The 67,732-nt window shown below is 36.4% G+C and overlaps 7 protein-coding genes and 2 long non-coding RNA genes across 15 annotated transcripts; 4 read left to right on the forward strand and 5 right to left on the reverse strand.

Annotated features, from left to right (window-relative positions):
* The first annotated feature begins 1,980 nt into the window (after positions 1–1,980).
* On the forward strand, positions 1,981–5,045 carry LOC121989255 (probable xyloglucan glycosyltransferase 2). 2 transcript variants are annotated; one of them, XM_042543176.1, is made up of 5 exons: positions 1,985–3,263; positions 3,337–3,645; positions 3,733–4,023; positions 4,106–4,219; positions 4,287–5,045. In XM_042543176.1, exons 1-5 carry the CDS (start codon positions 2,568–2,570, stop codon positions 4,845–4,847), a joined length of 1,971 nt encoding a protein of 656 aa, XP_042399110.1. In that variant the 5' UTR covers positions 1,985–2,567; the 3' UTR covers positions 4,848–5,045. The 2 variants fall into 2 exon arrangements, with proteins under 2 accessions (XP_042399108.1, XP_042399110.1); XM_042543174.1 differs by having other exon boundaries at positions 1,981–3,263; positions 4,106–5,045.
* Positions 5,046–7,490: 2,445 nt separating this feature from the next.
* On the reverse strand, positions 7,491–10,562 carry LOC121989256 (protein transport protein Sec61 subunit gamma). Its single transcript, XM_042543177.1, has 3 exons — positions 10,391–10,562; positions 10,146–10,261; positions 7,491–7,737 (listed from the first exon to the last, which is right to left on the reverse strand). The coding sequence occupies exons 1-2, from the start codon at positions 10,482–10,484 to the stop codon at positions 10,146–10,148; spliced, it is 210 nt and encodes a 69-aa protein (XP_042399111.1). The 5' UTR covers positions 10,485–10,562; the 3' UTR covers positions 7,491–7,737.
* Positions 10,563–15,523: 4,961 nt separating this feature from the next.
* LOC121989258 lies at positions 15,524–16,336 on the forward strand. 2 transcript variants are annotated; one of them, XR_006114212.1, is made up of 2 exons: positions 15,524–15,806; positions 15,966–16,336. It is a non-coding gene; the product is annotated as an uncharacterized LOC121989258 (long non-coding RNA). The 2 variants fall into 2 exon arrangements; XR_006114213.1 differs by having other exon boundaries at positions 15,985–16,336.
* Positions 16,324–19,970, reverse strand: LOC121989257 (VAN3-binding protein-like). The gene is made up of 7 exons (XM_042543178.1): positions 19,526–19,970; positions 19,376–19,450; positions 19,185–19,253; positions 18,167–18,521; positions 17,329–17,484; positions 16,621–16,728; positions 16,324–16,554 (listed from the first exon to the last, which is right to left on the reverse strand). The coding sequence occupies exons 1-7, from the start codon at positions 19,694–19,696 to the stop codon at positions 16,346–16,348; spliced, it is 1,143 nt and encodes a 380-aa protein (XP_042399112.1). The 5' UTR covers positions 19,697–19,970; the 3' UTR covers positions 16,324–16,345.
* An 8,015-nt stretch (positions 19,971–27,985) lies between these two features.
* LOC121989259 (BTB/POZ domain-containing protein NPY1-like) lies at positions 27,986–31,160 on the forward strand. 2 transcript variants are annotated; one of them, XM_042543179.1, is made up of 4 exons: positions 27,986–28,607; positions 28,823–28,892; positions 29,209–30,312; positions 30,491–31,160. In XM_042543179.1, the coding sequence occupies exons 1-4, from the start codon at positions 28,546–28,548 to the stop codon at positions 31,010–31,012; spliced, it is 1,758 nt and encodes a 585-aa protein (XP_042399113.1). In that variant the 5' UTR covers positions 27,986–28,545; the 3' UTR covers positions 31,013–31,160. The 2 variants fall into 2 exon arrangements, with proteins under 2 accessions (XP_042399113.1, XP_042399114.1); XM_042543180.1 differs by having other exon boundaries at positions 28,536–28,607; positions 29,222–30,312.
* A 4,738-nt stretch (positions 31,161–35,898) lies between these two features.
* LOC121989262 lies at positions 35,899–41,387 on the reverse strand. Its single transcript, XR_006114214.1, has 3 exons — positions 41,167–41,387; positions 39,491–39,575; positions 35,899–36,361 (listed from the first exon to the last, which is right to left on the reverse strand). It is a non-coding gene; the product is annotated as an uncharacterized LOC121989262 (long non-coding RNA).
* On the forward strand, positions 38,385–40,598 carry LOC121989260 (WRKY transcription factor 18-like). The gene is made up of 4 exons (XM_042543181.1): positions 38,385–38,518; positions 39,036–39,377; positions 39,473–39,589; positions 39,887–40,598. Exons 1-4 carry the CDS (start codon positions 38,444–38,446, stop codon positions 40,226–40,228), a joined length of 876 nt encoding a protein of 291 aa, XP_042399115.1. The 5' UTR covers positions 38,385–38,443; the 3' UTR covers positions 40,229–40,598.
* A 1,749-nt stretch (positions 41,388–43,136) lies between the features above and the next one.
* On the reverse strand, positions 43,137–51,203 carry LOC121989263 (diphthine--ammonia ligase-like). Its single transcript, XM_042543182.1, has 12 exons — positions 51,073–51,203; positions 50,921–50,992; positions 49,413–49,492; positions 47,926–48,151; positions 47,773–47,805; positions 47,116–47,198; positions 46,216–46,288; positions 45,690–46,020; positions 45,292–45,623; positions 43,983–44,305; positions 43,587–43,914; positions 43,137–43,492 (listed from the first exon to the last, which is right to left on the reverse strand). Exons 1-12 carry the CDS (start codon positions 51,148–51,150, stop codon positions 43,280–43,282), a joined length of 2,172 nt encoding a protein of 723 aa, XP_042399116.1. The 5' UTR covers positions 51,151–51,203; the 3' UTR covers positions 43,137–43,279.
* A 1,214-nt stretch (positions 51,204–52,417) lies between these two features.
* LOC121989264 (VIN3-like protein 1) lies at positions 52,418–59,827 on the reverse strand. 4 transcript variants are annotated; one of them, XR_006114215.1, is made up of 5 exons: positions 59,641–59,827; positions 56,062–56,660; positions 54,566–54,882; positions 53,176–54,473; positions 52,418–53,074 (listed from the first exon to the last, which is right to left on the reverse strand). XR_006114215.1 is itself a non-coding variant. In XM_042543184.1 (5 exons), exons 3-5 carry the CDS (start codon positions 56,472–56,474, stop codon positions 53,368–53,370), a joined length of 1,836 nt encoding a protein of 611 aa, XP_042399118.1. In that variant the 5' UTR covers positions 56,475–56,660; positions 57,554–57,623; positions 59,641–59,827; the 3' UTR covers positions 52,418–53,367. The 4 variants fall into 4 exon arrangements, 2 of the variants coding, with proteins under 2 accessions (XP_042399118.1, XP_042399117.1); XR_006114216.1 differs by having other exon boundaries at positions 52,418–52,745; positions 52,817–54,473; XM_042543184.1 differs by adding an exon at positions 57,554–57,623 and having other exon boundaries at positions 52,418–54,473.
* Between the last annotated feature and the right edge of the window lie 7,905 nt (positions 59,828–67,732).

Consider the following 67,732-nt stretch of genomic DNA (forward strand, 5'->3'; position numbering starts at 1 on the left):
AGTTATCTCCGAACCTCGTAAATCCTAGTGTTAGTGTGCTTGTGTTTTTCTTTCCTTTAGTTGTCTAATTCCGCTGTGCTAACAATTATCTGTGTAGAAGTTTTGTTTAAGTTTTTGAAGGGGCTATTCACCCCCCCTCTAGCCATCTAAGATCCCAACAAAGATAAGAAGAGGAACCTCCAAGAAAGAAACTTTTTATTAAAACTAGAGGGTTCATCTCTCAACATAACATGACTCTTATATATACAACCTAAGACTCAAATAAGAAAAGAAATTATAATTAACAGATCTTAATTCCAATCTTGTAAAGAAAGGAAATAGATTTTTACCCAAAAAAGAAAGTAATTAACTTAATGATCTTAACTCAAATCAAGACACGAATCAAGACAAATCTTCTCTAAAAATATCAGAAATTTGAAAATTACTATAAATACTCAAAAACTTAAAATTACCAAAAATAGCAAAAACATCGTGAAAAGGGTTTAAATGGTGAAATTTCTAGGTGTAAATTTGATGATTACAATTTTATCGGTAACAAACGTAGATTTTCAAATTCTACATGCGTGATGACAGACAAAGTTTGATTCCGAGTCCTGAGTCAAAAGTTATGTCTGTGTGAAGTTTGAAGATTCATATTAAACTTCAATATGGGTTGTACCTGTATCAAATGGTAGATTAAAGGGGTGTTAGGTTCTCGGAAGGGAATGAGAATAGAAATGGAAATGAGAAAAGTGAGAAATGAGAATGGAACAGTTTTAATTCCCCAATTTTGATAAATAATGACTCATTCCTATATTTAGGGATTTAATCCGTATGGTCAACCACCAATTCTTCAAACCAAACATTAATTTTCCATTACTTTCCATTCCCTACTCCCATATCATCTAACAAAGCACCCCTAATTTTGACGTTTAAACAGCTTGAAGTTGAAGACTGGCTATTAACCTGTTATGAACCTACTTAATCAATGATTATGTAATTCATTTGACTAAGTGAACTAATAAATAGCCAACAACTATGTTTAGACATAGGCCCATAAAATCATTAGATTAGGTTAAGTATGGATGTATGATTTTTTATTAGCTTATCAAACAGTTATATTTTATTTTATTTATAAAATCTTGTGCCTAGTAATTAATAATTAATTATTAGACTTAATTTAATCTGAAATATGACTGATACAATTTAAATCGATCCTTTTATAAAATTATTATTTTAAAATAATATAATTTATATTTCTTAAAATTATTTTTAATATCGTATTTTATTTATTCGAGGAATTAACACGATCAATATTATCCAAATTAAAAAGTCCTAATTGGCATGATTATCTTATATAGAATTTTTTGATCAAGTTCCCACTCAATAATTAAAGTTTCCATTAGATAATTTTTCTTAATAATAGCAACTTATTAAGGCCCATATTACTCTCAACAGGCCAATTAAATGGAGACAATACTGTTAATTTAATTTTACTTTTTTTTTTTTTGTCTTTTTAAAAGACTATTTGTTCTTTTCAGGTTGGAATTGGGCAGTGTTTTGTCAGGTCAATTAACGATGATTAGTTTAGTGAAAACGGTATCCATGATTAAGACGTGCCTCCTTCCGCAATAAAACAGACCATCACACTTACCTAACCCAATTGAAACTTAATTGACATTCGAACATAATCTAATTTATTGATTTATCAAATTATAATATCAATATTTTCCAACTTATTTGATAAAAGATAGATTCATTCGTCCCAATATCCCGTCAATCCGTCCCTAAATTAATACGAAGGAAGTGAAATCACGGAGGACTATTATCTATTAGATGGCTAAAATATGGTGCAATGTTTTCAAACTTAGAAGTTAGAACAGAGCGAAGGCTAATTGTTATTGCTACACGGAATCATACTCCTGTTGCAAAATGGATCTTACTGAGAAAGAATTGTTGAAAAGATGATAAAAGAAAGCAAAAAAGATATAGTACAAGTCTGATCCTTTGCTTCCCAAAAGCAGTCGCTAGTTCTTGCTTCTTCGACTGTAAAAAGTTACCATGCATTTTTCTCTCATCTCCTGGTAAATCTCCACTTCCTACTTCTACTGCGTTTAATCTCAACCTCCATTGGTCAGTTCCCGGAGCTCCACAGATTCTTGTTGCCTTGCGTTAAGATTTTGCTGCAACGTGAGTTGAGACTTCCTTCAGATTAATTTCAACCATGGTAAGTTTCGGGAATGGTGGATCGAAGCAGCCAACCTTAGTGTCGTTTTAAGACCTACCCATTGATTGATTCCTTCCTCCACTTGCTTTCAACTTCCAAGCTTTACAACTGCAGAGCAGATACCTTTCCCCTCCATCCTTCCACATAGAAGATTAGCCAGCAAGGGAGGTCAGGAACCCCCCTAATCCCAGTTGCATGCCCCTTTTGTTGTTGTTGTTGCTGCTGCTGTTCCTTCGCGTCTCAATTGCTGCATTTGCTCCGAAATGCTTGAATCTCCCGCTTAAAAATCGAATTTTGATGGCGGATTTTGTAGTCCTGGCTCGTTGATTGATCTGGAAGCTTTGATAGGCTTCTGACTGCAATGGCTTCAAGGTCGGGTTTTTCCAGGTGGTGGGCGAGGGAGAAACGGCAGCAGCAGAAGGGCACGCCGGTGGTGGTGACGATGGAGAATCCTAACTACTCCGTTCTCGAGATCGCAGCCACCGGCGACGAAGCGTTCCCCGCCACGGACAAGGGCCGCGGCAAGAACGCTAAGCAGTTCACCTGGGTGCTTCTCCTCAAGGCCCACCACGCCGCCGGCCGCCTTGCCTCGGCGGCAGCGTTGCTGTGGGCGCTGCCGGGAGCGGTCGGTAAAAGGTTGGTTTCCCATCGCCGCGTTGACGATGCTTCCGAAAAGCCCCATTTGCTGCTGAAGCTAATCAAGGGCCTCCTGTTCTTCTCCCTGGCCGCACTGGCATTCGAGCTCGTTGCGTACTGGAACCGGTGGCACTTCCGGCAGACAGAATTGCATTTGCCGGAGGCGATCGAGATCCAGGGGTGGATCCACTCAGCCTACCTCTCATGGCTTTCCTTCCGAATTAACTACATTGCTTACCCAATCCAAATCCTGTCAAACATGTGCATAGTTTTGTTCATCATACAGTCTCTGGACAGGCTCTTCTTGTGCTTTGGCTGCTTCTGGATCAGATTGAAAAAGATCAAACCAAAGGCCGAAGACGATGGCTACAAGTACCACCCTATGGTTCTTGTCCAAATTCCTATGCGTAATGAGAGAGAGGTAAACAAACATCTCTTCTTCTTCTTCTACTTCTTGTTCGATGGAGAGCACTGGAATAACTAGTAGTAATCAGGTGTACGAGCAATCGATCTCTGCTGTTTGCAAAATCGATTGGCCGAGAGATCGATTGCTGATTCAAGTGCTCGACGATTCTGATGATGGAGCCATCCAGCTACTCATCAGCACTGAGGTTTCCAAATGGAGTCGGAGAGGCGTAAACATAGTGTACCGACATCGGTCGGCGACGACCGGTTACAAGGCCGGCAATCTCAAGTCCGCTATGAGCTGTGAATACGTGAAGGACTATGAGTTCGTCGCGATATTCGACGCTGACTTCCAGCCCAATCCTGATTTCCTCAAGCTCACCATTCCACACTTCATGGTATGGAAGGGAATTCAATTCGACTCGTCTACCAACAATATTGCTCGGAAGGAAGTTGATCTTTTCTACATGGATTTTGTCGTGCAGGGGAATCCTGAGCTGGGACTGGTCCAGGCGAGATGGAGCTTCGTAAACACGAACGAGAATCTATTGACTCGCCTTCAAAATATCAATCTCGCCTTTCACTTTGAAGTCGAGCAACAGGTCAACGGCGTCTTCTTGAACTTCTTCGGATTTAACGGGACGGCGGGCGTATGGAGAATCAGGGCGCTGGAGGATTCGGGAGGATGGCTTGAGAGAACGACCGTGGAGGACATGGACATTGCTGTTCGCGCTCACCTCCATGGTTGGAAGTTCGTCTTCTTAAATGATGTAAAGGTTCGAGTCTAGCTGAATTCAAGTCTATATATATTCTTCGCCTTTCCTGCACAATATTACTGATCTGTATGCAACGAGCTAGGTGTTATGCGAAGTCCCTGAATCTTTCGAGGCGTACCGGAAGCAGCAGCATCGGTGGCACTCCGGACCGATGCATCTATTTCGGATATGTCTTCCGGCTATCATAGCTTCCAAGGTAGTAATTAGTAAAGCTAACATACATATTCATCCATGTTCGACTGAAGTTTGTGGCTTGATTGCAGATTTCAATGTGGAAGAAGGCAAACTTGATTCTTCTATTCTTTCTTTTAAGGAAGTTAGTTCTTCCTTTCTATTCATTTACATTGTTTTGTGTAATTCTCCCACTGTCCATGTTCGTCCCGGAGGCCCAACTGCCTGTTTGGGTCATCTGCTACGTGCCCATCGTAATGTCTTTCCTCAACATTCTTCCGGCGTTGCGATCGTCCCCCTTCATCGTGCCTTACCTTCTCTTCGAAAACACCATGTCGGTGACCAAATTCAATGCCATGGTCTCGGGACTATTCCAACTGGGGAGTTCATACGAATGGGTCGTCACCAAAAAGGTCGGCCGGTCATCAGAATCCGACCTCCTACCTGCTGCGGCTGTAAGCAAAATAAGCAAACTACAACACGTAAAGGCCAACAAGATCTACAAAAAGGAGCTGGCCCTTTCGTTCCTCCTCCTCACTGCCGCCGTTCGGAGTCTGCTGTCGGCTCAGGGGGTTCACTTCTACTTCTTGCTCTTCCAGGGCGTCTCGTTCCTCGTAGTGGGTCTCGATCTCATCGGGGAGCAAATGAGCTGACATTGCACTGAAGAAAGGACAGTCATGTTCAGATTGGATTTTTTTTTTCTACTTTAACTCAGACAAGTGATACTAGAGAGCTTCATTGCATCTCTTTGTCCTCTCAAACAATAAGACCATCGCTTCAAAGGTCATGTGTAAAAAAGCTATGTATAGTTTGCATTGATTCAGTTAATTATTATTACACAGTTGGAAAAAAGAGAAGCTTTATTGGTTTTATTAATTGCCTGCCTCACTGAGTGCTCCACTTCTACCTTTCTTTCTTTTAATTAGCATTTGGGTGACCTAATTTTTAATGACGACGACAGTCGACTTGGGCTTTGGTCGGTGTGGTTTTTTTAATAAACTGTCGGCAGGAGCAGCATTGGAGATGAGACTTGTGTTGAATAATAATAGATATTCCATCGGATTAACATAATTAAAACAATATGTCAGGGCTTTAGATTAGTAACTTTATAACTATTCCCATTTCAGTTTCAAAATGTATTTCATCCACCATCAAACAACTAGTAATGATAGAAGATTGAAGGGCCCTTCCTAAACCGAAACAGAAACCTCAAGGCCACCACACTATGCTATCACAAAAAAGAGAATATTATCATACATGTAGACCATTCCAATCATGGCTATCAAAATCAAATTGGACCGCCGGACCTGACAGGAAAAAACACTTATATTTCGATTTTTAAGTTCTGGTCTTGTTATAGAATGGGATCAGATCTATCCCGCCCAGAATACTTATTTTTTAAGTTCAAATGGACTAATTAGATTTTATAATTTTTTGATGTATAATCATGATTTTCATGTCTACTATCTGTGATCGTTGTAATAGTTATACAATTAGACAGGTTAATTCGCATGTACCATTAACCTTTGGAGTCCTTGAGGCCAAGCAACTCTGTTACCGGGGCCATGGCCATGTGCGAATGGATGCACGAGAGGGAAGGAGGTTGTCACTGCCCCACATCACTCAGCCACCGACGGTTTCATTGAAGCATAATGAGTTGGAATGATTGGATTCCATGGACATGAAATAGAAAAAAAATCAAACAGGTCTCTACTGAATAATTATAATTCAACTAAGATTTTGTTTGTCCGAATCATAATCGGACTACCGACATTAACTTGAATTGAAGACCCTGTGAAATCGGGTGCAAATAATTATAACACAAAATGTAGCTTTGATTCCTCTGCACGCGAAGGAAGATTTAAGTCAATTATTGAATCTCATGTAATTTACAATGAGGTGAGGATTTCTACAATTTTCAATTTGAAAATTGAGGTTTTGATCCAAAATTCTCAGTGGAGCATGAGCCCATTGGGGTGTCCCTGCCGACTTGAATCGTGCGTGTTCTATCGAACCTACAACACCTTCAACTCTCCTTCAGTCTTCCAGCTATAGGTGACGAAGCAATCGACATACTTGAAAGCAGCGGCTGGCAAAACAGCGATAAAACTGCTCTCTCCAAAAAAGTGGTGAACAAACAAAGAGCGATACATCACATCGTAATTAAATGATATGAGTAGCCTCACATTGAATTGTGTTTTGTGGCAGCCTCGTGTACGTCGAATGCCATTTACGCACGTACATGGGATTGAAGGGAAGCATCAAGGTCACAGTGTCATATCTTATAATCCAAGTAGCAGCTTTAAACACCCAAGCTCAACCTTTTTTTTTAGCTCTCTACTTGATTTGAGTTGACCATCAACTGCCTTTGCTAGCTCCAAACTTCCTTAGCTCCCTAATTCAACAGATTTGGACAGCAACTGTCATTGTTTATCGCCCTCAGATAGATGGCTACTGTTTGAGTTGCCTTTGAGGAACAAAAACAAGAGGCGCGTTACTTATTACCGTGCTAGTCACATGCAAATGGTTTATTTAAGTTGCGGCAAGTGGTTAAAAGTTAGAATCTTTAAAAAGTGAAAACTTTGAAGCACTTTGAAAGAAACCAACTAATTGATCTATGCTATTTAGAAAATCAAATATTTAATATTATCCAATAAAAGAGAGGTCTAGGAAATCATTTGTAATGTCCTTTAGTGAAAATAACTGTCGTAACACTTATAATGAATAAGAAACATTTGATATAATTTTTCATCAACAATCAATTGAGAACGATAATAAAATAAGTATAATGAATAATGAATACGTGATAAAATAATTTTAAAACTTACTTTAAAACTCATTTGGATATTCTAAAACTTAATATGTTTAGTAAATTGTCGCATTTTCTTAAAACTTGGATTTGGTATTTGCTCTTCATTTTTTTATTTACTAAAACGATTTTATGTTTCTTTGTTATTTGATTTTTAACAGAAATGCCTAGACATTTTTCATTCATCACTGTATCATTCATTTAAAATTTCCCTACGACTATTTAAAGCACTAATTCCAATATCAACTAAGCACTTAATTCTCAAACCAAATTGCTTAAGCAAAAATGAATTGATTAGTTAAATTTTCTGGTGTCAAAATCAAATTGTCAGCTATGGAGAACGTATCCATCTCTAAAACCAACTTGCTTGAGCTGACATGAACTATTTAAAACCGTACGCAGTATTAAGATACACGTATAAACACCGCAGGTATGTACCCTATCAAGAAGAGCACAATCAGAGATACAGTACCCACGCTTTAATGAGTTGCCAGAAAATCGAATTAGAGATCTCAGATATTTAAATTTTAATGTACAAATAAAAACAAAACTAATCCAATAGAAAAAGGAAAATCAGTGATAAGCAGCAACAAAACAAAGATTAAACTTTTATAACAAACGGAGAGTGATGGCCTAACAATGAAGCAGCAAACAAGATTGTCAGCAGCCTAGATATGACTTGCAATTCCATTTCATGTCTGTTTTATCTCAAAGGCTAGGTAAATCATGGGGACCTGAAACAAGGAAGATGTGAAGATCAGCTTTGTTTTGTGATTTTCTTGGGGAAGACAGCTTGACATCCGTAACTAACACATGGAAATCTGAATTAAATAGTAGTTTTAACAAAAAAGTTGATAAGCAAAACCAATACCAACTATTTCTATGTAAATTGTTAATTCAATTGACTCTTTAATTACTATAAGTTTACATTTGAAGCCAACCAGCTAATTAAAAGATTTAAAGTTAAAGCCAGGGCAATTCCATTAACTCACTATTTGACAAACCATGTGTCCATATGTAGACAAAGCAGAAGAAAGCAAAAATAACTGGAAGAGAAGGTTAACATTCACTAATGCAAGTGCAGTAAGTAAGAGAAGCAAGCTTAGATATGATACATATATCACTAAAGAAGGGAGAAAGTCTATCCTTTATTGAAAAATCTCATTATTAGCTTTCTAGTTAAGGAACCATGTGATGAAAGCAAAAAACAAATGGAACAGAAGGTTTACAGTCACTAATGCAAATGTAGTAAAGTAAGAGAAGCAAGCTTATATATGCTATATATCAACAAAAAAGGGAAACAGGAAAAAGGATGAGATCAGATCAAAACAGACAACTCCATCAGGGAGAATTGCAAGATGTAAAGTCAACTTATATGAATAAAGATAAACTACCAATGGAGAATAGGGAAAGAAAATAACCAAAATTCTCTAAAACTTTTCAATGCATGCAAGAATGTATATGGATCGAACCAATGTGGACTTATCTTTCATAAAGGCTTCACAAACAGAGTTGTATACTTAATGCACAAGTGGCTTCAATTGCTTCATGTATGGGCTGTTCGGGTGAACACATATCACCAAGCTCTCTACTTGAGGTGTGGTTCTAAGTTGAGTCTCATAATTCACCAGCTGGATCTAAGTAACAGGAATTGGAGGTCGTTTGACTCAGATATAATGTTTACTGGAACATTCTACTGGGATTGATAGGGTTTACATTCCTTAGTGATTAGATTGGATGGCTTATTTTATTATGCTGCTAGTCGTGGTTAGCTTTCCAAGTAGGAGAAACCTTCTCAGATGTCTACCTGAAGAAGGTGAAAGTGGTGGTATCATTGAATAGTTTGGTGTTTAATGAAGTTTGATTTCATGGCTAGTCGTGATTAGCTTTCCAAGTAGGAGAAGCCTTCTCAGATGTCTACCTGAAGAAGGTGAAAGTGGTGGTATCATTGAATAGTTTGGTGTTTAATGAAGTTTGGTTTCATGGCTATCTTGTCTATGCAAAGCTAAAGTTGGGGGCTGTGCAGAAATCTTCAAACCAGTCTTTTGAAGACTGGGTATTCTTTGGTGCCTAAAGTCTTTTTTTTAATGTTTTTACTTGTGCAATTTAGCTTCAGTTTATATGCTTGTCAGTTTCAAAACTGTATCAGTAGTAGTACCAGTTTATGTTTTCTCTTGTTCTTGTTATGTATCATCTCATATGTTAATACAATTCTTAAATGAACACAATTTCACTCATAAAAACTTTAAATTCTAACAACCAACCAGCTCAAACATTATTAATTTGTACTTCTTAAATGTATGGACTCATCCTGGTTACAAATATTGTCAAGGCAAAACTTCTTGCACAGTACCACAAATTACATTTCATGTCATCTTAGCATGAATTAAGGAAGTGTGTCATCCAAAGGATGTAGAAACTGACTGAGTGGTTCATAAATACATACTCTTTTTTTTTTTTTTGAAAGGATGTGCCAATTTTGACTAAACAGATACTAAACATGCAAGCTTTGTTCGTAATCAAACATTTTAGTAAAAATAAATCCTTCTCGAGCATAATAGATAAGAGTTCACATAAAGCAAAAATCATGAACTATCTTCTAGTGTATTTAATGTATCAGCAAATTCTAAACACAATCATTCTCACAAATGCAATATGTATAGCAAGAAGCAGGTTCATAACACGTTCAAATTAGCAGCATAATTTACACATTACTAATCAGATTTTTTGATGTTTTCTAGCTAAATATATTGTGTCTGCAATCGTCAAGTGAAACAAGGAAACAAGTAGTCCAACAACAATAACAAAATAACAGCATACGTAAAGAAAACCGACGAGCTGCTAAGGAGAAAAAAACTTTCTAGTTCAAACTACAAACCTACAAAATCGTGCATTCTGCATCAGAACAATCATTTCGAAAATCAAATGCATCAAAAGCACAACTTCCTCTGATCTATAGATTACCCAACTAAAACCAATATTGAAGTTGTTAATCGGGATATAATGGATCAATGCTAAAAAGATAATAGTACATAAACGCACGACGATCAGAGAAGATAACTTGGTGGGAAAATGAAACTTTCTGAGTTCAAAGCCTACAAAATCAAAAGAATAAGCATAAATTCCTTATCTGAGTAATTACCTAACCAGAACCGACGATGATGTTGTTGATCGGGATAAATATTAGCTTGACGAAGAACCCGACGAACCCCATTACCACGAAGCCAATCGCAGTGCGGACAGCAACCTTGGTGAACTCTGCGACAACGATCCGTGTAGATCAATAAGAATCCAAATAAAGCACATCAAAATTTCGACAACAACACACCGATCCGAGGAAGACACAGAATCAACCGAACCGAGCGAAAAATAGATAGGCGAACTGACCCTTGCGGTCGGGCTTGTGGCAGCGTTTGACAAGGCGTACGCTGTCCTTGGCGAACTCTCTCAGGGGATCGACCACGGAGTCCAAAGCGTCCATTCCGATCGCCGATGGCGAAACCCTAACCGATACGAAGATCGAGATGCGAAGGAGAGGAGTCCGAAAGCGAGACGACTAAAGGTCAAAGGGAAAAAAACACCCTCTCACGCCTTTTATAGAACAGGCTCCACGGCTCCCGATCGGATCCGTTCAAAGTGAGACCTGAGGATCAACGGTCAGATAAAATAACTCGTATAATAGCTACCAATAGAATTGAATGAAAATCAAGCCTAGCGCCTAGGAATGTAGGCCATCGTCAACCCGCTGCAGATGTTTATGCTCCCCTATATAATTGTCATGTCAAAAATTAAAAAATTTATCATCATAAACTTCTCCGATCACTGTTTTTTTTCCCTGATCCACAGTTAATTTATTTATTTTTATTTATATTTTTCACTTATCTTTATTTATAATTTTATTTACTATATATAATATTAATTAATATTATAATTTATTATTTATAATTATATTAATATTTAAATTTTATACATTTATTTATGTAAAAAAATAATTCGATAAAAATAAAAAAAATATTTAACAAAAATATAAATAAATAAAAATTAAAAAAATATTAAATAGGGCAACAAACTCCTCTTGCTATCTGCTGGTGTGCGGAGAACAGATCTCCTGGTCCGCAAATTGCGGACTAGGGGATGGTCCACTACATGTGGACCTTTGATTTGAATGAACCCCACTTATTTAAAGGTGGGGTCCATTCAAATCAAAGGTCCAGATCAATGGACCATCTCTTGGTCCGTAATTTGCGGACCAAGAGATCCCTGCTGCTGGTGTGCGTGTCAAAAGAGAAAGCATAAATTCATTTACAGATTTTTTTTTTCGGAAAAGTAAAAATCCAATCTCAAACATTTTGGGATCAGTTTATGGAAAAAATTATAAATCTCAATTTCTCACGCATATAATAGGGGTGAGGTTTATAATAGAAATTTTATAGAATAAACGTAATGTTATAAATTCTCATTAGATGCCCTTATAAGAAATTTATGTGAGGACAATGATATAACGTTCGGATACCGATAATTAAAATATTTTTTGATTTGACTCTCAACTACAATTTATAGTAAGAAATTTTCCCTTCAATATCAACTGATTGAATGATTTTTATGATCATCTTATAGTCAATAAAAACTTTGATAGGATCGATTATTTTTAGAATTAGTCAATTTAAATAATTTAATACCTAATATTAAAAGACTCTTCATATTAGATCATGAGGATGAGGATGAGGATGAGGATGAGGAATTCAAGGAAAATTTCCCTCCCCATTTTTCAAGTACCTTTTTTTTCATGGTGTCCGCTCCATCCTTTGTATTCATGTAGAAAAACGGTTACACTCGTTGATGGTTGGCAGATAATTAAGAAGATTTTTAACTCAACAGGCTACATGTCCCTTGATAGATAAAGTAAGGCATGACAATTACATCAAAGTCATGGGGAGGGAATTAATAAAATCACTCCGCTTAGGAAGAGCGTTTGATCATCCTGATTTATTTTCTTCACCTTAGTGTGGAATTGACGGTGAAAGAAATTTGGGAAGAACGAGTCACCTCAAATAAAACTTAATTGCATCCTCTTCACAATGACAATATTTTTTTTTTATCTCAAGGGATATTACAATGCAGTAGGTGGAGTGGGGTAGAATTTTAAAGTGGTGCAGACCGTATATAAAAAAATATTGATGAATAAGATAATATGAGATGATTGATTTGATTTTGTAAAAAAATTTCATCAATTGTTAAGATAAATCAAGAAAAATTCATAGTATATAATTCAGAAGTCTAACATCTTATAATTATAAAAAATTTCTATAAATATATTGTAATTGAAAATTAAATTGTGAATATAAAAATCACAATTTTATATTTTTCCACTATATCAATTTAGAAGTTCAGTATCTCATGATTACGAGTCTTATTTAAAGTAAAAATTATTATAAATATATTATAATAAAAAATTATATCATGAATATTTAGATAATAATTTAACACTCTTCTATTGGACCATAGCTCGGGACGGTGCAGACACCAGATCAAGAAAGGAGGGATGGAGAGGATCGTGCAAACTCTTTTGTTCCACTTCTCATATAATGCAAATTGAAGGCGAGAAAATCAAATATAAAAATACACTACATATTCAAAGCAGAATAGTAGGGTAAGCAAAGTGAGACAAAAGAAATGCTAATCAATACACACTGGGCGCGTAATCAACCCTATAAGCAAATAAATGAATTATTTGTACTCGAATTATTTGTTTTAACAGTGATAATCCTGACATTAGCGGCTCCCCATATACTTTGAAAAAGAGTAATACGCATGTACGGGAGAGATCAGCCAGCAAGATATTTTCGTATGAAATGGACCACAAAATCTATTATATATAGTAAATATCGACGCATATACTGTCAATTGGTGGGGATGAATTATTTGTTTTAGCCTCCGTAAATTGTTTGAACGAGGGAGATTAAATTATCATCTCTAAACAAATGCAACAAATACTTGCCACAAAAAATGTTAACCATGCTCCCGTAGCACATGAAACGTTATCATCATGAGATTTAGGGTTCGAATTTCGATAAAGTCGAAGTAAATATCTCCCTTATGTGTTAGTAATTGTTCCAAAGGCTAGTAGCCGCCCGTGATTTACCTCCTCTATGTTGACCTTGGGACGAATTGACAGAGGTACTGAGGACGAACGTAATCATCTTTTTTTACTATCATGTTAACCATGCTCCCGGACTCAACAAACAAATACTTGGTACGTGTTAACCAAATGCAACAAAAAAAAAATTAACCTAGATGGACCATATAAGTCAAATTAGTCTACAAAATAAACAAACAAAAGAATTAAATGCATTTTGAAATATTTATGATAGGAAAAGTTTATTCTTGTTATTCATAATCTCCACTTGAGTAGGATATTGATTTACGGTAAGATCACACATGATATCCATTAACCAAAACTGCACGAGATGATATGCAATGTCTCCTCGGATGACTCTAGTGACTAGCGCATGAGGTGTTGTTATCATGAGGTCTAGGGTTCGAATCTCGGCAAAGTTGAGGTAAATGTCTCCCTTATGTGCTAGTCACTATTCCAAGGGCTAGTAGCTGCCCGTGATTTACGTCGTTCGTGTTGGCCCTGTGGTGGGTTGGCGGGGGCACTGGGGGCGAGCATATTCGCCTTTTGCCACTGTGTTAACCATGCTCTCTCGAATCTCGGTAAAACCGAGGTAAATACCTCCCTTATGTAATAGTCACTATTCCAAAGGCTAGTAATAGCCCGTGATTTACCTCTTTCGTGTTGACCCTGTGACGGGTTGGCGGGGGCGCTGGGGGAGAACATATTCATCTTTTGCCACCGTGTTAACCATGCTCCCTAATTTCATTGGTATATCCTTCGGGACGGTCTAGTGATTAACGTATAAGTGTTGTTATCATGAGGTCTGGAGTTCGAATCTCGACAAAGTCGAAGTAAATGTCTCCATTATATATTAGTCATTATTCCAAAGGTACTATAACTGCCCGTGATTTACCTCCTCTGTATTGGTCCTGGGATGTGTTGGCGAGGGCGAACGTATTCGCCTTTTGCCACTGTGTTAACCATGCTCCCGGACTACGGTGCAGTGGAAGTATGTTAAATTATTATCAAGATATTTACGGGTCGATCCCAAAATACGATACATTTATATGAATTTTTCTTCTAAATCAGATACGTAATCATAAGATGCTAAATTTTTGGACCGATCATTATGAGCACATAGCACTTTCTGACTTACTCTCTCTGACAAGTAGAATTCTATAGACCGATCACCCAATGTTACCTGTTTTTTTCAGGTACGTGCTAAACCTCCAACAAAATATATTAGGCTCTATACAGGCATGGAACAGACCAAAATGACTCAGAAATCGTCCACTGCCCTTGCTTATTTTGCCAATTGTCAGCTCCCAAAGGCGCCAATTTAAATTGGATCCAACAGATTTATCCATCTAGATAGATTGAGTTGAGATTTTACAATGGACCGCCCCGCTAAATGACTAACCCGACCAACCTGTCCTACTGTGATTCAGCCTATTTAACAATTCTACCTTACAGGTTGGGCGCAGTTGATAGTATTAATAGATCTAGGAGTGAGCGATATCGCCGATAGGGGTATAAACGAGCCAAGCCGTTCGTGAACTATTCAAGTCTCGACTTAAAAAAAGGTTCGTTCGATTAAGATAACTAGCTGAGCTCAAACATGATTTTGAGCTTGAAAATATTATTGAGTCGAGTTCAAGCTTAATAGTATTTAGTTTGTAAGCTTGTAAACATATTCGTTAAAAACTCACGAACGTGTTCGTTAAGAGGCTCGCGAATATGTTCATTAAAAATATAAATATAAACGAATTGAATCAAGTCGAATATTAAAAAAAATCTAATAATCAAATTCAGCTTAAATTAGTTATATTCAGTTCAAGTTCAAGCTCGATTTAAAACTCGAAAACTTTAAAAATTTTAGCTTGGATTCAACTCAAATTAGAGCTCGGGTTCGAGTTCGGCTTGAAAGATTTGAACATGTTCATGAGCTATTTGAACTATTACTTAAAAATAAATACTTGAAAGACTCAAAATTTATTTATTTAATATATAATTATATTATATTAATAAAATATTAAGACTTGCGAACTATTGAACTAACTAATTTAGCTTGAGTTCGGTTAAAAAAATTCGAATATGTTCAAATTCGATAAATTTAAATACGAATTAAATATTTATTGAGTCGGCTTAAAAAACTCAAGAATTAATTATTCATTTATATCCATAGTTAAAAGATTTGTTTATCTTATTATATATATAATTAAATATCACGTAAATGATAAATATAATAATATGTTAATAATTATTATAGTTAATTATTTTCAATGAATTCGAACTAAGCTCGAGTTTTTTTTTAATCGAGCTCGAGAACTTGAGCTATTTAAAATTACTATGAGTTAAACTCGAGCATAAGAACTCAAACCGAACTTCAATTTAGAGATAACGCCTTATTGTTATTGATCGGCTCGGTTCGGCGATGGTGTGACTCGGTGTGGACTCGTGAAACTGAGAAGACTGAGGTAGCATAGGAAGACGACGGCAAAAGGGTCCTTAACTTGATTGTATATGCTTGGTAGCATAGGAAGACGACGGCACCTGGAATCTCATTGATCTATCTCGAGGACAGCTCCGAGATCGCCTTTGCATTCCTTCTCCTGCTCCGTTATGCTGCCGTCTTCGCTCCCGTGAGCGAGAACCGGAAGCGGATTCGCGAAGTGGAGAACATAGGTAACCTACTAAGACAATGGGGGAAAAAAAATCGTCTTTGACTCTTTTTTTTTAATTGAATGGATCTATGTTCCATTACTGTTTGTTTGAGTATTCGGGTAGTTTTGGTAATTGCTTGATCATAGAAGTGGGTCTGATGAGAACCTTCGTTTTCTTGAGATATGGGGTACATCTGCAGCTGGATTGTAGGCCTTGGGTGGGGATTTTGAAGAGAAACTCCAATTCTTGACAAAAATACGAAAACAGGAGGGCATTGTTCAAGAGTTTAGCTTCCGGTATTCAAGCTAAAGGTCCTGTACTCTTTGCTATTACAAAGTGTAAAAGCCATTCTGAGAACTGACATGAGGTAATCATACAGACATATATTGCAAGATCAAGGAAGAGTTGAGGATAAGTTACTACGGATTTGTGAGTCTTGTGACCATTTGGTATTGTTGAACTTTATTATAAATAAACATGTATCAAGGATAGTTTGAACACAATATTCATTATTGCCACTCGATGTCTATGAAAAGGAAACTGCAGTCACAAATTTGAGATTATGGAAGAGGCACTCCTCCTTGTTTGCTGAATGTTACTGACAGCATCAACATATGGTTTATGGTTGTAATCCATTTCTTGAAGCGGATGTAGTCATCAAATTTTAGCTCAATCTTCCCTTGGCTAGTTGTCATCTCGATGGAATAAGAATCATCTTGATCTTGTACTGGGTCGCCAAGAGGGTTTGTGCGCAACTCAGATATGAAACCTACATTAGGTTAAGATCATTGATTTTCTTTTGAAGGAATATTTGATGAAGTAATGTTCAACTTACATTCTTTGGCAGTGGAGAGGACCATTAGCATATTTATCTTTTTGATTTTGAGGAGAACTTTAGCATCCTTGTTTAAGATAACTGAGACTGATTTTATCCTGCATTTGCCTATTTCAAAAGAGGGAATACTATATTAGTAGGGGTTAGCATGGTATAGTTTATCAGTTTGATGAGAAAAAACAAAATTCAGCTGAAATGTTTCAGTTTGAATAGTCCAAACTGAATCCTTACTGAAACAAAACTAAATGAAATTTCTAGTTCAGTTTAAAATTGTAAATTAAAAATAAATATATATTAACTAAAAAACAATCAGAAGCTAGTTTCCAAGTGTGATTTCCATTGAGAATAATAGTAAAACTTCTCTAATCTGTAAATAACAGTTGGGTTAGTTTTATTGATCTTTAATGACTGAGATTGAAACTGAATCCAATTGGAAATGTAGAGAGGTGATGAATGCCATTGTTCTCATATTTTAGTCCCTTGTTATAGGAAAGAAATCAATAGGGAGTGTAATATTTTTTTACAAAGCGTTTAAAAATTCCACTTTGAATTCATTCAACTCTCCTTAGTGGAGAACTGATTTTGATGATGATATGAACATATATTATGAATTCCAGGATCACCTGCAGGCTAGTTTATTAATTAACTTAGTTTCCGTTGGATCTCATCTGATAGTAAAAGATGCAACAAGTAAATGATATTACTTACCATCAGGTGTTGCAACATGGATCTCATCACCCTTTGCCAGCAATGTTCTGCATCTTCCAAAGTCAAAGTCAAACTCATCAAGAAGTTTTAGTGGACTGCCCTTTAGTTTTTCTGTATGGTTCTGTCTTCTTCTTAGTGTGGTTACACCTCTCAAAGCTGTCACAGAAGTATTTTCAGTATATTTTTTCACAACATAGATGATAAATTAGCATTTGATCAAAACATGCCCTAAAAAATTGGAAATAACTAAATTGTCCCCTGTTAAAGCAGAATTGTGTATCAATTTGCTTCATGATTTAACACCATTTTTTTTGGTGGACAAATGGAAGTCTGGCATGCTTAACTTAGGGTGTCTCAGACTAATAGTGCAAGGTGTAGGAAAATTCCACTGCAAACACTTAAAATTCAGCTTATGATTATTCTGCGCCGCTATGAAAATCACATATTTACACTATTCTGAGCTTTGAGACATACCAAGTTGAACGCCTTAGCCTTATTCTACTGCAAGCTAATTTGCAAATGACCTAATGGGAGAATTTCCATAGTATTGCAGCATTTGAGCTTTGAGACACCCTAAGTCAAAAATATCAAACTTTCATATGTAGAAAAACAACATTCTTGACCTAAAATCTTGTTGCAGGCTGTTTCTAATTCAGCTTGTTGCCGTGATATAACAAATTTGATTTTTGGTAAAATTACACTGCTGATAATGTGCACAGTTGATCTTTTCCAATCATCAAGGACTTGTTTAGGCAATATGCTTATGATAATTTTCTAAGAGGTAAGAGCATATGATCAGTGATTGGGTAAAAGCAGTTGCAAGGGATAGTGTGTTTACATGTTGCTGTAGCAGCTGTTAGGGTGATGATGTTACTTGCATCTCTAGCAGTCACAGCTTGGTTAATGGCTGAAGAGATCTCGTCATGCTTTGCACCCACAGCCTCTGCAACTTGGGCACACTGTGCTGCCACTAAAGCAGCTGCTGAGGCAACTGCACTTTCCTTTAGTGACTTGTGTTTGTTAGCTTCTGATTCTTCTGCTGCAATGACTGCTAAGGCCGCTGCAACCCCTGCGACTGAAATGGCTGCATGAATTTCTGCTTCATGCAAACGTTTCTGGTCCTTGCGCTTCTGCTTGATTTCCTTCAACCATTTCTTGATTGACTTCCCATTCCAAGCTCCAATTTTTGTGAACTGTAAAGAAAATGCAGGAATGCCAGTATGGAATTTGTGCAGCACGCCAAAATCTAATTTTCTGCTTTTTATATTAATATCAAGTTGAGTCTAAGGATAAGATTAATCACATGTTTCATCTGAGGAAATGCATGAGGAAGGAAATGAATTACATCAATTTGACCAAATGTCAATGAATTACAGCAATTTTCTAATGTAATCTAACTAGTTTCTTTGGATTTCTAATTTTCTAAGCTTCTCATTACTAAGTGAGGTATTCATTACTAAGAAGAAATGCAAAAAGATCTGCAATCAACAATATCAATATTAAATCATTTCATAGGTTTTTCCCGATTTTAACAAACAATCAGATCGAAATACTTAACTTTTTAAGAACAAATCCTAGTCAAATAGAAATTTGAAGCACTTCTTTTTTATTTTACATTATTTTTGGAACCTGAGGACAGACCTTTTGAATATGTAAAATAACTTGATTGTAAAAATATGTAAAATACAGGATTTCTATCCTAGTGGGAAAATTAGGGAAATGGGTAGTTAATTTATAGTGAGTAAATAAATTTGCATACCCTATCTCATGCAACTCGGTATCAGCCTATTTTACCAACTAAGCTGTTAACACTAATACTTGAGTAGTTTGGAAAAGAACTTTTACTACTACCATACCCATTTCTGTCTTGTGCAAAGGTCATAATCCAGCTCTGGATGTATTGCCTTCTGAAGCCATATCCAGGACTACAGGAACAAGGGGAAAAAATTGATCGTGCAGCATCTATTAAATTTGCTACCAGAATCGAAATTAATCTGAGCAATGTAATAGAGTTACTTGCAAACAATTGCTGTCTTTTCTAACTCACCTTCAAATCGTCGATCTTAATCTGTGAAGTTGCCTTGAATTCACCTTCATCCACTTTCAAGTTTCTTTCTCCTTTCTGCAGCATTAAATCTTTTAAGTTTTAATCTGTGTTTCACAGGATTACAGGAATGAGAAGAAGGGATCTACTTACCGATGTAAGTGCCATCTTATAGCTCTCTGATGCCACAATCTGTTTGTCCTTGAACAAGTTTGAGCACTCATCCACCGTCGGTTGGAAAACTTGGATGGCGGAGTTGCACCAGGCGTCAGAGAGGATGTCAAGAGAAGCATCAGGCCGTGCGGTATTTATCTTGAAGTCCATTCAATTTGGATGACCTCTATTCAGGAATGACATAGAAACCTATTGGGGGTGCATTGAGTTAAATAGAGAACATATACAACAAGATGAAGTGGGTTTATTGACTACTGAGAAACTGATGTGCCTATAGATGATCTGGTGTTCATTCGCATTAGAAAGGACTTGTTTGCCACATGACTAGCAAATTAAGAAAGCCAGTAGTTGTAACACCATTGCTAATGATTACCCAGAGAAAAGGAGGTTTATAAACAAGTTGGGATTAGAGATATTTGAGTATGCTCATAGAAGAGTAGAATGAAAGGGGGGTCCTTGATAAAAGTGGGTCTACTGACTACTTCGAAGAACCTGATGCATCTATAGATAATCGGGTGGCCATGCATCTTTAAGAGAATTTGGTTCTCCACATGTTCAGCATATTACGAAAGCCATTAATTGTAACATCTTTGTTGATGGTCACTCAGAGAAAAAGGAGGTCTATAAACAACGTGGGATCAGAGATGGAATGTTTGAAAGGGGGCCCTTAAGGATATAAACTATCTGTTTTTTTATTATTGTCGGACAATGAGGCTAGCTGCCAGTTTCTTTCAAATAAGACTTTGTTGGGAGCCACTATCTTAAATATGTTTAGGCTCTTAGAATATGGGAAAGCAAAAGGGTAAGGTTATAGATGGTGTTGTAGAGCTCTCTAGCATGACAACCAACCATGTCCAAATAAAGCTAGTATATTATATATCGGGTATTCTATTCCTCTTTACTTAGTCCAATGTATTTGTTTATTTGCAAAGATGATGCTTGAAACTATTCTCTAAGTCGAGTTGCTGATCAATGTTGAGGGTAAATTTTGAAGGCACATTATTAGTTCTATATTTCAAGGTACCCTATTTTAGTAGATGTATTTAAATTAATTGTAGATTTGTATATAGTGGGTAATCAACTAGTTTGTAAACCTTGGTTTAGGCAATGCTAGTAGCGACCAATGTCAGAATCAAGTTGGATTGTGCCTGGCATAGCAGGGTTTGTCTTGGACTAGGTCTAGCTCGGTGTAAACTGAACTGAGGCATCCCAAGGCCAAGAGTGGTTCTTGTCTGGCCCGTGTATAATATATCCATTAGCTCCATTACGTTTCAATTTCTTTATTCTCTTGTTTTTACAAAAGAAATTTAATTTAGATTTCGCACATAACGTTTTTGAATATTTGGTAACTCAAATTTGAATCTTATTGATCACGTTAAGCGTGTATTAATCATGGTTAAGTCCACATAAAATGATAATAATGGCCCTGACAATGTTAATTTTCAAAATAAAAATGAGGCTCACTAGTGTAGTTCGTGCAAATCGGATGAAATGATAAATTATAGGTTTCTAGGCTAACTACTGGCGGACAAATAATCTCTATTGGTCCTTGGTTATTAGTTCATCTCTTTGAAAACGGAGAAGATGATAGATTGAGACATGATCCTATAATTGATTGGATGGAGATTTTAAGATGTTCTGTAAAATTAGGAGTATTAGTACCGAATTAGGAAGGGATTCTCGACATTAATTTTATAATACTTAAGTTAATGCCCGGTTCAGTAGAGAATAATAGTAGCAGTGAATAGTAATGACAGATGTGCAAAATAATGAAGCATCGCATATCTCTGTCTGTAGATCGAGACTCTGTTTTATAGTGTTACTGTAGTGTCTGTGCATGCATCCTAAAGCATGTGCACGTTTTTCAAAATATCATAGGAAAATATAAGTCAAAAAATGTCCTTGACATCTTTCCTTAAGCAAGCACACGCATCTTTGATGTGACAAGCTAGAAGCTTCTAAAGTACCGTTTGCTTGTTGGACATTTTTTGTTGTCGGTGGCATAAACTTTCAAAAAAGTATAGTGAGATATGTATGTGTGTCTTGCTATAGGCTGATCGGGATCCGCTCAGGTGGGACATCATTAGCTCGGTCATATTGAATGGAGCTATCAGCCTGTCCTTCATTTGACTTTCCTATTGTCGGAGGATTGTCTTTTGTCTAATCGGTAGGGATGGTGGATCGAGAAATTTACTATTTATCTCTTAACCCCAACCGTAAGTTTTCGGAGGACGGTCGTTCAGACGGTTATGTCTGATCGACATGCACGTTTGGCCAACCTCATCTGATCTGTAGTCTTGGGCCTCTGATCGTTTTGACTTTGACTTCTGTGTCAGTTGGCCTTCCCCATCTTGGCCCCTTCTTGGGGGATCCACCTCTATTGTCATATCATAAGCTTCCCCCTCAAGTCTAGTCGCAAGAGGCTGCAAGCTCGATCAACTGGACACTTAGTATTCTTTGCAACTCTTCTTCTCGACCTGACGTTCTAGGGTTTAGAGTCGTCGCTCGGCTAGCACAATCGTCGCTCTCATGGCTCTTCAATTGCTGATCTCCTCTCGATCTGAAGACTCCAAAATTGACACCACTCGGACCTGACGAGGACAACAATTGGTCGTTTGTTGGTCATTTTCTGATTTCTTTCCTGAGCAGCCACCCACACTCAGTGCCTTTTAATTGCTACCGATGTCAACATAATTTCTTGGAAATCACTCAAATCCCTTGTCATTAATGTAAAGCATGCCGCACATGCTTTTTAATCATAAGTCTGTTGATAATTTCCATTCCTTATTAATGCCATATGTGATTGAATGCCACGTGTCACTTTTTTCTGCCGTCGAATGTGTGATGTGATGGACGACTATTGGGATCTGATGTGACAAATGCCTGTTTGAATTCGACGGCAAAGATTAAGCCTCATTTTCCCAAGCCTTTGATTGGACGGCTGAGAGCAGCCACCAACAGGGTTATTAAACCCTTTATTTCTTTCTCCCTTTACTGTATCGCCTTCATCGTCTTCTCGTTCGTCTCCTTGCTCTATGTTCTCTACTCATCATCAACATTTTTCTTTCAATAAGTCCTCTCCTTTTCCTCCATTCAATCTTTGATTTTCATTCTTCACCCTTTTCTTTGTATGGCATGCTCTTCTCCTCCTCCTCTTGTCATCCCCGTGTTGTAGTATACCTCCATCGAGTTAACCTTTAACAACGACAAGGTAGATTAGATGACAGGGTTATTAAACCCTTTATTTCTTTCTCCCTTTACTGTATCGCCTTGATATTCTTTTCGTTTGTCTCCTTGCTCTTTGTTCTCTGCTCATCGCCGACATTTTTCTTTTAGTAAGTCCTCTCCTTTTTCTCCTTTGATTTTCATCCTTCACCCTCTTCTCTATATAGCATGCTCTTCTCCTCCTCCTCCTCCTATCATCCTCGGGTTGTGGTATACCTCCACTGAGTCGGCCTTTAACGATGACGAGGTAGACCAAATGAACATGACTTATCACATCCCCGACGATTACCGAATCGCAATCCCTTCCGCATATGATCGTCCTCATATGGCTCTTGATGGTTTCCTTCCTTTCGTCAAAGAATAATTATATGTCGGCTCGAGATTTCCCATCCATCGCGAGGGGCTTCTACCCCCTCCAAATCTCGGGGACCAAAACTGTTCTCTGGACCCTGTGCTCTTTCTTTGTCGCACCTGACTGCATGGATTTCTAACCGCTTGGCATGTGACTTTTGAGTCTGGTTGGAATCACCATTGGTAAGGCCTCTCGCTATCATCTCGATGTCGCCCCGAGCGGCATTGCCGCGATTCTCTTCTTCGTGTGCTGACGGGCGTGGCCACTCGGTCGATGCCCGAGCAAGCCTCTAATTATCTCTCTGTTAGGGCTATGGTCGGTGTTGCTCGGCAGGCGTATTGCCCTCCTCGTGTTGTCCGCTCGATCGATAGTAATGGAGGCGTTTAGGAAATGGCGATCGGCGGCAGAATGCTTGGGGAGTTGATCGGTGCGACTTTGGGTTGAGGTGGTAACAATCCCTCGTATTGTGGGTTGCCGAGCGGTGATAAGAGCAAAATAACGACATCCACTATCGGGGTTCAATGACTTTTGCCCGCTCGACCTCCACATGTTGGATCGCATGGGTTTGGGGCTCTAGATGTTGCTGGATTATGCCTGCTCGAGACCTTCTTGGCGGTTGATGGGTGCGAGCCGCTTGCCGCTCTGGGATAGACGTCGGCCCAGGGATCACTTCTTTTTTTTTCAAGCTGACCGGGTCTTTTCAATGTTGATGTATTTCGTGGCTCGTCCGAGCAGATGATCAAAGTTTCTCGAAGACTTCCTGATAAGTAAACGAAAGAAGTCGTTATCCGTAAGTCCTTGGGAAAAGGAACTTACCGAGATTTCCTAGGTGGCTGATGGGACGTCCATAACTACTAAATTAAATCTCTTAATGTAGGCTCGTAACGTTTCCTTAGGCCCTTGTTTGATCGTGAACATGTTCACGTTCATCTTTTGGTAGCTACGACTGCTAGCAAAATGATGAAGGAGCAATGTTCGAAAGTCTTTGAAGTTGTCGATAGAGCTAATGGCAAGAGTTTGAACCACCTCTACGCTGATTGGGAGAACGTGATGAGAAATACTCGTCACTTAACTCCGTCAGTGTACTGGTGGAGTGTGGTTATATTATCTAATTTGATTAGATAGTCCTCGGGATCAGTCGATCCAGTATACTCTCTGATCGTCAGCAGTCTATAGTGAGGTAGCAGCTGATCGTTGAGGATTTTTTGAGAGAACTGCATGTTGATCCACTCGGGAGAGTCATCGAGTCGGGGTGCTTTACCTTTCCACCCTTCTCGAACAGCACGTTCTTGGAAGAGGATCCTTGTGTCCTTTCAACTCGCCCTTGCTCTTCCGAGAGCGTGTGAATTAATGGGATTAGCGCGTTCAGTGCTTCCTTGAAGGCGCCAGTCAGCCTGTGGTTCAGCTTGCGGCCAGTAGGGTCTTTCGCTCGAACTCTTTGGTTAGCTCGTTGACTTGTTGCCGACACGGCTAGGTCGTTTGGCGCTCGACAGTCAACTTCTATCTCTTATTGCTGCTACACCATCTTTGTAGCTCAGACATTTATTAGTATCTCTAAATCTTCTTGGGTTAGTGTCACGATGATGAGCCGTGAAGACCAACATCTTCCATCTTCACGTCTCAGATACATGTGTAGTTCTCACAGACAGCGCTAAATATGATTAGGAATGTAATCGAGCCGAGCTGAGCTGAGCCGAACTCTTGAATGTTTGAGCTTGGCTCGTTTATAATTGAGTCGAGTTCGAACTTTATTTAATGAATATATTCATGACTTACGAGTTTATTCGAATTTTTATCGAGCCTAAATGAATTTAATAAATATAAATTTTAAATTTAAATATTCATTAAAAACTAAATTATATATTTACAGAAAAATTATAATATTCTTATTAAAATTTATAATTTTATTATAATAAATAAATTTAATATATTTTTTTATATTTTTCATAAGTAGAGTATAAAATCAATAAATTTAATATCAATACTATTATTTTTTTATTTAAAAGTTGATTCATGAGTTTAACAAACATGTTCACGAGTTAACGATCCGAGTATTATGAAGCTTGAGCTTGGTTTTTTTATCTTAACGAATCTCATTAAACGAACTCAAACGAGCTTTTATCGAATTGAGTTTTGAATTGCTCACGAGCAGTTTTGGTTCATTTACACCCCTAAATATGATCTTGTCTGACAGCGGAGAAGTGGTAGGCTGAGAATGTGATTCTGTGGTTGACTGGATGGAGACTCTGTGTTGTGCTGCAAAACCATGAGCGTTAATACCAGGCTAGGAAGGGGTTCCCAACATTGATCGTCCGACATTCAAGTCAGTGTCCGGTTCAGTAGAGAAGAATAGTAGCAATAAATAGTAATGACATGCGTGTAAAATAATGAAGCATCACATACCTTTTATTGTAGATGGAGACCCCTTTTATAGTGTTACTGTAGAGATTGTGCATGCATCTCAAAGTATGTGTACATTTTCCAAAGTATTTTAGGAAAAAATAAGTTAAAAATTATTCCTGACACTTTTTCTTAAGTGAGCACGCAAATATCTGATGTGACAAGCTAGAAGCTTCTAAAGTATTGTTTGTTTGTTGAACATTTTTTATTGTCGGTATGGTGAGATATGTATGTGAGTCTCACTATAGGCCGACCAAAATCTACTCGGCTGGGACGTCACCAGCTCTGACATATTGAACAGAGCTATCGACCTATCTTTTACTTGGCTTTCTTGTTGTCGGAGAGTTATCTTTTGTTCGATCGGACATGCCGTCTGATCGGTAGGGATGATGGTTTAAAAAATTTACTATTTATCTTAAAATTTACTATTTATCTTAACCCTAATCATAAATATTCAAAGGATGACGGTTCGGACAGTCACGTACTCTATTCAGCCAACTACATCTAATCTATACTTCTAAGCTTTTGATCATTTTAACTTTAACCTTTATGTTAATTAGCGTTCCCTATCTTTGATCCGTTCTTGGAGGTCCACTGCTATCGCCGTATCATTAGTCAAGTTATTGTTTGTCGTTTCAATCATATTTCTCGTAGAAAATGCGTCGCCCCTCTTTCTCGAGACTGTCGATTCCTTCAATACTCAATAGATTCTTATTAGAGAGAGAAAAAACCAAAAGGCCCACCGGTACATTTGAGGTCCTAAATAAATAGACGTTTATCATTTAACAGACTAACGAGGTGTAAATCTCTGTATCTTATATAATTTACTCCTCGCGATTTATTCATTTGTTTTCTCAATCATCATGATCTGGTGTTGGCACTGGAGTGAACATTTGTTTTTTTTTTTTTGCCACTGATTAGAAGAAAAAAAAAATGATGACTCCTGTATACAAAGACACCGGCTCTTTATAACTCTGTGCTCTTTCATCAAACACTCCATCTATTATCTATTATTTGATGAGTATTTTAACAATATATAAAACTTACTCCCAAATTTCTCCCCTATTATTATTGTCCGTAAGATGCAAGAGGTCACCCATCCAATCTACAGTGCTTCTTGTCCCTTGTTTCAGTTAGCAGCATTCATTAATTATCGCTGAGTGGAAAGGCTCAAAATGCAGAAAAACGAGAAGGTAGTTGTTTGATGATGTAACAGCTCATCTAAACAAACTCTGACCCATTGCAATCTTTACTAGACACAAAAGGACTTCAACTGTATGCTTTTTAGGATTTCTGACTTCAAACGGCAGAGGAAGAAGTGGATGAGGATGATGAGCTTGGAGACTAGTCCAAAAGATGAAGAGATTCAGGGGCTTTGTTTGATGCTACACTTCAATGAATCGTTCATTGTATGGCGAGATTCAGGGACCTTTTAATAGGGTTGTGATGTAGTCCTTGGCACTTTGGTCTTCTTTATCATCATCATCTTTTGAGTTCTTTTTGGGTGGACTGGTCTTAAAGCTTCATGCACGCTTTTACTGTTCTATAAGTGTTGTTCAATAGGTTAGGCCACACCACTCACAGATTTGCTCGGCTCGCGCCAGATGGTTTTGTGCCAAAGGCATGCTACATGTGTTGTGGATGAAACAACGAAGCAGTCTAAACTGAAAATCAAAAATAAAACCACTGAAACAAAAAAAAAAATTGAAAAAGTTGATTTTTAAAATATTACGCAATTTTTAGGGGAATTGCCCGCACCCTTGCAAGATAGTAAAACAGAGCAAGGCCACCGCTGAGACCTGAGCCACCTTGGCTTGATAAGTACAGACAACCTTCGGCATGTCCTAGATGAGCTTGATTCCATCCAAAACCAAATGGAGAATCTAACTTTTCCTCTTCTAAAAAGGAGTAGTGTTCATGTTTTTTGGAGCATGGATCCATGGGCCACTTATGCCTATCACTCTATTTAGATTATTAGATATTAACTGTCGATCGAGTTTAAATGATCAGGATTAGATTGATCAGTTCAACCAATCGAATTAAGAAGTAGAGGCATGCTTACTATAGTGTTTTTTTTTTGTTTGAATTAAAATCTTTGTCTATACACTTGAGAAAAATTGAAAAGCAAGAAGTTAGAATAAAATTAAGCTCACCATTTTTTTTTTGTTTTTTTACAGTATCTTCTATTAATGGATATAGTGTTTTCTGACATACTTGTCACCTACGTTCCACGCAATCTTTCCTCACTTCCTCCTTCCTCCTTCCTCCTTCCTCCTCTATATTAATTAAATATATAGGGAACACTGGAATGGTCACAGAGCATCAGCATCCTCTCCTCGCTTTATGTTCTGCGCCGCGTTGCGCCGCGCCGCGCCGCGCCGCGCCGCCGAAAGCGACGCCAGCTTTGGCCGTAAGAGGGTGGCTGCACCGCCCCTGAAAACTTCACTTTTTCTCCCTCCCAGTCGACATAAACGATTACTAGAATCGGAACAACACCGGCAGGCTAACGACTGTAGGGAATATGAATGCAGAGTATAATTAATGGAAGCGAGAGAGGAACAGAGACGTGTTGTGGAGTCTAAATGCAGCATTTAATTACGAAAAAGGAGCCAAGAAAGAGAGGAAAAGCAGAGGATTACGTAGCAGACGACGCGGATACGCAAGTCCTTGTAATAATCACCATCGCCACACTACTACACGACGCTCTATTCTTCTCCTCTGCCCAAGACTCCCAATACCCCCTCTCTCTCTCTCTCTCTCTCTCTCTCTCTTATGATGTCGAGCACCAGAGACTGCAATTACAGCAGCAGTATGTGAGAACTCAGCGAGAGCAACGCAACATAGCGAGGCAGACTGGCAGAGCGCTGCGGGGGGCAGCGATCTCGAGAAGGATGAATTAATCGGATCAAATGGAGTAGACTGTGATTTCTGGAGTGTTTCAAGGCGTGGGCGGCGCTTGGGGTCGGGGAAGTAAATGGTTTGAGAACGAGAGAGGACAGCACTTCCGGTGGTGGCGGAGAAGATGAAATTTATGAAGCTAGGATCGAAGCCGGACGCGTTCCGATCGGAGGGTAGATGCATCAGGTTTGATCTTTTTCGTCATCCGCCATCGTCCTTGTCGTCAAAATCGTTTCTTGCTGTCGATTTCGTTATTTTTTTTTGCGTGTTTTCTTTTTCTGTTGGTGTTCTTGCTTGCTTCAGCAGAGCAAATTAAGTACATTGTTAGCTTTAATGTTATTGTTCTCCTTGTTCTTTTTTTCCTTCTTTCTTTGGTTACTGATAACAAACTCATGCTGCAGGTTTGTGATGTCTGAGCTACCAACTGATATTATTGTACATGTTGATGAAGTAAGGTTTTACTTGCACAAGGTCAGTTGCTTTGCTTAGTTAAGTGAATGGTTTAAACAACTCTTTCAACTGTTTTCATTTCATCTGCAATGAAGGATTATATAATGCCTGGTTTGAGTTTATAGTCCCTCACCTCTTGCATCTTCTTTCTTTGCCCTTTTTAAACAAGCACAAAGTTTCTATATCTATTGAGTTAATGCCAAAGTAGATCTTTTAGTCTCTTTTAGACTCACATTTTCATATATAGTTTAGCTGTTGATGAACAAAGTTCTCTATTGATGCATGTCGATAATTTGCGACGACTTGTGTATCTGATTTTTTACTCGGTGCTCATCAGTTTCCTCTTTTAGCAAAGTGCAACCGGTTGCAACAGCTAGTACTGGAGGTTGTTGAAGATAGATCAGATGAAATAATCTTACATGATTTCCCCGGTGGACCGGATACGTTTGAGCTCTGTGCAAAATTTTGCTACGGCATCACTGTGACTCTGAATGCCCACAATGTTGTCGCTGCAAGATGTGCAGCCGAGTACCTAGAGATGGATGATGGTGTGGAGAAAGGGAATCTGGTACACAAACTTGAGATTTTCCTCAACACAAGCGTGTTACAAAGTTGGAAGGATTCAATCATTGTTTTTCAGATGACAAAGTCATCGCTGCCTTGGTCTGAAGAACTGAAGATCGCAAGAAGGTGCATCGAATGCATTGCTTCAAAAACATTGGTCGATTCCAAGAATGTCAACTGGCCATACACCTACAGCAGGAAACAAGGGATGCACAGAGTTCCCAGTGACTGGTGGGTGGAGGATCTATGTGAGTTGGATGTTGATCTTTATAAGAGAGTAATGGTCGTGGTGAAATCGAAAGGGAAGTTGTCCTCAGACACGATACGGGAGGCCCTCAAGGCCTATGCGGCGCGATGGTTGCCCGATTCTCATGAAGCATTGATCAATGACAACGAGGACACTAAAAAGAATACGATTGTAGTGGAAACCATCATCTCGCTCTTGCCTTCTGACGAGTGCTCAGTGTGTTCATGCAGGTTTCTACTCAAATTGCTAAAAGTCGTGATCTTGGTAGGAGCCAGAGACGCATTGAGGGAGGAACTTATTGATCGAATCAGCATTCAGTTGCACAAAGCTTCAGTTAAAAGTCTGCTAATTCCTTCGAAATCAGGCGGTGGTATTATAATGTATGATGTTGATCTGGTTCAAAGTCTTGTGGATAAGTCTACGATGCATATTGGTACCAGCTTTGTCGATGAGAATGGAAACAGTGAAGCCTTGGTTGCTTTGGGGAAATTGATTGACTGCTATCTCTCTGAAGTAGCGAACGATCTCAATTTATCGATTTCTAGATTTACTAAGCTCGCGCAGTCGATTCCTGCTTCAGCAAGATCAGTTCATGATGGATTGTACACAGCCATTGATATCTATTTGAAGGTACGTGCTAGTTCGAGAGTTTTCTAATTGTTCTTGTCTAAATTTTCTATGTTTCGATATCAATTTTGTGATATGTTCATACACGTTTAATAGGTTTAATCCCACTATTATATTATAAATATAGTGAGATTAGTTACTTATTTTTAGCATTCTCGATCGACTCTTTCAAATTCCTTAGGAACATCCAAACTTGACGAAAGCTGAAAAAAAGAGGATTTGCAACTTGATGGATGTCAAGAAACTTTCGTCGGAAGCTTGTGTACACGCAGTGCAAAATGAGCAACTGCCACTTCGAACTGTCGTTCAAGTCCTCTTCTTTGAGCAGTGGAAGGCATCCGGCCGGAGCGTGCAAGCTCCATCCGTGGACGCTTTAGCATCTCGAGCAACCATGGAAGAAGAATGGGACGGGCGACCGGTATCGAACCGCCATTGTAGTCTGAAGCAGCAGCTAGGGAGCTTGAAGATAAATGTGGATGAGTGTCGAGGTGGCGACAACAAGAGGAGCAAAAGCATGAGCGAGAAGGGCAGCAGTAGCCTGCTGTTGCCGTCGAGGTCGAGGAGGTTGTTCGACAAGTTGTGGGCAGTGAAGGTGGAGACAGTTAAGAGTTCTGAGACATCAGGGAGCTCAAAGAGCCCTACCGTCTGTGTGAAGCCTCGAGAAGCAAAGTCTTGTAGGCACGTCAGATACTCTATTTCATGAGGGAATATATATATGTGCGTCGTCTTGTGGAGTTAGATTGTATATAAGTTTGTGTTTTGGATCATTAAGAAGAGAGTGATTATTAAAAAAAAATTTGTTTCCTTGAAGAGAATTTATGATTAGTGGAGATGCCTCTGGCCCTCCTGCCTCTGTAAAGCTCGTATCATTCCAATCGCTATTGGCAAGGCAATCAATGATCAGCACCGAGCACTGCCGTGGAGATCGACGGCGATGACAGAGAGAGAGGTGAGTACGCAACAGAGCGCCAAGAACCCGGCCGACCGACCAGCAAATGTCATCGCATAGTGGCGTTGCTACTCAGAGGTCTAATAAAATGTTTATTAGATTCTTATCCTCCCTCATGCATTGATCAATTTTAAAACGACAATTTACCAAAGGGTGCACTTGAAAATCTAAATTTATCAAAAAATATACACTACTTTAGTATTTACCAAAGAGCACACTTTTTTAAAATCATTTCCTATTTTACCCTCGTGATAATTTGACTTTTCCTATTGTTTTTCTTTTATTCATTATATTTCTCTCACTTCTCTCTCTCCTCTGTCGGCAGAATATAGGAATAACATTAATCAATCTTTAATCACATTTTAATACATTTGAAGAAGCCAAAAAAAATAATGGACACCATATTTGGACTCCTTGCAATTTTAGAAATCCACAATATGGAATGATATCAGGCCCACGTTGGGCCTGATATGTAATGATATCAGGCCCACGTTGGGCCTGATATGATTCCATATCAGGCCCAACGTGGGTTTTTATGTCGATTCTTTGATTTTGCTTGTTAACATCTATAAAATGCCAAAATAAATAATGGACACCATATTTGAACTCCTTGCAATTTTAGAAATCCATAGAAACTGAAATGGGTCCAATCGGAGCTCTCTAGGTCCATCAGTGGGTTTTGACCGAAACCCACTGATCGACCTAGAAAGCTCCGATTGTACCCATTTCAGTTTCTATGAATTTCTAAAATTACAAGGAGTGAAAATATGGTGTCCATTATTATTTTTGGCACTCCTAGTGGTGGACCAGAGGTTTTGAAAACCCTAAATCTCTCTTTATTTCTTTTTTTTTTATTTTTTTATTTTTTGTTGTATCTAGGCCTGATTTCTCCCATATCAGGCCCACATTGGGCCTGATATGAAGAGATATCAGGCCCAACGTGGGCATGATATCTCTTCATATCATGCCTAAACAAAAAAAAGGAAAAAAAAAAAGAAAGAGAGATTTAGGATTTTTCAAAACCTCTGGTATACCATTAGGAGTGCCAAAAATAATAATGGACATCATATTTTCACTCCTTGTAATTTTAGAAATTCATAGAAACTGAAATGGGTGCAATCGGAGCTTTCTAGATCGATCAGTGAGGGAGTTCAAATATGATGTCCATTATTTATTTTGACTTTTTATAGATGTTAACAAGTAAAATCAAAGAATCGTCATAAAAGCCCACGTTGAGCCTGATATGAAATCATATTAGGCCCACGTTGGGCCTGATATGGAATGATATCAGGCTCACATTGGGCCCGATATGGAATGATATCAGGCCCACGTTGGGCCTGATATGATTCCATATCAGGCCCAACGTGGGCTTTTATGCCGATTTTTTTATTTTACTTGTTAACATATATCTATGGATTTCTAAAATTGCAAGAAGTCCAAATATGGTGTCCATTATTTATTTTGGCTTCTTCAAATGTATTAAAATGTGATTAAAAATTGACTAATGTTATTTCTATATTCTGCCGACAGAGGAGAGAGAGAAGTGAGAGAAATATAATGAAGAAAAGAAAAACAATAGAAAAAGTCAAATTATCATGAGGATAAATTAGGAAATGCTTTTAAAAAAGTGCACTCTTTGATAAATAACAAAGTAGTGTTTTTAAAATGTAAAACAAAATTGAGGATCAGTTCTGCTACCAAAAATCATGAAAAAAATAAGGAGGAGGACAGATGACATTACATGGAGTGTTGCCATCAAGGAATCTAGGGATCAATTTCCAACTATAAAATTACTTGCTAGGTTTTTGCTTTTTCTCATGTAAACAAATCCTCAAGGAGGATCGAGGTAAAGAAATTAAAACAAATTCACAAAAAAGGGTGAATTATACATGGTGCAAGGATTAACATCCCATTAGATCCTTCGACCTTAAATTATAAACTTTCATTCATTTACTATTTCAACAATATATATAATATATGAATACAACGTAAAGTAATTAAACAACATTATTCTTATTCTATAAAATACTAAAGCAGAGTTATTAGTATAATTATTTAGGAGCAGGGGCGGATCCAGTAGGGGGGTGGCATCGGCGGTCGCCCCCCCCCCCCCCCTTACCGGCGGTGGAACCCTTAGTATAAAATTAAAAATTAAATAAAATTGTTAGTTTTTTATCAGTTGATTAACGGCTAGCTTTAAATTGTTTATCGACTAGTTAACAACTCCCTTATAATTTTATTTTCCCAACTTTATAATTTGAACCGCTTGATTTCGTTTTCCCAATATTTTAATTTCATTTTTCAGAAACATCTATTTTATTTAAGAAATATATTAAAAAATTAAGATTATTTTTGAAAAACTATAAAATTATATTTTTAAAAGTAAGATTAATAATAATAATTTAAATATTTTAAAATATATTTATTTAATATGATATAATTTTAAAATGATTGAGTGGATTGTGGGATCCATAAATAATGAGTGTGGATGTTAAAAGGAATATGGGTAAAAAAAAAAATTGTTATAATGAGTATGTGACAATGACCCCGTATTTTTTTTTGATGAGATGATGAATATTATATACTCTCATTCATAAAAAATTAATTTAATTCTTTATATCAGATATTAAATTGATAAGAATAAATATTATACTTAATATAGTAAAAAGGTCATCCATAAATTGAGTAAGGATGTGTTAGATCCATACAATAGTACAATGCTTTCTAATCTCGTCGGCCTAAGATAAGATGTGAGACTAAAGATAACCGTATATTTTTAATATAAAACAACTAGAGAAAATTACTGATGAGAAAAATTCTCAATAATACGCTACAACTGAGTCTCGAACTCTAGATCCCTTTATTGATTAATGAGAAAAATTCATAATAATACACTCCAGTTGAGTCTTGAACTTTAAATCACTGATTGATACGTCTATGAAAATTACTAATAAATCTTGAAATTATTTTTCGATATGAAAATTAAAAAAAATATATTGACGTAATTTAATTTTGAGCTTCACCAAATTGATTGAGAGTTTTAGGGAGTGTATTCAATCAAGAGATTGAATGATTTTCATTGACTTTTTTTTAATGATAATTTTTTATGAAATTGATAGATTTTTATTGACTTTTATAGAATCTCATGTAGTTGTAAAAAGAATTATATGGAGTTTTATAGATTTTTTTGTAAGACTTTTACATACATTTAACTTGTGGATTTGCAGGAAAGAAAAATTCAAAGTTTTATTATTGCCAATATGATAAACATTGCTCAATATTCGATTCACTATTATATCTCTTCATATATTGACATTTGCTCGTTGTTGTTCTTGAGTATCAAATAATTGATCAAAGCAATCAACACCATGAACTTATTTTGGCAATGATGACGAAACTTCATTATTTGGTTCAACTAAAAATTTATCAAAATGATACTCTTTACGAAAAAAATTATATAATCCAGCGCAAGCCAAAACAAACTAGATTTGTATAGTATATGAAAATGGAGGAGTTGTTTTAAATATTTTAAATCATGATTTAAACATTTCAAATATTCTTTCAATAACATTTCTCAAGTAGACATAAGGAAGATTGAATAACTCCTTTTTAATTTTCTGAATGATGATCTTTGCCAGTGAAATTTTAGAGATGATATTAAGAATTCATTTTTTGAATGCAAATCCGGATGTCTATCTGGACGTCCCCATCCTCAAAAATGTACTTGTGATTGATTAAATAAAACCCACTATTGTTAGTCCATAATAAAAACAAAAAATAACTACCACTAATTTGTTTATTTATGATCAGGAATATTTATATTGATGATTTTAGATATCGTCCAACGTGTTTCTTGTTATACTGATAAGACTCACAATTAATTAATAGCGATGGATTCATAGGTAATAGAATAAGATTTAAATATGCAAACAGATAACGTGAATTAATCTATTTAATTTCCAGATAACGTTAAAAATAATAGAATTAGATTTATTTTTAATCAATCATGTTTTATTTTTAATGTTATTTACACAATTTTATATTAATACGAATAACATGATCAGGTACCTAGTTAATATAATTATCTCTCTCAGGCTTAGCCATGTGAAAAATAATATTTATCACTAAATGTGAAGTCACTCGATCTATGCCTTAAGAATATATAAAATGCCTTAACAATGCTTGGTTAACTTTGTTAATTAGGTAAACTAAATTAATCCTTATCCAGAGGAGAGGATATAGTCTAGTCTTGCCTCCCGGCCAGGAGCATGTATTATATATGATTAATTATCTATTAAGGAGCTAGTACAATTAAAATAATACATGATTATATATATATGAAATTAAAAACTTGCTTAAGTACAAGAATAAAACAATCATATATAAACTCTTAGACAAGGGTAAAAGTAAAATAAAAGATAAAACGATTTCTAGAAATTATCCTTAAGTATATATGTATACAGATGTAAGAACTAATTAGCCAATTATAACAAAATTAATTTTCTTATACAGATTATTTTAGTGACTGTCTGTTTTCGTAATTTCCAACAAAGAAAGAATAGTAATTCCTCTAAGCAAAATAAGGCAACAAATAGATTATTGAATTATTCAACAGAACAAATTCAGAGAACTTTCCTGCAGTGCTCTTGAGTCTTATAGATCCATTTCCTAATTATTATCATCATTTACATTTAAGAGTCAAGGTGGCGATCAATAAACAAGAGCCGTAGCTTGACTTCCTTTAAAAAAGTGCATGGAGACAGTCAATCTGCACTTGCTATGCAATTGCATGGGCTAGAGACAACTTGTTTTACTCGGAAATTAAGGATTATGGAAAACAAAATCTTACGTGTAACCACTTAATTCGGTGGCTGGACATGTTCAGAAGTGCCCCGGTAAAGTTGAGTCGGCTAGGGCGGGATAAAATTATTATCATTGGATAAATATTCAAATCTCGGCAAAGTTTAGAGAAAAAAAAAATGCTCCTTACATTAACCAACTATAATTTTTTTCGATTTACCTCCTCACACATCGTCGACCAAATGGAGTGTCTGAGTTGGCAGATTATCCATAGATATGTTCACAAGCACTGCAGCCGCTGATCTGAATATATATCCAAAGAAATAAAGGTTATATAGTAATATAAAGTGAAGAAAATTGAATTGTTCTTTTACTTTCCAGGGGGAATAAACTGAGAAGGAAAAAAAAAAAAAATCCAAACTAGGTCGCTCAACGAGTCAGTTTGTTCACATATCATTTGCTGACATTTTGAGAGCTAAAACGGAATCTTAAAGAAACAATGTCTAATATATTGTTATTCAAAGACCATTCCAGAAAAGGAAGGTATATCCGAGCCTAGATCTTTTGGTCCATACAAAAATAAATTAGAAGATGGATCATTTATAATTATGATTAAATCATGACCGTGATCCCGTCATAATTTGTTGTGATCCCTCCCTAGATTTACTGTCCCCAGGTTATAGTTTAGGTCGGGACAGATGGTCGGAGGCCACGCGTAGGCCGCCTCTCGCTCGGCGCCAGGCTACTTGGCCACTTGCTCATTGTCGGTGGCTTCCGGACAGCCTCTGGTCATCTGCCCCAACCCAAACTATAATCTAAAAGAGATGGTAAACCTAGAGCGGGATCGCAACCAATTGAGACTAGATAACGGCCACGATCTGGATGGAATTTCAAGTGATTCATCTACTGATTCACTTTTTTTAGGACCAGAGGATCTACTCAATACGTTCACGGATAATATTACTAATTTCGTCGACTCGAAGGGTTACCATTAACATTTTTTTATTATTTTTAGGAAGGAAAAAAATAATACTTAAACCAGAAACTAAGGTTAATTCGTTATTTACTAAGGTTAATTCGTTATTTTTTGCATGACTGAGAATACGAATATTAGCGCAGATCATACAAAAATGTAATTCACTATTCAAGGTGGCAAAAAGTGAATACGCTCGCCTCCAGTGCCCCCACCAATCCGTCTCAGGGCCAACAAGGAGGAGATAAATCACGGACGGCTACTTGCCTTTGAAATAATGAACTATTTAAGCAACTATTCAAAGTTGCTAGAGCTAATGCTTTTGGAAAACTCGTTGATTAATCACTTTTTCTTGGAATTTGAACTCTCAAATCTCCAAATATTATTACTTCGCCATCCTTCAAAGTCCATCCTCGACACTCCGAATATAAGTCATTGCCAATAGTTAAATATAATTTTATGAATATAACTAATAGATTTGCAATTTAACCAGTTGATCTACTTTAGTCTGACTAGGATTTGGCTGAGCCAATCTCCAAAACAATATGCATTTCAAACAAATTGATCCACCAACCAATCACTAAACCAATGGTGATCCAGAAGTCATCCGATTTGATTTCCAAATCGATTTTTATAACAATACATGTGAGACAGAATCTTCATTATGAAGATAAATTATCATCTTTTTGATTTCTAAGGTCAAGTCTACTTCATTAATTTTTAAGTCAATGTTTATCTTTATCTATTAGTCTATTACAAACACTGAATTGAAGAATAGCAGCGTAACCATTTGGTGGTTGTTCAGGCATTTCCATGATCAGTCTCCATTCCCATTGAAGTTTCAAACAACAAAGACTCTACTTTGTAATTTTTCAATTTAGAAACGAAAGGAATTACCATATTGCAATAAGTAGAAGGAGCTTGTTCATACACGGTATTGTAATTTTTTTCACAACTGATTTTAAAAACAAACATTACTGGAAAATAGAGTGTACATAGGATGTGTACAGAGCCTGGGGTTTAGCTTTGAAGTCAAGCAGGAATTGTTGACTTGCATTGAAGAAAGCAAAAGAGAAGAAAAAAGAGAACCTGGCAATAAATCAGGCTTAGAAAACTTGAATTGGGGGGCAGGAACTTTTCCTTCAAACAAATCATAAGACACTTTCCTTCCAATTCTCACAGAAATTAAACCTACTCCTCTTAACTTTTATCAGATTCTTCCCAACCGAGGCTTGCTCCATAAACAAGAGATACTATCAGGGAGACGACGTCATATGACATACAAAAGATGATGAAAGCATGCAAGTCTATATAAGGGTCCTCATTGTTCCCACCAGTTCATTTCAGGGTTCGTCTACCTCTAAAACACACCAAAATTATCTACTAGTTAAGTTGTGTTCGCTCTTCAATTAATGGATCACCAACGGACTAATCCATCCTTAGTTAATCTCGATCTTAGCATTGGACAGTCCAATAATCTCATTTCTGTGAGTATCTATTTGCATGTTTGTAGCTCTTCTTCTTGTTGCATAAAAACTCAGTTGGAAATCTTTACACCTTTGTAAATTGATCTATTGTTAGGACTTAGGAAAGAATCAGGAGGACAAAGGTTTCCTAACTGTGTTGCTTACTAATCTTGTTTAAGTAGCTATCTACGTGTTTACAGCTCACCTTCTTGCTCAAAAACCTACTCAATTGGGAATCTATGAACCTTTGTAAATTGATCTAATGTTGGGAAACAATCAGTAGAACAAAGGATTTATGTATACAATTGCTAACTGTAGAGTAAACTATTCATATCTCCTGAGTATAAATCTATCTACATGTTTATAGCTCTTCTTATTCTTGCTCAAAAACTTAAATTAGGAACCTATGCACCTTTGTAAATTGATAATAGGATAGGAAAGAATCAGTAGAACAATGGTTTAATGTATCCAATTGTCCACTAATCTCATTTCTGGAATTGCTAACTGACTGTTATACCATGTACATGGTTGAACCAAGGCTGGCGGTTTAGAAACTAAGTTGAATGAACTTAATGAGGAGAATAAGCAGCTAATCAAGATTATTGACGAGATCCATATGATCATTGCACTCCAAAATCAGTTGATGGACCTCACAAGCTTTCCTCCAGCTGAAAGCTCCTTCTCAATGACAGGAAAGAGGAAGATTCAAAACACTGAAATGAACAGAAACAATGATTCTCTTTTTGATAGAATTCATGAAACCAGAAATCAGACTGAGAATGATATAACCAGGCATTCATGCAAGAGATTGAGAGAAGATATCGAGCCCAATAATGCCCACACAACTTATACGAGAGTCGATGCATCCGATTCAAGCCCGGTGAGAATTTTTTTTAATGTTAGATCAATAGAAGAATCTGTTTGCTTTTTTTTTTTATAATGGAATCAGTTACCTAAGGTTTTGTTTTCTTTCAGATGGTCAGAGATGGTTACCAATGGAGGAAATATGGTCAGAAGGTCACAAAAGATAATCCATCGCCGAGAGTTTATTTTAGATGCTCTTATGCTCCTTCTTGTCCTGTTAAGAAGAAGGTAATAGTGATTATGGTAGCATAGGTGAAAATGCCAATTTGATTCCTCTTCTGAAAACTTATAAAAGAAAAAAAAAATACATACAAGAAAAGGAAAACAATTTCACTGACAATATTCAACATATGATTCACCAACAAACAGAAGATGACCAAATTAATAGCAATGAGACATACTGAAGCTTTAATTATCCACTATGATCTGAAACTAAACTTACCCTGCTAATACATAATTTGTAAGCTACCAACATTGAACCATTAAAGTGACAGAGACTTACACTTCTAAGTCATCTCCCATCAGGTACAGAGGAGTGCAGAGGATAGGACAGTGTTAGTAGCTACTTATGAAGGCGAACACAACCATTCCCGACCTTCACCAGTTGGCTTTACTGACACCATGCATGAGAATACATCACATCCCTATGTCATGTCTCTCAACTCTTCAAACTCAACAGTTACTCTTGATCTCACACACCAAGGACTAAATTCAAACAATTGTGATAAGGGAATTGAATTGATTGAACTCCAAAGAGTTTTAGCTGAGAAGATAGCCTCATCATTAACCAAGGATGAAAATTTCAATGCAGCACTTATAAGTGCAATCTCCGGGAGAATGTTTCAGGATACACGAGTTCAAAATTAAGTTCATTGGCCGTACAACTCTATCATCCAGCGACATGCTTTCAGCTGAAATTTAAATTTTGAACATGGAAAAAGTAGTGTGTTATTTGAGTTGATAATTCTCAAAGGACGAACATTCTTGCTTCTAAAGACCAGTTTAAAAGCAAATTGTTGACGATGGAATAAAGTCGAAGAATTCTGAATCACGTTAGCCATCCCATTGAATTTTGCTGAGTTATCAGCATTAACCAGACAAGCAGCGACTTCTGCGCTTTTTTATATCATAATCATTTCCAATCAAATTCAGAGGCCATTGGCAAGGTTCTGAGAGAAAATTGGATGTGTACAATAGAATCGGCTAGAGTTCAAATAATGCTGTAGTAGTTCCTCCATTTTACTTTTATGTTTGTGGATGATTGTGCGACTATTCTTCATTGTTCATATATTTTTCTGTTGTTTCTCCTACACTGTTATACTATTTGCAGTTTGTAGCTTCCCTTAGACCATATGGCTTGAAAATAACATTATGAAAACCGATCCATAGAACAGGTAATGACCAAAAATGGAGCTTGCCAGCATTGTCATAATTTTTAGTGCCTGAAAATGGTAAATTGAATGCAGCCTTTCAGTCAATCCCTAAAACCCAAATTCAGCGAATTTAAATTTAACCTAAACCAAGAATAGAACAGGAAAATAAAATTTATTTGAGAAAAACAAATAAATTATGAAACGAAACCTCATGCAGATGCTTCATCTTCACTATGTTCTGTTTGTTTGTAGCTTCTCTTAAACCTTATTATTCGAGAATAGCATTTAAAAAAAAAGGAGTGAAATAACGCTTTCTTTGGTTAAAACATAAAAAACACTTGTTTTTTCAGAAAGAAAAACACACTAGAAAATAAAGAAAGTACGAAATAAAATCAGATGCAGATGAGAGGGACAAAGATAACAAAACCTTACCGAAGGAACAGAAGAAAGAATACTCTGCATATCTATCTTGGCCGAGATCCATCGGAACAGGAACTGTCGGAGAAGAGCCGTTCGTCAGCGTCAAACAAGCAGTTCTATGACGAGGAAGCGGGGATCGGTAGGTCGTCTACTCACCACTCCTTCAGATTTTAGGAGGATCCGAACTCCGGAGACACATTTGGGTAGTGAACTGCATCGAGACGATTTTGTTGGGATTGGTTCTTGGTTCGGTTCATCGATTCTTCTGGGAAATGTAATCATTTTACACCAGCATCATTAATTAGTTTTCAAAAATCATAGATAATAAATTTCAACTACATGGAATCATTTTTTCTTGATTGAAAATAAAATGATACAAAAATGTTAGCGTTACGACGTATTTTAATAATTTCAGAACTCTATAAAAATTTTGAAAAGGAGATAAATCATAAATCTGATGAGTAAGATGAAATTTCTCCTGATTTCTTTATCTTAAAAAAAAAAAAAAAGGAGCATTTTGAAATCAATTTCTTTTTTACTCGAGGAATAAAATCTAATAATCACACTTGAATTTAAATAGAAAAATATAATGACAATTTAATTTCTCTCTAAGAGCTAATTATTAGCATATGCTTTATTTTTATTATTTGTCAATTTATGAATAAGGATGATAATGGATCAGATTTGAATAGAATTTTATATCCTTCATATTTATCTCTATCTAGTTATATTCATCTTTATACCATTGAATATTTAACTCTTATCCTCATCTTCTATCTGTCGGAGGATCGGATATTCATAAATACTCTACTCATCAATTATTATTATCTGCAATTCTTTTTTTTATTACAAAAAATTATTTTGATGAACTTATGAATATTTATTAAATTCTTAAAAAATAGGTGTTGGTGAGGATTTTTTGGTGGAAAGAAAAATGGAATACATGTTGGTGATCAAATAAAGAGACTTATTTTCTAATAAAAAACGAGACATATATATATAATTTTAATATCTTGCACAATTTATCCTGCAAATCCGTGCACATCTAATTTTTTTTTTTACTTAACTCAACTCTTAAACTATGAACTTAAAGTTAAAAGTTTATTGGTATAACTGAAAGCTTAAGAGCATTCATAGTGTTTAGAGCACTAGAAGAGTTTTTTCGTTACCATATATGTGTCATATCAAAAGTAAAAACTCCTATACATCTCTCCACTATAAAAAAAAATCTCTCAATCTCTTCTTTATAAATTTCACATTTTTCATTATATATATTTCTTATCTTTTCTTCCTATTTTACAATTTATATAATTAATTTTTTATAAAATATTTTAAAAATTATTTTAATATTATATATATATATATTTCTTATCCCATATTTGCTTGTCCTTTTTTAAAAAACAAATATTAAAAAATATTTTTATATAAAAATAAAATAAAATAAAAAAAGTTGAAGCTCGAAGCCGTTTCTTCAATTAAATCCAAAAAGCTCCCACCTACTTTGAGAGGGAGCTTTTTCAAGTTTGCCGGCTAAGGAGCTCCCATTATTAGTGTCCTAAAAAGAATTAAAAAAAAAAAAAGTCAATGCTTTCTACCCTATTTGTATCCAAATTGAGCCATATGTTCTAAATGGTACTTCGAGTGTATAAAATGTATCCATGCAACTTAAAATAATTTTGATATAAAATATTATTCATTAAAGTATTTAATCACAAAAGAGTTTCAATAGAGAGAAACAAGTAATTGGAAATCTGAATTAGTTCTAAGAAATTATCCACTTGCTCATAAGATTATTTTCTAAAAACAAAATAACAAAATTAAATTAAAAGAGGAATAGTCATCAATTAAATTTTACAATTTAAATAACTTAAAAATGCATAGGCTTGGCTTTAGCCATCAATACAACAATAGATACAGTATTTTGAAAAGAACCTGAAGTGGAATATGATCGGAAATCCTTAGAAGCTTAGGGTGCGTTTGATTTCCAATTCGACCTTGATACTTTTGTGCAAGTTCGATCATTTTCAATCGTTGAAAAAATTAAATAAAATAAATACATTTCGAGTTATCCAATAATACATTCGAAAGCAGTTGCTTAACCGACCGTCTGGCCATTTTCAGTATCTCATAGTTTTGAAGCAAATAGCTCACAACTAATAATGTCTTCCATAGATGCTGATCGTCCTGAGCTCAAAACTGGAATAAGACTGAAAGTCTGATCATGGTCCATCTTGAGGCTTTTGTTTGCCTCTGCAAATTCAGCAAAAACCTCTGAAAATACGAGATTCAAAGTTTCTGCTGTCAACGAATTACTTGTAGTGTAGTAGAACTTCAAATACTGCAAAGCAGAAATTTGATTTAGAATCCCAAACTAGTATAATCTTCAACAAAACCAGGACATAAACAAGAGGATAATTTCTAAAGAAATTTACCATCAAGTTGTCCCAGAAGAAACAGTGGTCGACAAGGATCTTATTGATCGAAAAAATACAAAATTTAATGATTATTCTCATCTGACTGAGAGGGCTAAGTTCTGATTTATCTGTGAAGCAGATCTTGGCTGCCAAATCTTTTGTGACAGAAACCAAGGCTGTACAGATCTTTCCACTAACTGAGTAAATCTGATAACAAGAACTGCAACATTCGACAAAATGAAAATCACATGTTGCAGTTTTTCCAGTTGGTTGTAGTGAACTGTTTCCAGCTTCATCATCTATATTTGTGGGAACGTGTAGAATGGGCTTTACCTCCACAACAGCTCTGTAAAACAAGAGTTAAGATGGGCAAACAAGAAGATGGAGGAATGAAATAAGACCAAGTACTAATACCCTTTGGGAAGAGCCGGAGCAAGAATGTACAAGAAAACTGGATTGTGCATCCTTTTAGAATGTTGCGAGTTATGATTCTCCAAGAAAGATTCCATTTTGTGCTGAATTAGAGTTCTCTCACTGAAAGTGAGAGAGGCAGCACAATAGACCACCAAAAAGATAGAAGACGAAGTGAGGGAGGCATTGAAGGAATTGGCCACAGCCTCACTGTTCATTAGTGCTTGCTCAGTTTCGATAGCTGGCCCGCCTGAACGAAGTCCCATCGTGGGTGGATCCAGTCCCAGTTGCCCTGCCATATAGAGAACTTCTCTATGCAGAGTTGCCTAAATTTGAGGAGTTTAATTAAAAACTCGTGTTAAGAAACAGCAAAGACATATATTGAGTGTAACAATAACTACTAGGTTATATATCAAGGAAAGAAAAAGAATTTTTATCCAAAAACAAGGAAAGAAAAGAAAAAGTGACTATGTTAATATTTCATTTACAACATAATATCCTAAACAGTTTTCAAGTTAAATAATTTTCACCACTTTTTGTTTCCTCACCCATAGTCAGCAAAAGATCACCATGGTTTTTTATGTGTATATATGCAAAAAGTTCTACTGGGAAAAGGTATCTTTAGGTGGCACTAAACCCCTTCTCAAGTAATGATTGACATCTGAAAATTCATTAGGCTCTGATAATTCTATGCAGATCTAGTCATCAATCAGGCCAAGAGTGACCCCAAAACTGAAAAACTTGCAGACTCATTTCAGGAATGAGTTTCTCTAGCTGGGAATGGCACCGGATTAAGCCTGGCCCAGAATAAAATCATCACATTCACACACGAGTACACTTTTACCTAATTTCACAAATAGTATCTTACTAAGTTTTAGAAATTTTGGAAATTATTTAATGATCTTTTATTTTACTACCGATATGTCCATTTTTGTTCTATTTTTTTATATCCTTCTATTATTAAGTTCTAGTCCGGTAAGCCAGCAAGGCAATGGAAGGTCGTGCCCAAGACCATGCTGGACTGGAGGTGGTGCTGAGTCATGTCATTCCAAGCACAGCCCATCATAGCCATGATGGCTTGATCCAGATTGACAGAATCGTCTCATGCACAGTCCATTGATACCTCTAGCACATCTACAATCTTAAAGATTATCATTAATCCGAAAAAACAAAAACAACCTTATAGAAAATCCTGCATTTCTAATGCAACATTAACTAATAATGAAATTAATACTACAGTTTACATATTTCCTACAATTACAATAGTAGACGATTCTTTGATGTTAACATTCAACTAAAATATAGTCCTTACCTGGCTGTATGGACCGATACAGCTAGGTGCCCAGCACGAGATACTCTGTACATGTAGAACTTTTTTGTCATGATCACTGGCCAGTAAAACTTCGACAAACGCTTTCCCTAAGCCAACTTGCAGCAAAGGCAATTCGATTGTACTCCGAGATGGCACTCCCAAGAAGCACTTCTTCTCTGTAATAAACTTTACGTACACATCATTAGCCAATGCAAAATTCTTCATATCTGAAATATAGAGGTGAATGTATAAAACATTCAGCCAATCAAAACCATCATCCTTGAGTCTCGACTCGATTTTGAAGAGAACAGCAGTAAGATCTTCCTGTAGGCCTACAAATGCAAAATCTTAATCACTGGAATCCAGTCATCCAAACCAGCAAGGTGAAGTGCTGATACCTTCTGAAGTGTTGGAATGATTCTGAACCCAGCAACTGATGGAAAGCATGTCCTTGTTGCTTCTAGAAATGCTTAATCTTAGATTCTTATTTGCAGGAATATCATATTGCAAAGAGGTGGATAGAGATTCAACTGTATCATCTGATTTAGATTCTCCTTGTACTTCGCATACATAACCCGCTTTGGTCAAACTAGCAATACTAGTATTGGAACTTGAAAGCTCATCTTTATGTTGGAGATGGAAAGTCAAAGGATGAAGAATGCCAACTGGTGCAATGTGATCTGGTGAATGCAGAATCACCTCAAACTTGTCAAGAAAAATCCTCGCATTCTGGAAGTTGCAAATATTGATCTTCTATTAGAAAATACATGCATAAATCAAGAAAAAAAAAGATTGAAAAAGACAAATCAGTTTTCAAAACAGCAATGTCAGGGAATGGAACCTTAGTCATCCTATTTGCATGAACATTAAAAAACTGCTTAATCAGAAAAATCTGCATTAAATAAGATGGAATTGAGAACTCACTGAGAAGAGAGGGCAATCAAGTGTTAATGTTTCGTATTCTCCTCCTTCACCACATACATTTATACCATATAACCTATCAAATGGAGAAATTCTGTATTAGAGTGCCAGTATAAGTAACCAAACTTTCATAGATATACATGTAAGGGCACATTAATCAAAATATTGCATAGGATTGATAACTTATCCGGTCATGAGTGAAAATGATAATAAAATTTTGAAACATGCTTTATGCTGCAATTTTTGGGATCTGCTATAAAATTTTGACATGATTCCACACTCATTGGCAGGGCCAGCTAATTTTTTTTTCCAAGTCAGATATTAGCAGAATAACCAACAATTTTATGTATCATTCAAAAGACAAGTTATTATGTTGTTGTCCATGCTAATGTATCGGAGTTTCCTTGGAAATTTACAATTTTAAATAATTCTAAAGCCATACGATGGTCCAAACCTTCCTCCGCCCTTAATCACTGCAGTAACTGCACTAAGTAATAAACAATGTTATCTATTCTACCGAAAAAAAGGGCAGCCCGGTGCACGAAGCTCCCGCCATGCAGGGTCCCGAGGAAGGATCCATTGTACACAGCGTTACCTTGCTTTTTTGCAAGAGGTTGTTTCCAGGATTCGAACCCGTGACCTTTTGGTCACATGGCAACAACATTACCTTACCGTTGCGCCAAGACTCCCCTTCAATAATACACCAATTTACAACACATAAGCAACTTAAGTTAAACAAGCATTTCCTCGTTCTCTTTGCCACTGAAGCTGTAAAAGGAATTTGCAATTAGAAATGAATAATGTGTTAATCTGTAGTTTATTTGCTAACATTTTCAATTTTTGTTAACGATCATCTTCATACTTAAATGAAAAGTTAATGAAATGATGTAGATGCCTACATACTCTTTCACCTGGAGTAGATGGGGTGTTAGTTTTGCAAGTTCTTTTCCCAAATGCTTTGCAGGGTCAAGCCCCATAGCTGCAACCTGCATAAATTGGATGGATGCTAAGGGTATAAACTAAAGAACAAATTATTTACAGTAACTTTGTGGTTTGTGCACAAGTAACTAATTTGTTCTTGAACAAAATAAACAGACAGACAATCCTTGTAGAAAATTTGACATCAATATTGAGTGGGTACATTTACAATCCTTCCATGATTATCTCTATTGTGCAAGGATCAGATTCTCTTGAGTGCCACAAGGACTAGTGGCCAGTGCATTAATATAATATTATTCAGAGTAGCGTATCTACCATTTGAGAAACCTTTAAAAACATTACTTGCGATGTGCCAATTCACTTTTAGCATGTTTTAGAATCCTCAGTGTGCTGTCACTGAATCAAAACCAATGTCCAAATATTGTCTTTGTTATATTAATTAGTAGTGGACACCAAGAAGATACAAGTGTAAATATCATCCATCCATGTGAGATGGAGATAAATCGATCATACAAGGTAAGATATGGGCAAAATCTTATCATTATCAGCTAAGAAACTGAACCAATCACAGCATAGTGATTAGAAATCAGCAGGATTATGGAATAGAATAAGCATCAGTACCTTGACAGTGATGGCTATAATGTCCCTTCTAATCTGAAAATCAACAGTAAAGCCAAGAAAAAAAGTAAGGGAAACATAAATTTTACTTAGAGAAGCTGATTCATTTAAATATTCTCACACGTAAATAAATAAATAAAGTAATTTGAGGATTACCATTTCCTCAAGGAGAAAAGTTTGATCTTGTTTCCATAAATAAGCCAAAGAGACAAGACCTAACCGGCAACAGACACTCTCCACCCGCAGTCTCTGGTAATCAGATGCAATTGCACCCGAAGAAACTGCTGTGATAGAGGGAATCTTCTTTTTAATTTCACTTAGTAGAATAAACAAATCTTCAACTTCATCTCCAGAAGTAGTTTTGTAATTAAGATGCTGATGCCTGCAGATGAAACAGTATCAGAAAGCAATGGCAGCAAATTGAATTCAGAATTCTTTAGTAACGAAATGCTACAGAAGATTGAGACAATAGATATATAGGAATCCTTGACAACTTATTGTATAAGCATTTGTCAACAAAGTTCATTGTCAAACTTAGTTTGTTCCAACTATTTGAGATGGGTTGTATAAATCTTATTCTTCCATAAAGCCCTATGAAAAGCACTAAAGCAGTATAATTTATATCATTCAATAAATTAAAATATTTCTTATTCAATTGACAAATCTTTTCTTTTGTCTCCATATATATAAATTCCACCCTTCTAATTATAGAATCTACTGGTAGGGGTGTAAACGAATCAAACCGCTCGCGAGCTATTCCGGTCTCGGCTGAAAAAAAAGTTCGTTCGAGTTCGTTCAATTGCCTGATTTCAAGCTCGAAAATATTATTGAGCAGAACTCGAGTTTAACAATATTTGGTTCGTGAGCTCGCGAACATGTTCATTTAGAGGCTCGTGAACGTGTTAGTTAAGAGGCTCGTGAACATGTTTATTAAGAGACTTGTTTATATATATATATATATATATATATATATATATATAATTAAATATCACATAAATAATAAATATAATAATAAATTATTAATTATTATAGCTAATTATCTTAAATGAGCTGGAACTAAGCTCGTTTAATTTTTAAACAAGTTTTTTTTTTTTTTACTGATCTCGAGCCGAACTCGAGCTATTTAATTTTATTACGAGCCGAGCTCGAGCTTAAGAACTAAAGATTGAATTGAACTCGAGCCGAGCTCAAGCTTAGGGATAACGAACTGAGCCCGAGCCTCTTACTGTTCGGCTCAGCTCAGCTCGTTTACAACCCTATCTATTGGTCATCTTTGAACATGTTTATTAAATTTCAATCTATTCTACCTCTTTTTTTTAACTCTATTGGAGCTCAACTTAATTGATAGAGGTTTTTTTCCAACAAATGTAATTATCTAATATGTTTCAAAGCTATAAGCAATTTTAAATGGATGAATAAAACCAACAAAAAAAAAACAAAGAACAAGATGCATTATCTTTTGCTTTTAAAAACTATATTAAACCTCAAGTCAAGCCAATATAAATTAGATAGAAACACACGAGTTCATAAAAGGTATATGCAATTCTTATCTTGTATACCCTTAAAGGTCTCATATAAAACTAACTCATTGAGATAGAAATGAACAAGTATGATTTAAAAAGATTATGATCAAGGTATCATACCTCATAGATCCATGTATCCTTCTACGAAACAATGGCAACCCCATACATTCTGCATAACTAACCAATATTTGATGTCCAACCTAATGGAATGGCAAACAAATCAGCAGTCTTACAAGTTATGACAAACCCACAACAAAAAGTTCATAACATATATGTCATACTAGACAATTATTCATGAATAGCAACACAATCAAAGATAAGAGAAGCAAAGAAGTGTTATAAGTATCTCCAGAGAAACATATAATTCATTCCCCATGTCTTGAGATTATAAGACTCAACATGTTCACATGAACGAACAATCTCTAACTAATTGAGCCTTATAATAGTAAGTACAAAATTCTTGATGGGATTCTAATGAGATGGGCATGGGCATCATGCAACTCAACGTATAACACAGCATGCACCGCCAAGCCTGAGAATGCAGTGCGTGCTGCACTGCTAAGGCCCACAGCCACAGAATGCAACCAACAACAATCTAAAGAAGGTATTGACCTATTTTATAGTTGTGGGTTTTAGGCTAGGATCGGTATCAAATACAAGTATTGTCTTGATTGGTGTGCCAACAACTTGAAGGTTGAGGATCATTAAGAGAATAGGCTTTTATTCTCACTGAGTGTTGTATCTTATATGGCAAAAGGCGAAATCGCTCGCCCCCAACACCCCCGCCGCACTTACGCCCCGACAGCCCTGCGGTTCGACCCCGCGACCTCATGTGGTAAGCATGCCACCACTTACCAACTCGGATGACCCGTGGGGTCCTGAGTGTTGTATCTTATGAGTTCAAAAGGAGAAGTTTTGCTTTTATTTCTCCCAGCATTGAGGAAGAAGTCAAGGGAGAAGTCCAGGGAGAATGAAAATAGCTTTTTGTAGTAAATGATAAGTTCAGGTGTTCTCAAAATTTTTTCTCTAATATTATTGACCCAATTGGTTTCCTCTTAGGCTGAACCATGATGTTTTCTCTCTCTTGTATGTTTGCTTTTTTCTGGTGATCTTGTTCTACTAGAGGAGGTTGCTATCAGTTGCATTGTTCCACTCTGAGGTGACTTTCGCATTCTAGGTAGTGCATATAATGGTGCATATCTAATGGTTGATAATTTGAGGATGTGCATCACAACATCTACTCACATGGAATTAATACTACGGTGGTTTAGGGGCTGAGTATATCCCAACCAGTTGTAGCAGAGTGACCTCAACCCCATCAGTTCTCCCTTCTTAAATAAAATATCTCAATTCCATTAGTCATTAGGCTGCAAAATCTTATCTTTCCTCATTATCTAAATATTAAAGCCCGGGTCTGATTTGCCCCCCCCCCCCCCCCCCAAAAAAAAAAAAAAAGATAAAATTTACAAATTCACCAAGTTTAGAAACACGTAGGAAGTTACGAACCTATAAAGGAAACTAGTATGTAACAGTAAACACACCAAACCAGTAACGTCGGCAAATATCACAAGCAAAGCCGGCAGAGAGAAAGAAGAAGGAAGATGAGGTACTTCAGAAAAGATACTTACAGTTTGATACATGTAGCTATCGAGCTCGTCCACGGAATCATCAAGTGGCAAAAGATTAGCAAGGGCAACGACCTGCTATCCGAACCAAATCCCTAAAATCTTGCAATCGACGAAGCAACTTGCTATCCGAAAAGGCAAAACGATCGACTGACCTCATGCCCGTAATCTACGCATCGCATCATCGCGAAGCAGCTGTCCTTGCCGCCGCTCACCAACGCCACCACCTTCATTGCTTCTCTGCTCCAAACCCCCTGGTCAAACTGGACCTCGATGTCATTGATAGGGTTTTACCAGGGATGTGTATTTATTAGGTTAAAATCAAATCCAATGGAGTTCGACCCGAACTGAATTGAATCGATTTAACTGAATCGAACCGGATGGATTTAATCGAATCCAACTAAACCAAATCGTATTTTTAATTAACCGAACCAATTAAATTTTTAATAAAAACTGAAGAAATCGAATTAATAAAATATCATTTAACTGAACTAAATTAATACAAATTAAATCAACCGATTATAATTGGAATGAGTTAAATTGACTTATGCCTAATAAAATTATCTTAAACAAATTCTAAAATAATAAAAAAAAAATTAAAATACTATCTGATTTTATTTATTTATGAATATCACTAATAATAATAATATTATTATTATTTTAAAATTTTAATTTTTAGAAATTAAAATAAATATAATTGTATATGGACTAATATAATTTTTTGTACTTAAATAGAGGTAGAGACAACCATACAATATCATCATATTTTTTTCTATTTTTAATTTGGACAAGCATGTAATATCATAATGCTTAGAATTGAATAAGGGCAATATAAAAAAAAAATATTACACTAGATTATATACTAAAATTGCTAAATAAATAAAATTTTATTTGATCATCTAAATTGAACCATACAATATCAAATTATATTTCATTCATCATAACAAAAGTTAGGTAATTATCTGTTAAATTAATTAAGTTTTATGTGAAATATTTTATGTAGCTGTCAAATTAATTTCTCAATCAATCAAGATCTCGTTGATTAATTAATAGTTTAGATTGATCCATACTTTATTTAATACAAAGACTCTGCAGAGGTCACTTCGACCATTTAGTATATGTTTTGATAGTATTTTATTATTATTATTATTATTTTGATAATCGAGATATTTAATTTTTCAAGCGGATTAATTTTAAAAATGAATATCACAGATGATATGCATAAATCTTCAAACATAGGTCTTAATATATCATGCTTATAAGTGTTATGGTTTTAAATAATTATATGCAACATTTTTGCGTGTTGAGCGCCTTGACCCAAAAAGCAGCTACAAGGAGTTGTTAGTTGTAGAGATTGTGAAGCAGGCAAAGCGCCGAGCCATGGTTGCTCTGTAATTATTCTTTTTTTATAATTTAAATATCAATCATTCAAATCAATTAATTTTAAAAATGATCCACAAAAATTTTCCACCGTTAGCGTTGAGAATTGAATTTTAGATGCGTTATTAACCATGGGAGTGCCTTACCCACTGCACCAGGTTCTATAATATCTATTTTGATCCCAAGCAAACTTGTAATGATTCAGTACAAAACATCTATCACACAACTATCTATCATAGGAATATTGATTCTTCGTAGGTTGAGGGAGACAGCCCCCGCTACACGTGCAGCGGTATTACACGGTTTAAGATTACAGACGGAGATGGCTTAAAGAATCTCAACAGCCCACGTCCTCATACTTCTCCAGTTGGCTTTTGTGGAATCGTGCTCAGACAGCTTCCCTGATCAATCATAGTCTCATAGAGTTCCTTTCTGATCTGACTGGAGTCTGAACAAAGTGCACTGTAGAGTAAGGTGAATTTTAGGATATGGTGCCAAGGGGTTCCAGAAAAAATCTACCATTCTAGGTTAGGCTGTGCTTTCCATTCTTGCGGCTTCTGATAAGGCTCCTTCGGACCCTCGAGCTCTCGTTCAGCCAACTTTCATCAACGCTTGGCAATACTGGACTGTATTTATGATATGATGAATACAGCACACTGCCAATTGGCATCCCTAACTGAATTTACTTGGATGCAAAAAGTTTGTCTCGGATCAGAATTACAAAGTATGGAACCGTTCTCTTTCTCACAATTATCCCATGCACATTATAAATTTAGCCTAAACATGAGGTAAGCATGAGCAACAGCAAAAACAAGGTTATGTATTTTCAATGAACTGCAAATTAGAACTTCAGAATTAGTGGCAAGGAGAGATGTTACCATCAGTAACATAGATGCTGGAATTGGCTGAAGAAACAATCAAGGTTATAAGCATAGTGAATCTGATGTTAAGTGAACCAAAGTTAGTGAGCACAGATGGCAACTTCAGTAACATATGGATAACACTCCGACCGGAATGATGTGGGAAGCAGAACAAAAAGGCAAGTAACACTAAACCAGTTAGCTTTTGAATCAATGCCACAGTTTGCTGCAGAAACCATTGCGCAGCCTATTGCAGGTCACAATTTCCCCAAAAGAATCCAGCAACTGTCCTGCTAAACTGCTAGGATCTTCGATAAGCGTCTGGATGAATGTAATAACCACCCTTCGTTCTTGTTCAGTCGACCTCAAGCTAAACCATGTTAAGAACTTCATGCGGAAATCCTTGTCAATGTGACCTAAACATTCTAGCCACCGAATAACCTTCACGCAATATTCATAGTTATCATCCAACTGACCTAACCTACGTTTGAATCCCCTAAAAGAACCATTGGCCAAATTGCTATTTCCCTCACAGGTTTCATTGTGCACAGTGGAAGGTTGTTTACTGCATTCAGGTTGAGAATCAACCGTTGGGACTTCATGGACCACAGCAGCTGCACAAGTCTCAGAATCACCGCTTCCATTGGATCTGGATAGCTCAATCTTTTCTGAGAAGAATGCATTTTCTTCATTGGGAAAGCAATCCATTGGAGGGACTACCTCAGCATTTAAATCAGGAACCGATGACACATTCAGGTCAAGCCGATGTGAGGATCTGGGCATTGCTTCAGCTGCCTCAGCTATAACTTCGCCACTCCCACCACAGGATTCTTCTTCCATATCATCCTCATAGAACCCATCATAGGATCCATTTTCCTGTGCCCAAGCAAATTGCAATATCTTTCCTAGATTTCGAACTTTGAATCCAGAAGATTTTGCAGCAGTTGTCTTCTCTTCGTGCTTGTCACTTGATGAACACCCTTCAACCCCGTTATTCTCTATATGTTTGTTGATTATCTCTTTGCTCTTTGTAAAGCACTTTGACTCGGAGTGGCCAAAATCCCCATCTTCCATGAATGAAATAATTTGAAAGGCATATTCTGTGCATGACTGGAGATTGGTAATTAGAATTTTTCTTTGTGCTCTTTGGAAGATGACAGGGTCGTTGGTGTAGGGTTGATCTCTGGACCGGCAATACCAAAGCTTATAACCTTGAATGTAATCAAAAATCGAAGAAGCTGTTTCTTTCAAAACAATTACGAGAGAAGATGATGTTATTTCTTCAAACTGGATCCTACAAGCAGCTGGAAGTGAGTCTGCAACAAAAGGAAGATAGTGATTCCTTGTAAAACTTTCACATATTGAATTAATTAAGGAAAAATGATTCATGAGAAACCACTACTCTCACCTTTGTGATTTTGCTCAAAATGCCCACTTGATCTCAAACTCAACCATTCATCTGCTTTCTCTATTGCAGCCAAGCAAAGCTTCTGAACATCTCCGGCAATAGACAACCTGCTGACAATGCCACGGGTCATCTTCGCAGACATGCCATCCATGGGACCAACTTCTGTTTCTAGCTTTGCCTTTGCTTCCTCCACAATCTGGTGCAACTCTTTGAAACCTGAAGAGCCATACAGAAGCCTGTAGCTTAAAAATATACGATAACAAAGGACGTCCACTCGACGAGCATCTTTTGCAACCATAAGTTGCCTCTTCCAGCATCTGTTTGAAGTTGAGGGACATAAGCATAGGTAAGTCATGTCATCCAACAGAATATAGCATCCTGCAAAAGCTAACACAGCACCTTGGGTGGCAATTTGATACGTGCATAATTGTGCATAGATAACTTGTGTCATTCTTATAAATATAACTTCAAAAAAATATATAAAATTATATAATGGAAAATTTTATTAGTTATATAAGATAAATGTTATTGAAATTATTGAAACTACCACCATTAAATTTACTTAATAAACAAACCATCATCCATTTACATATCTGGACCATATCATATCACTTGTGGATTGTATCTAGTAATCATATTTTAAGTCGAATCAGGCACAATATCCACTGCCTGCTGCTTATTATATAAGAGTGTTTGGACATTAAAAACTGCATTGCAAATGAACCATAATTGATAATATCAGTCAGATAATGCAGGATAGCAATAGGTTGCCAGTCTGTGTGAACTCCTAACATTTTTGTCATTTTTTTTCATTTTGAATTTCCATCAGTTATTCAAGGAGGTTAAAGTATATATTTTGCTGATGAAACAAACTAATTCATCAATTGGAAGGGAAGTGGGCATTCACTATTGACATGACAGCCAAGGGAAACGTTAAGTTCCTAAAACCAAGAATTTAACCTCAAACAAGAGGCAAATCAGAGGATCTTGCAAATTAGCAGATGAATTTCAATTGAAGAGTAGACAATCATTCTCATTAACTTTAAATAGTTAAATCACATGACCACCCCCAAAATGATGGTGACTGCTAACTTCCCTACAGTTGAGGACTCTAACCATTTTTTTTTTTAACTTCTAAAAAACTACTACCAAGCTGTCTTCTAGCTACTACAGGCTTGCAAATAGTAGAGAGAGGGAATGAGCCTAGAGAGAGGTTATTTCCTCCCAGAAATCCAAGATAAATCAAAGTTTTAGTTATCATGCTTAAAGTATAAACAAATGAAAAAAATAAAGAATACTTTGAGATTCAGCACATTTAGGAAAAAAGAATTAACATGAATGAATATGAAAGCCTTAATTAACTCATAACCTATATTTAACACCTTAATAAAATTCCATGTTATCTGAAGATAGTTTAGTTGGCACAAATGACATGGTATGGTATCGAAAACAGTGTAACAGAAGCACAGTAAAATCAACAAAAAGAAGGAACTCACCCAATTATTCCTGATACCTTTCCACACGAAGCACAACAGTAGCTTCCATCAAGCAGCATAGACTGTCCCAGATTGAAAACTCCCACCCTTCGGCATTGAAGGGCACATTCAATGTGGCATGACAAGCCACAACAGTCCTTATCATCAGTTTCTGCTTCGCAGACTAACCAAAGACTAGGATCTTTGTTGTCATCAAAGAGATGGCAAATGCAACATGAGCACCTTTTGCAAAATGTATCCTCGGAGGTAAGGACAGCCTTACAGGCTGAATTCTCACAAATCCATGAGTTGGCAGAACTGAAATGTTGTAATATCTCAGAAGAAGAAACAGGAATGGGCTGTTCACCTTTGCTGAGATGCCTCCTTGGAGCCTGATCAGTCATAGCAAAGTGTTCTGAAGAAAGTTTCTTCATCTACAAGCTTTTGCTTCCTTTGTTAGTTGCAATAACTTTTTGACAGTTTACATTATCAGAAACAAGACTGCATCCTCTGATTAACAAGCAGTAAATGTGCCATATCCTTATTTCAATCAAGTTTTGGAATGCCCAGCTCCAGCAGATTTATTAAGCATCAATTAAGGAAGCATCATCAAAGTGGAACTGAAGAAAAGATGGAACAAAATCTATTAATCTAAAAGTGCATTATTAAACCAAATACTGTATAAATAGTGTAGGTCAGCACTCAATCTATTCATGCACATGCAGCAAACGGATTAACTATAAAAAAGAGATTCCATAATCTGAAATTTAAAGGAATAGTAGGAAAAATATGAGCAAGGTTAAAAATCTCATTTTAAGCTAGATACCGGCATAAATCTCCAATCAGAAGACATGAAGCACCTATGACTATGATGAGCCTAACAGCAGCAACAGTGGGTAAAAGGAAAAATAAGTCAAAGGTCATGTGTCAAGTTCTAACCCTACCAACAAAGATGGAGGGAGAAATGTTGGAGGAGAAAAACTCATTCCCCCATTGGAAACAATCTCGCGCATTCAGAGGAAAAAACTCATTCTTATTGCCAAGTGCTTCAATGTATTTGCACAATTCAGGGCAAAACAAGATGCTCATCTCTACCCATAAATTAGTTTTTAAAACCATTGGTATCACTGTAACACCATAACATGATACAATCATAGTGTAAAAGTATCGAGTTTAGGTGGGTTAGCACACAAGCCAATCATATAAATATCTATAATCACCGAAATATAGTTTAAAATATGGATCATGCAGGTTTGAAATAATTAGAAATTCTATGTTAATATACTTATATTGAGCCCAATTACCAAAAAATTGAAGTCAATTATCAAGGAACTAAAACTATGGGTACAGCATGATATCAAAGTTTATATCAACCTATTTTACTTAGCCCTTTTTATATAATTTGATTCTTGTGATACAAGCCTCATCATATTGAGACGAATGTATCAAAAGCAGTCAACTATGTAAGGTATCACTGTCTGACTCAAACATAAAAATATCAAAAGTGGCCGACCTGTATCAACACACAATATTGTGCAACACAGATGGAAGTGTGCCAACCTAATTTGAGACTGACTTCATAGCTGCACACAAAAATAAGAAATAAATTAATTTATTAATTTTTTGAGTTAACATTAACAAAAATCGCTTAAAAATTATTGTTACTCAGTGCAATACTTACACATATTTACTTTTATATATTATTTAGTTGTATAGTTATCACAATATCAATCTTTAATTAACTAAAATGCATGATTAATTGACTAAGTAGTTGAAAATGGACCTGATTTATATTTATTAGTTTGCCAAATTGGTTTGGCCAAACACTTTGTGAATAATTAAATTTCCATTTTGGCATGCTTGCTATTGATAGGGATAGACAAAGATTAAGAGTATCAAACTCAAGAACAACTTGGAGCTAATGGAGCATATTGTGTTACATTTCTGATCTCCTTTTGATCATGTGTGCCTTTGATCCAATAGCACAATACTGTAAAAGTTAGCCTTCAAAGCCCCATGACTGATGTTTCATCAAACGTTAACTATTGATATAACAATAAACATCAATATGACTAATTTATCTACAGATCCATCATAAACTTCGCATTGTCTATCATAAGCTTGACTTTATGCATTCTTTATCTTTGCTTTTCTACTCTATACTTCAGTTTATCATATCATCTCCCTTATAAAGCAACCAGAAAAAGCACAAGATAGAAAGTATAGGTGTAACATTATATACTCCTTCCTCTTTATTTCTTACTCACGTCCAATAAAGAGATAAACCCCTAGATCAACATACGAATCTGTTGTATTGAGCTTGAAGCTCTACCAAAAATGACTCAAGAACTAGCAGACAACTAAATAATATATAGAAGCAAATATGATACTATGATAACTACACAACTAAATAATATATAGAAGTAAATATGTGTATGTATTGAACTAATTTTTTGAGTGATTTTTGCTAATGTTAACTTAGAAAATTAATAAATTAACTTACTTCTTATTTTTGTGTGTAGAAGTCAGTCTCAGATTAGGTTAGCACACTTCCATCTGTATTGCACACTATTGTGTGTTGATGCAGGTCACTATTAATATTCTTCTATTCTATATAGAATCAAAAATTTCCACCTTACATAGATGACTTAGTTTGATACGTTGGTCTTGATAAGATGAGGCTTGTATCACAAAAATCAAATTATATAAAAGGGGCTAAAAAAATAAGTTAATATAAACTTGGATATCATGGTATACCCTTACTTTTAGTATCTTCCTTGATAATTGGCTTCAATTTTTTTGGTAATTGGGCTCAATATAAGTATATTAACATAGAATTTATAATTATTTCAAACCTTCATGATCCATATTTTTTTCAATTATTGAACTATATTTAGGTGATTATAGATATTAATACGATTGGCTCCTGTAACCCACCTCCTAAACTTGATGCTTTTACACTATGGTTGTATGATGTTATGGTGTTACACTGATACCCATGGTTTTAAAAACTATTTTGTAGGCACAGGTGAAACATCTTGTTTTGCCCTGAATTCTGCAAATACATTGAAGCACTTGGCAACAGAGGTAAGAGGTGAGGTGACCTTCTTCCTCCGATAATCAAGTGATGCACAAGTTTCCCGTAGGGGGATAAGTTTTTTCTCCTCCAACATTTCTCCCTCCGCCTTTGTTGATAGGGTTTGAACTTGACATACGAGGCTTGGCTTATTTTTCCTTTTAAGCACCCTTGCTACTATTAGACTCACCATAATGTACAGAGCTTCAGCATAGAAACAATAACAACTTGTGGCTGTAACTACTGGACGAGAAGAAAAACCAGCTCTCACATATCACATCAGCAAATCATCCAATCTACCAAATGCGAAAACAAGAGTAAAGCTCGATTTTTAACCATCGCGCATACAAAAAAAAATCAACGTACTCGCAATTACACCATGGTCAAAAGGTAGTATATGGGCAAACGAAAGTCGATATTTCCATAAAGCAAAGTCTTTTCATAAGTAGATCAAAAACATAAGCGACGCGATATCTTTTAGAAGAACCAAAACTATGAAAGAAAAAAATGTGAACATTACTCACCTGCCTGCGACAGAGAGATCGCCGGAGCGTCGAGGACATGGAGTTAAAGAGAGGGATTGGATTAGCACATGAATCCGAGATGGAGCTCGGATTCAGCAGCGGTGAAAGTCGACCTCAGAGCGATGAAGAGGACGATGGTTCTTATTTAGGGTTTCGTCTGGACCAAGTTAATTGGGTTTCTCGGAAAGGGAAAGGCAAAGGGAAAGGGGTGCGATAATTGGGCCATGAATCAAGGCTGTGAGATCGCTACTTCGCATCAGTCAATCACGACAAACTCTTCGTGAGATTTTTAATTTTTTTATAATTCAAAATTTAACTATAATATATTTTGAAAAAATAACAGATTGTTTTTTATTTTCAAATTTATTTAAAAGAAGTCCATATTTTAATTGAGATTAAAAAAAACTTCGTCGAGCTCTCTTAAATATTTGAGCTTGGCTCGTTTATACTTTTATCGAGCCTAAACGAACTTAATAAATATAAATCATAAATTTAAATATTCAGTAAAAATTAAATTATATATTTAGAAAAAATTATAATAATATTATTTAAATTTATAATTTTATTCTAATAAATAAATTTAATATATTTGTTTATATTTTTCATAAGTAGAGTGTAAAATCTATAAATTTAATATCAAAACTATTATTATTTTTATTTAAAAGTTGCTTAATGAGCTTAACGAACGTGCTCACGAGCTGACGAGCCGAATATTGCGAAGCTTGAGTTTGATTTGTTTATCTTAACTAGCCTCATTAAACGAGCTCAAATGAGCTTTTATATCGAATCGAGCTTCGAATAGCTCGCGAGCGGCTTGGTTCATTTACACCCCTAGATTTAGATACTAATTACCATATAAAAGGTATATATTTTAGATATAAATTTTAAATAGGTATAACTCAATTTAGTAGTTGCCGAGATTATAATCTTCATTTATTATATTCATCTCTATAGGTGATATAAAGTTATGACCCACCATTTTACTTTTTGTGGGCTCCATCACTTTATGTGTCTATCATTAAATTTTTCTTTGAGTTTTTTTCCTTAAGCATATCATTTTTCTATATAGTTTAGCCTACGCTAGCCCGATCCAATGTCCATTAGGTATATGTCGTTTTCCCCCTTATTTCTTCCTAGTTCTCACCTCACCTCGTGGGATATGCTTGTGGCTTTTGGTTTGATTTTCCTCCACTTAGGGCTGTAAACAAGCCGAGCCGAGCCGAGCTTTGAGGTGTTCAAGCTTGTTTGATAAGATAACCGAGCCGAGCCGAGCTTAAAATGAACCAAGCTTTTGAAATGAGTGTTCAAGCTTGGTTTCAGCTTGGTTCGTTTAGATGTTATCAAGCTCTCAATTCAAGCTTGGCGTGAGCTTGGTTCGTTTAGATGTTATCAAGCTCTCAATTCAAGCTTGTTTGATTGTTTGAAACTTTTAATTGTTTGATTGGTTATTAAGATTGATAATTTAAATTTATTTATTTTATTTTATTGTTTATTTAGCATATTGAAAAGAATTTTATTAATAATATTGTTCGTGAACATTGTTCACGACATATGTGTTCAAGCTTGTTTGTTTAGCTTAATGAGCTGTTCAAGCTTGTTTGTTTAATTAATCTAATGTATATTGAACGAACATAAACAAGCTCTTACCAAGCCGAACACCAAGCTTGTTCATGAACGCTTGGTTCATTTACAGCCCTACCTCCACTTAATCACGCATCTATCTTCTTGGTCCTTACCTTTAGATCTTTCCTTCGGGAAGGGTGGAGAATGGAGCTGCTTTTGATGATTTTTTCTGCAATAGTTAACAACGACTCCTCATATTCTTTGTTCTTAATTTTTATTTTTCTAACTCATTGGTTGTGTTTAATTATTTCATTAATGAATGTTAATATAGGTTATTGATTACAATATCAAGTGAACATATCCCCAAACAAACAAAATCAAAGTTAACTCTTTATCATTTTTACAACAAAGCCAAACAAGTGCAATTAATTCTTCAATGAATGTTGATGATGCCCCATCTCCTCTTCTAGAATCTCTAAAAATAAAAGTTGAGAAAGTTGATATTCCATCAACGACCGATGCTCCTTATGGGAATGTGATCCGGGATTGCGTTTGTCAATATGGTCGCATCCTGTGGATATGCGTGATGATATTAGAAAATATTATATGGGGTCATGTCAATCTAAATTGAGTAAGTCCACCTATTACATACTCAAATCAAAATTGACTTTTTTAATATGGTTGGTTTGCATAATTCCCATAGTTAGAGTACTCAAAAGCAAAAAAATAGTACATTTTATTTTCTATGTTATCTTTTCGACAAATGTTCCTTGAAGTATGTTACATTTACTCGTGAAGGATTTCAGGATTGGAAGAGAGTCAAAGAAAAGAATAAATGCCCATTTGCACAACATGAGGGCAATATAGATTCACTATATAATTTTGCTATGGAAAAGTGGAATAATTTAGTGGATTCATCTCATCGCATTGACAAAGTTATAAACAAGGTAACTTCTCAAGAAATACTGAGTAATCGATTATGACTTAAGACTTCAATAAAGAGTCTGAAATGATTTAGCTATGCAAGGGTATGCATTTAGAGGTCAATGAATCTATCCATTCTACTAATCGTGGAAATTTCATTGAATTGATTAAGTTGCAAGCAAGAGTGAATGAAGAAATTGCTTCAGTTGTCTTAGAAAATGCTCCTCAAAATGCCAAGTATACATCTTCCAAGATTCAGAAAGAATTATTGCATATTTTTGCTAATAAAGTGTGAACTATGGTTCATGAAGAAGTGGGAGATGCCAAGTTCTGTATCCTTGTTGATGAAGCTCTTAATGAATCTAATAAGGAACAGATGACTATCATTTTGGGATATATGAACTGCAAGGGCATTGTTCGAGAACGTTATTTTGAAGTTGTTAATGTGATTGACACAAATGCATTAACTCTTAAAAAAGAAATATGCAATGTGCTTTCTCATTACAATCTTTTGGTTGAAAATTTGTGGGATCAAGGATATGATGGAGCTAGTAACATGCGGGGTGAATGGAATGGATTACAAGCCTTATTTAGCAAAGATTGTCCGTATACCCATTATATGTGATCCTGTCCGAAAGCTGAGTCGGACGAAGGCTGGTCGCGACGGCCTGGTCGTTGACGGAAAGTCGTGGGTGATCTGGCTCCCCACGAGAACCTGCAAGCCTATCAGAAAGCGTTAGACGCTGGGCTTTGTCGCTTAGTCCCGGACACCTGTCGCGCTGCCATTGGTTATGAAAGCATCTTCTTGTTTAGGAACCTCCGCCTTTACACATGGGTTTTGTCTTGTAGTGAAGGACATCTGTCGCGTTGTCATTGGTTGTGCAAGCATCTTCTCGTTTAGGAACCTCCGCCTTTACATCTGGGTTTTGTCTTGTAGTGAAGGACATCTCTTGACGGACAATCGTGATTCTCCGACTCTCGCACCGCTTAGCTCATCTGATCCATTGTGACCTGCCCCTGCCTCACATCCTTCGATCGGTTCTAGCCTCTAAGTGTCACTGGCCCGTCGGGCTGACTCCAAGCGGCTCCGTCGCTTGCCTTTGATTGCCTAGTCAGCTTGACTATTGACTGTCACATCCTCTTGACTTTTGACCGCTATATGGCCTTGACCATTCTCCCCTTTCCTTCGAGGGCCCCTCCATCACCAACCGTATCAATATGCATTGTTTTGTCCACAGCTTGTAACTTGCTTTAGTTGCGGTATCGAAAGAAGTGCATGAGGTATGACTATTCTTTTCAAAATTAAGTTCCATTATCAATTTTTTGGCACTTCTTTCAAATGCCAATGCGAGTTAAAATCTATTCGAGAAGATGAAATCACCAATATGATAGCTTCGGGAGAACTTAAAACTGCCAAGGGGCTAATCAAATTCGTACTTTACAACAAGCTGGAGCTACTCGTTGGAGCTCTCATTTTGCTTTTGTCAATAATTTAATTGATATGTATGGTGCAACTTGTATACTTCTTGAAAGAATGATTGATAATGGACTCAATACTAGTATACGTGGAGAAGCTAAAAGCATTTACAAAGAGATGATGTCATTTGAATTTGTGTTTATCTTACACCGGATGAATGAAGTTTTGGGGATCTCTAATATTCTTTGTCAAGCATTGCAAATGAAATCTCAAGACATTAAATGCAATCAATTTAGTCTCATCAACTAAGATTCTTCTTCAAAAGTTACGAGAAGTTGGATGGGAGAAACGTTGGGAAAGTGTATTGAAGCTTTGTGAAAGGTATGGATTTATTTATTTATTTAACTATTTGCCAGACTTAAACCTTTGCTTGTTCTCAAGCAAAAACTTCTAAACTCATGTGGTTAAATAGTGCATCATAATCTCTAGCAAGTCAATCTAATTCTATCAAATGATTTCATTGGTGAGCAAGATACAAAAGTTATTTGAGTACGACCTAAGTAGTAGTTCTTCGTGCTCAGTGCAATAGTGACCTAAATTTGTCAAGTATCAATCCCTAAGCCTAGTCAAGTCATTATAAAACTGTGTTCTTTATGCTCTTGGTGACAGACACTTACCTGCCACACGCTTGGTTCATCCTCCACAATCTACCCATGGTCTTAAAGGCATGCTCGATATCAAGAGAAACATAGCAATTGTTTTTCCAGTAATCTAACTCAGTTTCAAAGGGGTAACTTACTAGTTTTAACTCACGATAACTGTTTTTTATATTTCTTATTCATTTATTTTTTTATCATCATTTTTTTTCTAAGTGATTGCAAGATACAATACTTAAACACAAATACAAATAAATGTAAATGTTGGGATATTTTAATTTTTCCAAATGAGTTGGCATGATTCGAGCCTCATCTAGTAACCAAAATATAGTTTGAGAAGTTACCATATAAATACTAGTACTAATTAAGTTCTATAAATCATGACTATTTTCAGAGTTATCTACCATCAAAACTAGGTAAGGTATAAGAGATCCTAAAACAAGACCAATACTTAAACTTTTACAGTAAAAATATTGCTCACTTCATGCTATCATAGATAGAAAAAGATAGATTACTAAACAACTAGCACCATAAGTAACTCATAAACCACATAAAATCTAGAATAAACATGCTAGTGTTTTACATTAAGGAACAAGCAATCATGATATGATGAATGATGCAACTAGAAAATTTTTTATTATGCAACAAGAAATGTGCAAAAATTAAAAAATATGACAAATACTACACTAAATCCAAATATCCCCCAGACTTAAACTTTTCATTGTCCTAATGAAAACTATAAATAAAATATGGAGGAGATTTTTGAAGTTAGAGAAGTAACCACGTGATAAGATCCAAATGGTGGAGACATTCATGTTCTGAAGATACTTCTCTATCTAGTGCTCACATTCCTTCACAACTTTGAATCCTATAAAAAAATAGACAAGAAAAATTAAGTAGAGGATATGAGCTTATTATGTGGAAAGAAATGAAACTAGAAAGGAACTAAAAACATAAATGAAAACAAGATTAAACTTGGATTGCTTCTCAAGAAGTGCTTGTTTAAGGTCATTAGCTCAACCCTTATTAGGCTCATTGAAATCTCGCTCTTGGAGGGGTAAGATATTTCAACACCCTCTTACCAAGGGCTCTTATTATGGAGGAAGCTTTCATTAGAGGAAATATAAAGTAAAGTATTGCTCTCTCCATCTTCGTCTTCTTCAAAGTTCTTTCAGGTGGTCGAAGACGGTTTAGACTAAGCTTCCAATTTTCAGCCAAAGAAAAATCTGCACATGCAAAAGAAAAACATACCTCCCACAAGCATGTTATATAAGATAGAACTAGAACCATATTAGAATGAAATGAGTATGTATCAAAAATTAAATCACATCCAACAGAATCAAAGACAGGTACCTCTATGAAATTTTCTAAAAGATCACTAGTGATACTTACTTTGCTTTACTAAGAGATACCTGAAAGTTCTAAATATGTGGATGTGAATTCTTCAGAATTGAGTACTAGTTCTGGCTCTGGCTCAGGTGGAAGTGCAACTAAAGGTGGTGATTCTTGGGGCTCTATCATATTTGCATAAGTCCCTACATATTGATCCACAACATGCTCAATTCTTATGACTTCCATAGTCTCTAAGGGTTGTGTGAACAAAGGAGGTGATTCTTGAGATGCTTCTTCCACAACACAGCTCCCTACACTTCCTTTTACGTTAATAACATCATCACATATTGTGAAGAACATTCCAACATCAAAATCTTCAGCAAGAGAATCAATAACTTCACTTGCAGTTTTAAGTGGATCTACCTCATCACATTCATCAATTTAAAATTCAATATCATTACAATGCCTTATAAAACCAGGAGGTGGATCTGAAAACATGTTAACCATTGCATTAACATTACATTCCTCATCTAAAGAGTCCTCATCTTTATACACATCAAGAAACTTGCACTCAACCATATTGGAATCATAGAATTTACCAAAATCTTTATCTTTGTTGGCCCCCACTAACCTGTTGGATCAAGAAGTGCTAGAGGGGGGGAGGGGGGTGAATAGCGCTCATGACTTTCATAATTTTTGGATTTGAAAATGTATCGAGTTAAGCAGCGGAAATTAAAATAAAAAAACACACACACACACACAGAGAACTCCAAGATTTACTTGGTTCGGAGCCTAGGGCGACTCCTACTCCAAGACTCACGCTCATTGAGCGTTTACTTTGGGCAACAATTATAATATCGCAAAGTTACAAGTATGAAATAAGTATAGCAATAACTAAATTATACCGACAACAGAAATACTGAAATTGAAGCTCCGGGTCGTCGGGGTGTTGCTACAACACTTCTGGAACGTCTCTTGAGGAGCACATAGAAGAAGGATTACTTGGGAAAGTGTTACCCCAAAGTGCTGGTTGAGACCTCCTTATAAAGCCTGCTGAGGGCGCCCTAAATCTCCTTGAGGGCGCCTCCAATCGCCGAGTCAGCCACGCGTGGATAAGCCAGACTTCTTCGTCGCTCATCCTCTTGAAGGCGCCTCTATTCTCCTTGAGGGCGCCATCAAGGCTGTCCGAGGTACCTCAAGCCTCCATGAGGGCGCCTCCAGCTCCGCTGCGTGCACACTCCAGCCTTTGCACCCGAGGCACCTCCAAGCTCCATGAGGGCGCCTCGGGTACTGTTCATCCGAGGCATAAGATGCTCTTTTGTCCCTGCAATATATGTTAGTCCACAAAACAACAACATATCCTGGAAAACAAAGTTAGCACATAATAATGACATAAAAATTAATGTTTGACAGTCAACGGACTGTTCCCTCCGCGGGGAACGCGCCTTCACCTACTCCACTCAGGAGAGCATACCTGATGCCAATTCAGTCCTCCAGACTGACTGGACCTTCTGCCTAGGGTTACCACCCCCTAGGACCTAGGGTTATCACCCCCTAGGATTTTCCGCCACCTAGGGTTATCACCCCCGAGGACCTAAGGTTACCACTCCTTAGGATTTTCCACCACCTAGGGTTACCAACCCCTAGGACCTAAGGTTACCGCCCCTTAGGATTTTCCACCCCCTAGGGTTACCACCTCTTAGGGTTTTCCACTTGCCTAACCGTAGTTAGGATTTTCTTGTAAACTCATTCACACATTTCAGATAACAAACCAACTTAAATTGAATCCTTTGACATAATCAAAACACCGATTCGATCGTCGGATGCTTCCCGCACCAACATAACCTTTATGGAAAAGGAACCCTTAATGGAGATTTTGGGGAGGGTTGGGCTTGTGGCTGAGGTTCAACTTGCTTGTCTAGTGATGATATGATCAACTGCCGAGGAAAAGGTACTTGTGACATATGGACACTTTTTGGAATAATGGAACTGAGTTTATGTAGTTTTCTATTGTTCTTCTCTTCAATTCTATACAAGTCCTCCAGAAATTCTTCATGATTCATGTCAATTCTCAACTTAATATCATTATATTGTTCACTAGACTTGTCTATGTAGGAGGGAGGTCATGCTTGAATCATTTTGAAACTATGCTATCAATCCTTGCCTCCAACTGTTTAAACTCCTCATTCTGCGACTTGTG

Source organism: Zingiber officinale, chromosome 6B, assembly GCF_018446385.1.
Source record: "Zingiber officinale cultivar Zhangliang chromosome 6B, Zo_v1.1, whole genome shotgun sequence".
In the NCBI taxonomy this organism is placed as follows: domain Eukaryota; kingdom Viridiplantae; phylum Streptophyta; class Magnoliopsida; order Zingiberales; family Zingiberaceae; genus Zingiber; species Zingiber officinale.

What these genes read in the sequence shown, in the direction of transcription:
- LOC121989259 (XM_042543179.1), top strand. Translation starts at nt 28,546, where the DNA reads ATGAAATTTATGAAGCTAGGATCGAAGCCGGACGCGTTCCGATCGGAG. An exon ending in TAAGGTTTTACTTGCACAAG is followed by an intron (nt 28,893 to 29,208) that starts GTCAGTTGCTTT and finishes GGTGCTCATCAG; the next exon opens with TTTCCTCTTTTAGCAAAGTG. An exon ending in CCATTGATATCTATTTGAAG is followed by an intron (nt 30,313 to 30,490) that starts GTACGTGCTAGT and finishes CAAATTCCTTAG; the next exon opens with GAACATCCAAACTTGACGAA.
- LOC121989260 (XM_042543181.1), top strand. Translation starts at nt 38,444, where the DNA reads ATGGATCACCAACGGACTAATCCATCCTTAGTTAATCTCGATCTTAGC. An exon ending in ATGCATCCGATTCAAGCCCG is followed by an intron (nt 39,378 to 39,472) that starts GTGAGAATTTTT and finishes GTTTTCTTTCAG; the next exon opens with ATGGTCAGAGATGGTTACCA. An exon ending in CTTGTCCTGTTAAGAAGAAG is followed by an intron (nt 39,590 to 39,886) that starts GTAATAGTGATT and finishes ATCTCCCATCAG; the next exon opens with GTACAGAGGAGTGCAGAGGA.
- LOC121989256 (XM_042543177.1), bottom strand. Translation starts at nt 10,484, where the DNA reads ATGGACGCTTTGGACTCCGTGGTCGATCCCCTGAGAGAGTTCGCCAAG. An exon ending in CCACAAGCCCGACCGCAAGG is followed by an intron (nt 10,262 to 10,390) that starts GTCAGTTCGCCT and finishes TCGTTGTCGCAG; the next exon opens with AGTTCACCAAGGTTGCTGTC.
- LOC121989255 (XM_042543174.1), top strand. Translation starts at nt 2,568, where the DNA reads ATGGCTTCAAGGTCGGGTTTTTCCAGGTGGTGGGCGAGGGAGAAACGG. An exon ending in TCACCATTCCACACTTCATG is followed by an intron (nt 3,646 to 3,732) that starts GTATGGAAGGGA and finishes TTTGTCGTGCAG; the next exon opens with GGGAATCCTGAGCTGGGACT. An exon ending in TCTTCTTAAATGATGTAAAG is followed by an intron (nt 4,024 to 4,105) that starts GTTCGAGTCTAG and finishes GCAACGAGCTAG; the next exon opens with GTGTTATGCGAAGTCCCTGA.
- LOC121989264 (XM_042543183.1), bottom strand. Translation starts at nt 56,474, where the DNA reads ATGAAGAAACTTTCTTCAGAACACTTTGCTATGACTGATCAGGCTCCA. An exon ending in AAGGTATCAGGAATAATTGG is followed by an intron (nt 54,883 to 56,061) that starts GTGAGTTCCTTC and finishes AACTTCAAACAG; the next exon opens with ATGCTGGAAGAGGCAACTTA. An exon ending in TTTTGAGCAAAATCACAAAG is followed by an intron (nt 54,474 to 54,565) that starts GTGAGAGTAGTG and finishes CTTTTGTTGCAG; the next exon opens with ACTCACTTCCAGCTGCTTGT.
- LOC121989263 (XM_042543182.1), bottom strand. Translation starts at nt 51,150, where the DNA reads ATGAAGGTGGTGGCGTTGGTGAGCGGCGGCAAGGACAGCTGCTTCGCG. An exon ending in CATCTACTCCAGGTGAAAGA is followed by an intron (nt 46,289 to 47,115) that starts GTATGTAGGCAT and finishes TCCATTTGATAG; the next exon opens with GTTATATGGTATAAATGTAT. An exon ending in TTGATTGCCCTCTCTTCTCA is followed by an intron (nt 46,021 to 46,215) that starts GTGAGTTCTCAA and finishes TGCAACTTCCAG; the next exon opens with AATGCGAGGATTTTTCTTGA.
- LOC121989257 (XM_042543178.1), bottom strand. Translation starts at nt 19,696, where the DNA reads ATGGACTTCAAGATAAATACCGCACGGCCTGATGCTTCTCTTGACATC. An exon ending in TTAAGATCGACGATTTGAAG is followed by an intron (nt 19,254 to 19,375) that starts GTGAGTTAGAAA and finishes TTGTTCCTGTAG; the next exon opens with TCCTGGATATGGCTTCAGAA. An exon ending in CCATGTTGCAACACCTGATG is followed by an intron (nt 16,729 to 17,328) that starts GTAAGTAATATC and finishes CTTTTGAAATAG; the next exon opens with GCAAATGCAGGATAAAATCA.